At 35.8% G+C, this 58573-nt stretch overlaps 1 protein-coding gene across 5 annotated transcripts; it reads left to right on the top strand.

The window, feature by feature from the left end:
- The first annotated feature begins 15007 nt into the window (after positions 1 to 15007).
- Positions 15008 to 43040, top strand: LOC117910214. 5 transcript variants are annotated; one of them, XM_034824275.1, is made up of 10 exons: positions 15008 to 18386; positions 21412 to 22116; positions 23116 to 23715; positions 24006 to 24278; positions 24567 to 25172; positions 38370 to 38996; positions 39304 to 39733; positions 39776 to 39947; positions 40734 to 40814; positions 42641 to 43040. In XM_034824275.1, the coding sequence occupies exons 1-8, from the start codon at positions 15615 to 15617 to the stop codon at positions 39931 to 39933; spliced, it is 6171 nt and encodes a 2056-aa protein (XP_034680166.1). In that variant the 5' UTR covers positions 15008 to 15614; the 3' UTR covers positions 39934 to 39947; positions 40734 to 40814; positions 42641 to 43040. The 5 variants fall into 5 exon arrangements, with proteins under 5 accessions (XP_034680166.1, XP_034680164.1, XP_034680165.1 ...); XM_034824273.1 differs by having other exon boundaries at positions 15009 to 18386; positions 39304 to 39947; XM_034824274.1 differs by having other exon boundaries at positions 15009 to 18386; positions 39304 to 39947; positions 40734 to 40840.
- Positions 43041 to 58573: the final 15533 nt, after the last annotated feature.

The following is a 58573-nucleotide window of genomic DNA, read 5'->3' as shown; positions in this document are numbered from 1 at the left end:
TCCGTTTGGAACGAATACTCGGCTCCTTTCATTTCCTAATTTAATTTCATGAAAATGATATGTACTATTAATTTCATGTGAATAATAATTATAAAAATGATATATACTATTAATAAAAATGATATTAATAATAATATGAATAATTAAAAATATTAATAGCATAATAAAATTATATTAATTAAAAATATATATATAAAAAAATTTAAGTTATTTGCCGAAAAGTATAAAATATGGGATGAAAAGATGTAAGAAGAAAGGAAAAACAAAAAGGGTAATAAGCAAATGAATTGAATAAAAAAAGAAAGTAATGGATGGAAAGCAGTGAGAAATAAATGATGGGACTGATGACACTTTTGAATAGGTATCCGGTTGGACCCTCTTCTTGATGGTGGGTTCCTGACTATTGATGGACAATTCTAGGGTACCTCCTTTACAAATTTTTTTAAGCCATTGGATGTCCAAGATTACATCTTGGCCATCCATTTTAAATTTAGAAAAAAAAAATTCCACTTAACGGGAAGAACCAGTTGTGACCTTCCACTCTCTTCTCCTTTTTCCTCTTCTTCCCCATTTCCCAAAAATTTTGGGTTTAAATAAAATAAATATGTGATAAATATTGAGATAAAAATAGAATTGGATTAAAAAATAATTATTTAACTACATTGTTTTATTTTTAATAAATATTAAATATTTAAATTTGATATAAAAATAAATATGATAATATTTTAATATAAAATGAGTATTTACATTAAAATTCATATTTTGATAATTATATATAAAGATTAGATAATTAGATCATCTTAATATTTTTTGTATTCTTCAAAACTTATATTTTTTGAATTTAAGATTTTAAATTAAAATTATAATAAAATAAATTATCAATACCCATTTTAGTTGCTAATGATACTATTTTCAAAAATAAATTTGTAATTTCAAAAAATGGATATGAAAAATGTGATCAACGTACCAAGCATATATTAAAATGTGATGAAGACACCAAATATGTATTCATCAAATTATTCATATCTGTTCCACATTTTTTGTTTTAACCTCATATTTTTTGTACCTTAAATTATTTATATATTTTTAATTTTAGATTTAATTTTCAACTTAAAATGATAATAAAATAGTTTAATAATATTATTTTGAGTTATTCTTGATGGAATTATTTTTTTTTTTTTAAAAAAAGGAATTAAAAAATAGAAATGATAAAAATTATCCTTAAAAAAAAAATTAGAAAATGGTATATACACCTCACATTTTTTGTATACTCCAAATTTTACAATTTTTCAAAAAAAAAATTCCACTTAGAAATAGAATAATATTGTTTATTGATGTTAATTAGGCTTAAAAATAATGGAAATTATTTTTTTTAAATTAAAAAATTAAAACACTAAATAATTGTAGAGGGAACGAAGAATATGAGGAATAGTACAAAAAAATGTGAGGAATCTTGATATTCTTTGTACCTTTCCTCACATTTTTTGTATTGTCAAAATTTTATAATTTTTTCAAAGGTTAGAAATTATGAAAATTATTCTAAAAGAAAATTAAAAATTAAAAACACTAGGTAAATATAAAAGGTACGAAAAATGTGAGGAATGGTACGAAGAATGCAATGCCTCATATTCTTTGTATCATTCTTCACATTCTTTGTACCCTTAAAATTTTATAATTTTTCAAAATTTTTCCACTTGAAAATGCAATAATATTGTTTATTGATACTTATTAAGCTTATAAATGATGGAAATTATCCTAAAAAAAATTTAAAAATTAAAATACTAAAAAATTAAGGGAGATACAAAGAATATGAGAAATATTTTTCATTTTTTTTTTCATTTGAAAATACAATAATATTGTTTATTAATACTAATTAAGCTTAGAGATAATAAAAATTATCCTCGAAAAAATTTAAAAATTTTAAAAATTTAAAAATTAAGACACTAAAAAACTGAGGAGGATATGAAGAATGTGAGGAATTCACATTTTTCGTACCATTTCTCACATTATTTGTACCTTTGAAATTTTACAATTTTTTTTAGTTTTTGATTTTGTTTTTTCACTTGGAAATACAATAATATTGTTTATTGATATTAATTAAGCTTATAAATAATGAAAATTATCCTAAAAAAAATTTAAAAATTAAAACACTAAAAAATTAGGAGGGTACAAATAATACGAGGAAGGATACGAAGAAAGTGAGAATCTTACATGTTCCGTACCATTCCACTTGGAAATACAATAATATTGTTTATTGATACTAATTAAACTTAGAAATGATGTAAATTATCCAGACATTATTCATACTATTCCTCGCATTTTTCGTATAATTTTTCACATTTTTTGTACCATTGAAATTTTATAATTTTTTGAATTTTTTTTCCATTTGGAAATACAATAATATTGTTTATTGATACTTATTAAACTTTAAAATAATGAAAATTATCATAAAAAAAATTAAAAATTAAAACACTGAAAATGTTGAGAAGGTACGAAGAATACGATGAAGGGTATGAAGAATATGAAGATCCTAACATTCTTCTTATTCTTCTTCACATTCTTTTATACCCCAAAATTTTACAAATTTTCCAATTATTTTTTCACTTGAAAATACAATAATATTGTATTAACAATAATTAAACTTATAAATGATGAAAATTATCTTTAAAAAAAATATTCCTTGTTATAAAATATGAGATTCTATACTTCTATGGTAACTTGTGGATCAATGTGCATTTTATAATGTGAAAAAAAAAATGGAGATGAAAACCACTACTTCTCAAGCCCATTTAACATGAGGTACACCGCTGAACATATACTGTTGCTTTAAGGGGAAAAGACAGTTATTTTTAAATTTAAGCATTCTACGCAGTCAATTTGAAGCCTGAGTGACAATTGCATGCTACATCATTCAATAAGCAGTGGGAAAAATTGAATTTACAATAACACCTCATCTCATGGGTTTGTTGTCCTAAATTATATCAAATTATGCAAAAAAAAAAAAAAAAAAAAAAAAAAAACGAACTATGAAAAACTTTTGAACCCTAAATAGTTAGTACCATCAAGCATATCATCAATTCTGTTGAATATAGTGTAGAAAAGGTTTAAGCATTTACACAACTCACACACAATGATGATATGTTTCAGTAATATATGTATTGTATCACATTGAATCAAACAAATTATTATTTAATGTTCACATTTTGGTGTCATAGCAAAAAAAATGGTGATCACCTCAAAACAAGTACGTCTTACATATATATATATGTCTGTCCAGTAAATATAGGAATTAAAACAAATAACAACTGAACAATTCTACATATAACAATAGCTAGAATAAAGAAAACATTGCTTTTGGTTCTACACGTATGATGTAACCTATTGCCACGATGAGAGCTCAGAGCATCTAACAAATTTATTACAAGGGACAATACCCTAGTTAAAGTAATTGATGGAACATAAAAAAAAAAAAAAAAAAACTCTTCCTTCATTTTATCTTCATTATGTTCTTTTTGACGAAAAACCTAAGACTCATCTCTTATCATATGACAATAAGATTAAAAGATGCCCTTCAACAACTAAATCATTGAACGTATTCACTGTAAGTACACAAATTAAAGTTCTCAAACTTTGTGTTGGGGAAGAGGGGGAGCAACCTATAATTTTTTCCTAAGTTGGACTTTCACATGGCTTAGCTTAGGGGGGTGGGGGCATTGCTTGTTTGGAGATGGATTTTTTTTTTCCCACATTTGGAGGAGGGCATCGAACATCCTCATTGGAACTAAATAGGATTTTCATGGGTAGGGGTTGCGCCCTAGGCCCCAGCTGGATCCCTCATTGTTATTAAGTAGGGATCAATGAAGAGAATTTAAATATTATAGGATTACATGTTAACATTTAAGCATACATTTAATAGCAAAAATTCATTTGATTACCTTGGTTCATGCCATGAGAAGCCATTTCTTCTCCCTCTGATATCCAATAAGCTGCTTTCCGGGTGCGTGATGGTTCGAGAATGAGGGATCAATGAGCTCTTCCCTTGCCTCCCAAAATTCAGTCCAAAGTGAAGTGTGTGTGTGTGTGTGTTTGCCGGGAGTGCTCTCCAAATAGAAGAAAAGAGGATAGCTACCCAAATGCACACACATCTCTCTCTCTCTCTCTCTCTCTCTCTCTCTCTCTCTCTTTATATATATATATATATATATATATATATATATATATATATATTACATATTACACACTTTAGTTGGACGACTTGACTTAATGAGTCAGTCAAGTGAATTAAGGTGAGCCCATAAAAAATCAAGCAACAATATGTGTCCAGTCCCATTATGGGCCACAATGCAAAAATAAATTAATACTGATTTATGATATTATCAAATTGATTATGTAAGTCCACACATAAAAATTCCAACAATTCTCCCACTTGGACTACATAATCAAACATCACAACATATACATAATCATAAATCAATGTCCCATAAAATCTCATCAAAAACAAATAATCAAAAGCAATCATATATGCTTCATTGCTTGATTCATAGGGAAATGTACAATAATAGCAATCCTTCCAACAATAACATAGTATTACAATACCAAAAAGTGGCTCCCACTAACTTAATACAACCTAGGCTTCCAACAACCCCATTTGAGATACATGTTCTTGAAACGCAATTATGGGTAAGCCTTTTGTTAATAAATCTGCCAACATACTTTTTGTGGACATGTGTTCAATATCAATAAGAGACTCTGCCACTTTCTCCTTAACAAAATAGAACTTTACATCAATATGTTTGGAGCGAGAAATACTCCTAATGTTCTTGGAGAAAGCAACAGCTGCGGAATTATCACAAAATAATTTCAGCGGTCTAGAAATGGAGTCAACAACTCCCAAAGCTAAAATAAAATTTTGCATCCACATAGCATGACAACAAGCCTCATAACATGCCACATACTCTGCCTCCATAGTTGAGGATGTTGTAAGTGTCTGCTTGACACTTTTCCAAGATACAGCTCCTCCTGCCATCATAAAAATATAGCTCGTAGTGGATTTCTTATCATCTATGCAGCCAGCAAAATCAGCATTACAAAACCCAACTACATCAAGTAAGCTGGTGCGCTGATATGTCAACATTAAGTCCTTAGTTCCTTGCAAATACCTAAGGACCTTCTTAGCTGCTTTCCAATGTTAACTCCCAAGATTGCACAAATACCTTCCCAACATGCCCACAACAAAAGCAATATCAGGGCGTGTACATACTTGAGCATACATAAGGCTGCCCACCATAGATGAATAAGGAATGGTCCTCATTTCCTCTCTCTCATCATCATTTTGAGGACATTGAGCCTTTGAAAATTTATCACCCTTCACAATTGGCGCTTTAGTAGATTTACAATTGTGCATATTGAACCTCTTCAATATCTTTTCAATATAGGCTCTTTGAGACAATTTAAGCACTCCATTAGCCCTATCACAAAGAATCTTTATGCCCAAGACATAAGAAGCCTCACCAAGATCCTTCATGTCAAAATGGGCTGACAACATGTGCTTTGTCTCAATCAACAAGTCAGGATCATTTGATGCGAGTAGTATATCATCAACATATAAAACAAGAAATATGTAACTACTCCCACTGACCCTCAAATATATGCATCTGTCAACTGTATTCTCTTTAAAGCCATTTTGGGTGATAATCCTATCAAACTTCAAATACCACTGCCTCGAAGCCTGCTTAAGACCATAAATGGACTTATTGAGCTTGCAAACTAAATCTTCCTTTCCAACTTCTACAAAACCAGTAGGTTGCTCCATATACACCTCTTCATCCAAATCACCATTCAAGAAAGTTGTCTTGACATCCATCTGATGTAGCTCCAAATCAAAATGAGCTACTATGACCATAATCACTCTAAAAGAGTCCTTGGTCGACACAGGTGAGAAGGTTTTTTTGAAATCAATTCCTTCTCTTTAACTATAACCTTTAACCACAAGTCTAGCTTTATATCTCTCTATTTTCCCGCTAGAATCACGTTTGGTCTTAAAGACCTACTTACACCCAACTGGTTTACAACCATGTGGCAATTCAACCAAGTCCCAAACACCATTCATATACATAGAATTCATTTCATCATCCATGGCTTCTTTCCAAGATATGAATTGAGGACAATGAATTGCTTCTTGGTAAGTGACTGGATCAAAAGCATCATAACCATCATACTCATCCTCCTGCAAATAAACCATATAATCATCTGAAATAGCCGGCCTACGAACTCTCTGTGATCTTCTCAAAGGAACCTCATTAACAGCAGTATCATCTACAGGAAGGCCATATTCCACTTGATCACCATGCTCTCCTTGATTAGTGGCTGGCTGTTGGACAATAGGAACATCCACATTTGGAACATGAGATGTAGGAAAAGGAATCACAACATGTTCTTCTCCAAAAGGTATCTCACGAGGCACAAAATTTGGATCAGCATTAACTTCATCCTCAAAATATACAGCCCTGTCTAATTCAATGATCCTGGTGGTATGAGATGGACAATAAAATTTGGAACCCCTTGATCCAATGCAATAGCCAACAACACTAATGGTTTTAGGATCAAGTTTCTTTGACTGTGGGTTATAGGGTCTAACCTCAGCCTTACATCCCCAAACATGGAAATGGTGAAGGCTAGGTTTCTTTCCTGACCATAGCTCATAAGGTGTCTTAGGCACAGACTTACTGGGCACTTGATTCAAAATATATGTCGCAGTCCTTAAGGCTTCACCCCACAGAAATTCTGGTAAAGAGGAATTGGACAACATGCACCTCACCATATCTAACAATGTACGATTCCTCATTTCTGCAACCCCATTTTGTTGAGGAGTGTCTGGCATTGTATATCTCGCATCAATGCCACATTCCAACAGAAACTTAGCAAATGGTGCAGGATTCCGTCTAGTCTCATCATATCTCCCATAATACTCACCACCTCTATCAGACTTCACAGCTTTAATGAGTTTTCCCAACTACAACTCCACCTTAGCCTTAAAGGCTTTAAACACATTCAGGAAGTCAGATTTCTCATGGATTAGTTCAACATAACCAAATCTAGAGAAATCATCAATAAAAGTGATGAAATATTTATAACCCCCTAAAGCAGTTGGTGTCAAAGGACCACATATATATGTGTGGATCAAGTTTAAAGTACTTCCACACCTATCAATCTTCTCATTTCTGGTCTTTGCTGTCAGCTTCCCCTTTAAGCAAACAACATAAGTTTCGAAGTCTGAGAAATCAAGATTAGAAAGCACACCATCTTTCACCAATCTCTCTAATCTTTGCCTAGAAATATGACCTAGGCGTTTTTGCCATAACATGGAAGAACTCAAATTCATTCTAGCACGCTTGCAACCAACAACAAAATTAACAGAAGATGAATCACATAATAAACCATGATGCAAACTGAGACAATAAAGATTTCCAAACAAAACACCATTGCCAATTAAGACTGAGTTGCAAAAAATATCTACTTTTCCATCTCCAAAGTGAAAAGAATAACCAAGTCTATCCAAAGAAGATACAGAAATTAGATTCTTCCGAAGTGAGGGTATGAAAGCCACATTGTGTAACAACAAAAAACTTTCTATGATCAACTTCAGCTTTATCATGCCAAAAAATTCCACTTTCACTTTGCTTCCGTCACCCATATACACACATTCTTCATGCTTTGACGGCTTCCTTCTGTTTGTTATCTCCTGCAAAGAATTAGTGACATGAATAGTGGCACCAGTATCTAACCACCAAGAATTGGCATGAACATCAACATTATTTGTCTCAATCATGTTTGCATTCAAATTAACCACAACCACAATTTCACCTTTCTTTTTCTTCTCTAACCAATTTTTAAATTTGAAGCAATCAGCTTGCTTGTGGCCAATCTTATGGCAAAAGTTACACTTCCCCTTGAATTTCTCACTCTTTGCAGCATTAAAAGAAGCAGATGCATTGGAGGTTCCTTGATTTGAATTCCCTTTCCTCTTGAACTGCTTAAAGCCTCCAAAATTCTTGTGTTGAGGTTTTTTCTTCATATTACTGACTTGATCAGTTACAAGAGCAAGGGAGTGAGTCTCATTTTTCTTCAGTGAGACTTCATGTTGCACTATAATGGACATCAACTCCTTCAGAGTCCATTCTTCCTTTAAGGCATTGTAAGTCAACTTCATTGCATCAAAGGAAACAGGAAGAGACTCAAGTATCAACCATTTTAGAAATTTTTCACCCAACTCCACTTTCATCTCATTTGCCTTGTTGAAGTAGTGCCTTAGCTTGATGATATGATCTTTAACCCCACTGACTCCATCATATATAGTAGTTGTGAGAAGCTTCAAATGAGTTGCCATTTCTGCCTTATCAACCTTGATATAATTGGTCTTCACATGTTCCAAGAAGTCTTTGGCCCTTTCTATCTTTGGCATGCATTCTTTGATAGATTCATCCATAGTGTATTTCATCACCATCAAACAACTCCTGTTGGAGTGCTCCCATATTTCATAAAATAATCTTTCATCTGCAGAGCTCACATCAGTGGGTTTACTTGGCTCATCAACCCTCAAAGCCAAGTCCAGATTTTGCAGAGTCATATGCACGTTAAAGGACTCAAACCATTTTTCAAAATTATTTCCAGTAAGAGGTTTGATGGCAGACAATTGCAGAGAAATACCAGGATTGCTGGTAGCTGGAAAATAGCAAAATTCAACAGTATGCATGTTATTACAATATCATGCATTTGCTAGTTTCCATAATTTCTTAATTTAGCAATAGATTGGAATTTTGAAAATTCCACGGCAGTAAGGACAACTAATTAAATATTACAACCAAGATGTACTAATTTTATTACCGAAAGGACAAAGAAAATTAGTACAGTTCATAATATATAATTAATTTCTTTCACCAATCTAAGCATCCTACCAAGTATTGTTATCATCGATAGGAAAATTACAATACTCATATGGATCTTAGTAATCACAATAATAAAGCAACTAAATGTGGGAGTTAAATTATCTCAGTAAAGACAATTTGACACATATAAGGTCACGATAGGCAACCACATATATGTTCACTATTGTCATGATAAACTAAAATATTCAATTTGCGCAACTTGACACACTTGGAATTGCGATAGGCAATCACACAAGTGTTATATATTGCCACAATAAATTTAAATAGTTAACAAAATTGACCTTGGATAACATTATTAGTATAAAATAAAAATTATACCATAAAAACAATAATTATAATAATTGTCCCAATAAAGTCAATTTTAACAAATGCATAATAATTCTAATATATGTATAATCAATCCAAGAATACCAAGGCAAACAAAACAAAAAAAAAAATTTGTGTTTTTTTATGACGTCATGATGACGTCAACATGTTATTGTTCATCTTCTCCTCCAGCTGAGCACGGCTTGGTTCTGGAGAAGAAAAAAAAATTCGCACAAAATTTCGCGCATTTTTTGACAAAAATAGTTAGATTTCCATCCTCAAACATCAATCCTTCAATCCAAACCCAAAAAAATGCATAAAAAACGCATAATAGCAAGAACCAAACAAGCCCTAATTTTCGAAATATCACCAAATGAGCTCCAAAAATCACAAAAATTGATGGGTTTTGCTCCAAACAATATTCTCTACAAGTCTCCAACCTCAATTGGGCTTAAAAACCAAGAATTAACACCAAACGAAAAAAAAAACCCCCCAAAAATGTCTTCCATAACCAGAAAACGAGAAATAAAAAATTAACAAAAATTGCAGCTCAAATGTCAACCATGCTTGCTCTGATACCAATTGAAGAGAATTTAAATATTATAGGATCACATGTTAACATTTAAGCAGACATTTAATAGCAAAAATTCATCCGGTTACCTTGGTTCATGCCATGAGAAGCCATTTCTTCTCCCTTTGATATCCAATAAGCTGCTTTCCAGGTGCGTGATGGTCCGAGAATGAGGGATCAATGAGCTCTTCCCTTGCCTCCCAAAATTCAGTCCAAAGTGAAGTGTGTGTGTGTGTTTGCCGGGAGTGCTCTCCAAATAGAAGAAAAGAGGATAGCTACCCAAATGCACACACATCTATATATATATATTTGGACGACTTGACTTAATGGGCCAGTCAAGTGAATTAGGGTGAGCCCATAAAAAATCAAGCAACAATATGTGTCCAGTCCTATTATGAACCACAATGCAAAAAATAAATTAACACTGATTTATGATATTATCAAATTGATTATGTAAGTCCACACATAAAAATTCCAACAATCAAGTGTAGCATACTTTTATTTCAGTTATTTTTTTTATTTTTTTAATTTTTTCTCTCTAAAGTAGCTTAAAAGATGAGAGTCCACCAAATGAGGATATGTGATAAAAGCTTTGTTCTATCCCTATGTTTCTTATTTTTTGCATTTAAAAACTATGGTTTAAAGCAAGTCCTATTTCTTATAGCCATCACCTGAATAAAAAATTTAAGTTATTCAACAACATATTGTTGTTTTCTACCAAAAATAAAACATCCTTACTCCATATGAGAGAAAGGTTCATCTTAACTACATACTAGTACACTTAATTTTTAAAATCTCTATGTATAACAACAACATGGTTCGCCCTTTCACTCTTTATTTTTATTTGTACAAATTTTCCTCTACCACTGTCCGAAATCTTAAGCAAAAAACCCCACTCAAACATTAAGCATGAAATGGGCATTTTTTTTGGGTCAAAATGTACTTTCCAATGAAAGGGTTTTTTTGGGTTATGTTTTCTTTTATAATTCCCTAATGCAACATATTTACATAATTCCCTGATTAAAAAACCAGCTAATAATAGTTTAGAATAAACAATAGGTCCACAATAATAATAATAATTCTTTCAATGGAATAACCTATTGTGATAATGATCTTGAAAAAGGCTATCATTTTCCTATAACTTCATGTCTCTCTTTTTCTTTCCATTTTCTATTTTCTATTTTCCTTTTTCTTTCTTTCAGCTCACTTTCCTCATGAATGATCCAAGCTAGCACCATAAGGTTTACATCAAGATAAAAATATTGATAATTTTATTTATGATTTTACATTTTTCTTATATTTAATTAGTATATGAAATTGATCATAAAATAATTAAAATTTATTTATTTATAATATTTTATTTTTATTTTATATATATACATATATATATGTGTGTGTGTATCATAAAATAAGTTTGGTTTAATGATAAAAGCCATCCATTTTAAATCTAAGCACCTAAGTTCAAGTCCTTCATTTTATGTAAATAAGAGCACAATTCAACATCAAAACTTAACTTTGAGATATTACAAAGCTTTATAGCCTTTGGCCCATTAGAGAACATTAAAAAGTCACCATTATAGGCTGGTTGGGCTCATTCAACATTAAAAAGTTTGGACATTAAACATTTCCCCCATATATTTTTTCATTTTGTGCAAATAAGAACACAATTCCACATTGAAACTTAACTTTGAGATATTGCAAAGCTTTATAGGCTTTGATCCATTGTACTAAAATTAAAGAATTTAAATATATTAAGTAATTAGACTTTATCCATCTTTTGCCCCATTAGGTTGATTGAGCTAATCTAACATTAAAAAATTTGACCATTAAACATCACTTATTTCATCGATATATCGTAGATATGTCGGTGATTTTTTTTAATATAATTTGATATTTTTGTCAATTGATATATCTTATTTATATATTATATTCATCTTCTCCGATACATGATATATAAATGATATATTATCGATATATCTCGATATTTTCATCCTTGATCTACAATAATAATTTGTTCTACTCATTACTCGTGTAGGGAACCCAAGGTTGAATATACTTGCTTTGGTTGAAAAATGCAAGCGTCACAAGCTGTTGTGCTTTCTAAACACAATTGCATAATTAACATGTTTTCAACCGTTTTTAATAACATTTTTATTTGTTAAAAATAGAAAAATTATTATTTATTAATTAATATTCCCATTTACATGAAATTCAATATATATGCTTTAATAATTAAAAAATTATATATTTAAACTAAAGCATCTAATATTACTTCAATCAAGATATTTTAAAAATAATAATAATAAATTATTACTTTATTTATCAAAAATTTAATAATCTTGAAATAACAGAATTATATAAATAAATGAGTCAAACTTAAAAATAAAATCATAATATTCAAAGCAATCATTTATTGTCAATAGGAGCCATTTTATTTTAATATTTTTGTTTATTTAGGTTGAAACCGCATTTTATTTTTTTATTGTTTTACATTTTTAACTTCATATTTTTACTTATTTTTTTATTAGTTTGTTTAAAATTTAAAAGTTATGAAATAAATTTAAAATATATGCTTTAATAATAAAAATGTTTATATGTTTAAACTTACGGGTCTAGTATAAATTTTTTATTAGTGAAGCATATTTTTTAATTTCACATAAATAAGAGCATTAATTAACATAATATTTTTAATATATTTTTATATATTTATTTTATAACTTTTAATTTTTTTAAAAAAATCATCAAATACATGTAAAAATGTGAAGTTAAAAATGCAAAAAATTTAAAAATAAAATTGCATTTGTCAAATGACAAATGCAGTTTTAACCTAAATTAATAAAAATTAAAATGAAGTATGTATTTGCCAAACGTGGTTTTAATCTAAATAAAAAAAAAATTATTAAAATGAGAAGGCTCATATAACTCTATTGTTTTAATATTATTAATTTATTAATAAATAAAATAATAATCTATTATTATTTCTAAAATTTTATATTTATTGAAGTAATACTAAATAATTAAGTTTAAATATATAATTTTTTTAATTATTAAAGTATATATTTTAAATTTTATGTAAATAATAATATTAATTAGTAAATAATAAATTTTAGTACATAACATTTATATATTTATTTTTTTATAAATTTAAATTTTAATGATGTTATTTGTTTACACTTATTTAAATTTAATATATAAATAAATTAACAATCATAAATAATAAAGTTATATGAATAAATAAGATAAAAAAAATAAAAAATAAAAAGTAAAAAGGTGAAGCTAAAAAGATAACACGGTTTTAGTTTGAAAGTGAAACAGTGATATACTGTTTCAATTTTCAACCTAATAAAAAAAGAAAAAAAAAAAAAGTCGGGCCTTCCACATCCCAACTGGCTAGTCTTGGAAAATGGAAGTTTTGGGGCAAAATATCTAGAAAAATATATAGGGTTTAACCCCTTTCCAAGACTTATGTTTAAATTAGTCTTTTATCTGCGTATAGGAACCATATCATAATTTTTCTTTTTTTTCTTTTTTTAATTTAAGTTGCAGCCTCAATTACAGATTAATGCATCATCTTTTAATTAAAGTCATATTTGATAATTAAGGTTTCAATTTCTTTTACTTTAAAATTTAATTAAAAAAATATTAAATTATAAATTATTATTAAAATTAAAAATATATACTTTAATAATAAAAAATTTATAGATTTAAATTTAAGAATTTAGTATTATTTTAATAAAAATAAATTAATAAATATAATAATAAATGAATATTTTATTTATTAATAAATTAATAATCTTAAAATAATAAAGTTATATGAAATATAAATAAGATATAAAATTATATAATTTATTAATTTAAGATATTTAATTTATTATTTTTTTTAAATGTAAAATTATCCGATTTATTAATATAAGTTATATTATGTATAGTACCTACAAAAGTTAACTTCAAGGCATATATCTTCTTTGTATACAAATAATAGTTTTTTTTTTCTAAAATTATAAACATATGTTTTAAAATAATAAAAATTCTATATATAAAAACTTAAAGAATGTACTATTATTTCAATAAAAATAAATTTATTAAAATAAAAATAAATTACTATCTTAAAAAATAATAAATATTTTAGGTTATTATTATTAATATCTTAAAATATTTATAACCTATCCCATCCTAACCGCCAGCCAAATATCAACATAATAGTACTAATAAACTTGATGAAATAATATAAAATAATAATAATTATTATTATTATTATTATTTTTATAGGTTTGTTTTCTAAATGAAACTTGTACGGGAATTTACCCATTTTATAATATTATAATAAAGTTAGATCATTTGGCCAAACCTTGAAGGCAAAAATGAATTTAAGTAGGGCGATTCACATATGTTATATCTTAAAACATATATGATAAATAAATTGTGATTATTTTTTATAGTTAGAGAAGAGATTAAAATGGAAATAACTTAGCAGCCGAAGGAGACTGAAACTTGAATGAGTTATAATATAGTCGCATGCAGCCGGTGAATGGCACACGATGGAATTTAAAGTCATTGATCGTGATTTCATATTTGTTTGTCTTTTTCTATATTTATCCATTGCTACGGTGGCTTTCATTGATTGAGCCTAGTGATGGGAGCCCTTTTGTCCGTACACACAATATTGTTCATGTAAAGGAATCCAAGGCTTAGGGTATTTGTCTCCCTTAAATTTCTTTTTTTCCAAAATCGTCTCCTATAATTCTTTTTAAAAGAAAATTTTAAAATCATTTCAAGACGAATTTTTTGTTATAATTTTTTTTTTAAAATCATCATTTAAAAGGACAATTTAAAAAAAAATAATTATTTTTATTTTTTTCTTTTCTACTTACTTATAAATTTAAAATTATTTTTTCTACTAGGAAATATTTTTTTATACCATCGTCCTCTCGTAAAAAATTCCAGCCAAAGGCGTCCCAGAACATAAAGCTACAATGCTTACATGTTCTTTAATGGAAAGTTAAAAATTGCAACCATCTCATTTAAAGTTGTAAAAAGGTTTTTAAATGATTAGTAATGAAATCTTTGTAAAGAAAATGACATATTCATAATTTATGATTTGTGGAGTGAAATCTTGAAGGAAAATTAAATTAATAACACCCCAAGTTAAAAAGTAGTGTGCTCCTTTCCATACCTAATTGCAATACCGCTCTCTTCTTTGTTTGGTGTCATTGTTGCTGTTGCTTAATCCTTTTGTCTTTCCCCATCTCTTCGACTCACTACCTCTTTCCCATTTTATCATCCATTCCTAACTTGGCTCTCATTCACCGTCTCTCTGTTTGGAACCCAAACTCTGCTCCTTTCATTTCCTCCACCCTCTTCTTAGTTTCCTCTTATTTTCTCACTTCCCATCTGTTTTCCAACATAACCTCCCAAAAAAAAAAAAAAAAAACCACCATCTGTCTTCATAGCTTGGTAATCTACTCTTCACATTCGGTCTCACATCAGGATCTGCTTGCAAAACACCAACTTCCTTTGTTCTCGTTTTGTCACACTGAATCAAATTGCATGCATTCCTCGAGCTTTCTCCATCTCTTCACTCATATTCGCTACTGATTCTGGTTTTCACTTTGTTGGTGACCGTCTCTCTGCTTGGAACAAATACTCTGCTCCTTCCATTTCTTGCACTCTCTTATTTTAGTTTCCCCTTGTTCCTGCTTTCATTTGTTTCTGTTTTTTCATCATTTCCCTTCTGTTTTCCCAACAAAACCACACACACCAAAAAGGAAAAAAAAAATTCCAACTGAGACGAAATGACAGAGATCATTATTGCCGTTCCTGCAAAAGTTTCAGAGTACTTGGTTGCTCCAATTGGACGCCAGCTTAGTTATCTGTTTTGCTGCCGCAGCCACATGGATGAACTCGACAAGAAGATTCAGGAATTGGGGCGTGTGAGGGGTGACCTTCAGATGGTTGTTGATGACGAAACGAGAAGAGCGGGGTATGAAATCAGACCTATTGTTCAAGAGTGGCTGAATCGGGTAGATGTGATTACAGGGGAGGCAGAGGAATTGATGAAAGATGAAAACAAGAGCTGTTTCAATGGGTGGTGTCCTAATCTCAAGTCACGGTATCTGCTAAGCAGGAAAGCATACAAGAAGGCGCAGGTTATTGTTAAAATCCAAAAAGAATGCATTTTCCCTCATGGAGTATCATATCGTGTCCCTCTACGGAGCCCAACCTTTAAAAATTATGAACTTCTTGAGTCAAGAGCCTCGACTTTGAACAAAATTATGGATGCATTAAGAGATGATAAGATGAAGATGATTGGGGTATGGGGGATGGGCGGCGTGGGCAAAACCACACTGGTGAAACAATTAGCTGAACAAGCTAAGCAAGAGAATCTGTTCACCACAGAAGTCTATATACAGGTATCTTGGACTCGAGAACCAGAAAAAATTCAACAAGGAATTTCGGATATTCAACAAAAAATTGCAGACATGTTAGGCTTGGAACTTGAGGAGGTGGCTAAAGCCGCTAGAGCAGGTAAACTGATGGAGAGATTGAAGAATGAGAAGATCCTTATTATCTTAGATGACATTTGGAAGGAAGTTAATTTGGAGGAAGTCGGAATTCCTTCTAAAGATGATCACAAAGATTGCAAAATAGTGTTGGCTTCTAGAGACGAAGACCTATTACGCAAAGACATGTGCGCACAAGAATGTTTTCCAATTCAACATTTACAAGAAGAAGAAGCTTGGCATTTATTTAAGAAGACAGCAGGTGATTCCGTGGAGGGCGACCAACTGCGACCCACAGCAAGGGAGGTAGTTAACGAATGTCAGGGTCTACCAATTGCAATTGTAATAATTGCGAAGGCATTAAAAGGTGAAAGCGTGGATGTATGGAAGAATGCCTTGAAAGAACTGAGGGGTTCTGCTCCAACAAACATCAGAGGAGTGAAGGAAAAGGTATACACATGTCTGGTGTGGAGTTACAACCATTTGAAAGGTGATGAAGTGAAGTCATTGTTCTTACTTTGTGGTTGTTTGAGCAATGGCGATATTTCAATGCATCAATTGTTACAGTATGCTATGGGTTTGGATTTGTTTTACCACCTCAACTCATTGGAGGAAGCAAGAATTAAACTAGTTACATTGGTGAGAACCCTCAAAGCCTCAAGCTTGTTGCTTGACGTTGAAGATGGAAAGAGTCAGGAGTCGTCAGGGTTGTTTAACGAGTTTGTCAGAATGCATAATGTTGTTCGTGGTGTTGCCAGAGCAATTGCAAGGGAAGATCCTCATCGATTTGTGGTGGAAGAAGCTCTTGGATTCGAAGAATATTGGGAAATGAAGGATGAGTTCACATATTGCACTCATATTTTGATAGGCAGAGATATCCACAGGCTTCCAGGAGCATTGGTATGTCCCAAACTTGAATTCCTTTTATTGGATGGTAATAATTCGTCCTTGAAAATTCCAGACTCCTTTTTTGTAGTGACCAAAGAACTCAAAGTCTTGAGCTTGTCTGAAATGTGTCTTACACCATTGCCTTCATCACTTCATTTCCTTCCAAATCTTCGAACATTGTGTTTAGACCAATGCCAGCTTGGAGATATCGCAATAATTGGAGAACTCAAGAAATTGCAGGTTCTTAGTTTTGTGGGTTCCAATATTAAACAGTTGCCGAAAGAATTGATGCAATTGAGTGATCTAAGGTGGTTAGATCTGCGGAATTGCTCTTACCTCAAAGCAATTCCACAGAATGTCATATCAAGTCTATCTCGATTGGAGTGTATGTGTATGGAAAATAGCTTTACTCAATGGGAGGTTGAAGGAGTTAACAATGGAGAAAGCAATGCTTGCCTTTCTGAGCTCAAACACTTGTCTTGGTTGGGGGCTTTAGACATAAAAATACCTAATCTAAATTTGCTTCCACCAGATATGCTCTTTGACAACTTGACCAGATATAGAATATTAGTAGGTGATCACTGGACGTGGCATCATACTTATAAAGCCTCAAGAACGTTGAAGCTCAGTGAGGTTAAAATTCATCTGGTGAACTGGTTTTCCAAACTGCTAAAGAGAATTGAAGATCTAGAATTGAGGGGATTGGATGATACTAAACATGTTGCTAACGAGTTAGACATGGAAGGCTTTCTTGAGCTGAAGCATCTCCAGATCCATGATAGTCCCGGGATTCAATACATCATTAATTCAATGGATCAGTGGGTCTCATCACGTAGTGCCTTTCCTATCTTGGAGGAGCTGCATCTTCGGGACCTCATTAACTTGGATGCTGTATGCCATGGCCCAATTCCAGTGGGGTGTTTTGGTAACTTAAGAATTCTACAAGTGGGCAGATGTAAGAATTTGCAGTATCTATTAGTTCTTCCCACAGGAGAAAGAAGGGAACTAGTGTTTCCTCAACTGATATCCTTGAGCCTGGAAGATCTACCAAAGCTCAGTAACTTCTACTCCACAGGAACCACTGCTACCCAGGAGTCATTGACAAGCAATGAAGGACCACAAGGAATCTATTCAGAGAGTATGCTTTATGCTCACACGTTATTTTTCGATCAGAAGGTATGTTAAAGACTTGATATCCAGTTTCTTCCATTTTAATTTATTTAAACTACTTTGATATTAAATAAATAAATTTAAAATAAAACAGCCCATATGCAATTTTAAGATTCCCAGCACTTCATTTATGAGTGGATCACACCATGAATCCCACTTCATATTTATTAATTCATTCCTCATTTACCCAACCCTAACCCCAACCTACATATATATATATATATAGGTTGTCTGTAATGATGCTTCTCCTTTCTTTAATTAACGTTATTGTCACTTTAGTTTTGATAAGATACAAAACATAAAAGTTAGAAAATATAAAAGTTACATTTTGTTGAATAAATAAGAGAAAATCAATCTAAGGAAAGGAAGTAATTAGATAAAATCATCATGAAATATAAATGAGGAATAAGATATACGGTTCATAATTACTTGGGGTAAGACTCAATACCATCAACCCAATTGCTTGTATCTTTAACAGTGATACTAGTCCATGCTTAACAATTTAAAGTCAGCAACAAAATCATATTATTAATTCATTTTATAGTATGAGTTAAAAGAAATTATATTAGACAATGTATAATTGAAAAAAAAAAAAAAAGTAAAGCATTACAAAAGGAGAACCCTAGAGATCTCAAAAAATTAGGAACCATGGAGTTTCCAATCAATACCATCTCGTTGAAATAATTAATTTAAATTAATATATACTTTTCAAATTTAAAACATAAACCATGAAATTAAATGAAAGCCATAATTTTAAATCCATAGGGATCTTTTAAATTTTGACTTAATACACAAGCATGTTGCTTGTAATTTCTATAAAAGCAAAGGAGAGGGATTATAACTTGTTATGCAAACATCATCTCGTTTAAAAATCAATTTGCTACACTAGTGGGGTGTAAGGCTGAGGGGACATGCCACCCCTCAATTTACCCAAAAAAAAGAAAAACAAAAATGAAAAAATCCCTTACATCTAAAGAATTGTTAAAAAAATAAAAACTAAATGAAAAATTTGCGCTCTTTAAGAAATATAAATTTAATTTAAAAATTTTAAAAGATAAAAAATAATGAAAATTAAATATTATTACCAAAAAAATAATACTCACCATTAAGTACTATAAAAATACTAAAATTTAATTAAAATTATAAAAACAAGTAGAATCTTATTTAATATTCACACTTATTTTTTTCAGTTTATTCAATCTTTTTCCTTTTTATACTGACTTTTGATGATCATCTTATTTAGTTGTTCAAATTAAGTGAGTTTATGTTTTGTTTTAGTCATAAAACTATTATTGTTTGATAGGATATTCTGGATTATAGATAACATCTATCAAGTTACTATTAACTACTTATATTTTTACATGAAGTAAGAGTAACATGTGGTTCCATCAAAGTTTAAACATAAGGCACTAATGTTTGAGTGATGATTTATTATATGAAAGATAATTTTTAATAAAAGACTTTACTTTCAACTGTCTTATATTTAGTTATTTGAAAAAGAAAAAAAAATTAAGGTACTAATTTAGTTTCTATTGAAATCTCAATCTCCACCATTGAAAGTGCGCAAAAAAAATATAAGTTGTTGATAAAGGTACAAAGAATGAATGTAAGATATAAATGAATGAGATGAAGGTACAAAAGAACGAAACCTCAATGCACATGATGTAACTTGATTGGTCCTATTTTGCTGGTAGGTACCTCTTTGATATTATAGCTCTGAAAAATCTCAATATATATATATATATACAATAAGTTTTTTTTCCTAAAAAATTATTAAAATTAATATTGAAAATTTCTAATGTTTTTTGTACTATTTTTAATTCTTTTCAATCTGTTTTAAATGTTATGGATAATTTTTTAATAAAATTTTAAAAAAAATTCAATGTTTTTATTATTTTGGTAGTTTAATTTGACACATTTCATAATTAATATTTAAAATGATTTAATTTTGAATAACAATGAATACCTTTAATACATTACAATTTATAGATGATGACTATATATTATTTTTCTCATTGTCCTTCCTAACAAATGTGTCTGGCTCCTCCATTGGTTTCTACTTGCTTTAATTTTCTTATGGTTGATTGACTAATTGCTAAGAAGATGAAGCATTAATGAATGCAAATGTCTATTTGTACTTGAAAACTTTGGTATGGAAATGTCTATTTATACTTGAGTGAGATCACCCAATAGATGAAGGGAGCTTATAGCTCAAAGTGTAAATATAAGGAATGAAGAAACATGAGATGTTTTGAAAACTCATTAGTTTTATCTATTTTCTATCCACAGTAATATTTTCTCTTAGGGTTCATTAAAATCCGTCACTTTTCAATAAAGCATATCTATTTATACTTGAAGGCCTTGGTATTTAATTATATATGGAGAGTTCTTTAATTTTGAAACATTTCAAAAAGCTTTTTTAAAATAGAAGGTAGAGTGAGAAACGAATTTGGAAAACAAAATGATGAAGGGAGGGGGTGGTATGGATGAATTCTCCTATTTTGTGAATTTTTTCAATCTAATTTTCTGCTATGTTCAGTTTTGATTCATATGTTAGTCATTCCAAAAGCTTTACCAATTCATAGATCTACACTTACCTCGAATTTGATGGCTTTGAAGTGACTAGAAGTCAAGTTTGATAAAGTCCAAAGTCAACTTGAGCACGTAATCAGGAAGAAATGGAACAAATTTGTCAACTACACCTAATACATCAATAGAAACTCTAATTATTATGACCAAACATATATGAACGAGTAAGATTTATCAAATTTGAAAGAAGAGATAAAGAATAGAGGGGTTTCAAATTTTGATCCTTTCACTTGAATAATTTGAAAATCTGAATTTGGCAATTCTGTAATCTCCATTTGATTTTGGATATATGAAGTATTTGTGAATGGAAATGTTTTCTTTTTCTTGCTTTTTTATTCTAGTTTTCTTCTTTGTCATAGTTGCCTTACATGTTATATCCTATTATGTCTAGTTATTCAGAGCATATAGATATATTACTAATGCGACAGAATCATGTCTGCAGATTGCATTTCCTAGATTGGAGGACTTGGATCTCTCCAACCTGGATAATGTGGAAAAGATATGGCACAATCATGAGTTTATTGCAGATTCCTTTGGAAATCTAAAAAGATTGTCTGTACGGTCCTGTCAAAAACTGCAGAACGTTATTCCTTCCAATGTGCTGAAGAGGCTACCGAGTCTACAAATTCTGAAGATAGTGGACTGTAATTCACTGGAAGAGGTTTTTGATCTGGAATCCATAGGTAGTGAGGAAAATCATGATATTCCTACCCTTCAGTTGCGAGAATTGTGTTTAGATAATCTTGAGACGCTGAAGTGTGTATGGAATAAGGCTCCTCAAGGACTTCTTACCTATCGAAACTTAAAGTCTGTACGAGTTTCTCATTGTTCAAGTCTTAAAATTCCTTTTCCAGGTTATGTGGTGAGAAGCCTTCTGCAAGTTAAAGAAGTAGATATGAATTCTCGTAGAGTGAAGGAAATTGTTGCACACGAAGATATGGCAAAAGTAGTGTCCATGTTCTTATTCCCTGAAGTGACCTCTTTGACAAATTCCTGTCTAAAAGAACTAAAATGTTTCTATCTGGGACTGCATAATTTGGAGTGGCCAATGTTGAAGAGACTGGAGGTGGAAAGTTATGAAAGTCTGGAGATGTTGGCTTCTGAACTTGATAAACCAGTTGAACAACCCATCTTCCTTTGTGATAAGGTCAGAGCCCAAATTCTTTGATTTGTCTCATGTTTCATATCCTGGAAGTTTTCTAATTAAAACTTTATGTTAAAGCCATGCCACTTTAGCCATTCCATGCATGATTCTGATCTGTGATATTATTTTGAATGCCATAATTTATGATTTGAAGTAGTCAAAAAATACATTGATTTTATCATTTTGAGAAGTCAAGTTTTGTTGATTTACAACAAATGTTTTGAATAGCTATATACATATATATTTTATAATGTTTAAAAGAAAATAAGTGCATGCATTGCATGATTAATTAGTCAATTTATTATAAATCTGGGGCACCAATAAGTGAAATTTATGATAGTTTTGTTAATAATATAACATGAATAAAGTCAACCATGGTTGTCAAGTTAAGAAAAGCTTATTTATATATCACATTTTTTTATTTGAAAAATATTAAAAAGAACAAGTCCAATTCAAAATCACATTTTTTTTTTCCAGAAAAAGAATAAAAATAACAATTCCAATAAGGACTTGTGAAAATTTTCTAGTTCCAAGTTTGATAGTTGCATAGTTTCTTTAGAATTTATGTTAAAGTCATCTTTAATAATTTAAAAACTGTAATCTATTATCTTATGAATCTATTTGAATGGTGAAAGGCCTTCCAAAGTGTAGCTCAAGTGATTGCATCATCTAGTAATGAACTAAAGGTCCTTCCTTGAAGGCTTCCTAGAATTTAAATGGTATAGGATAGAAGGATGAGCCCATAATGCACAAAGTTTGCTTCAATCGAAATCAAAATAAATGTCTTGCTACGTAGATAGATTTAAAAATTGGATTGTTAAAGCATTACTACATAGAATTTTTAATAGAGAACTTTTTACTTGGGAGAATTACTTGATTGTAATTAAATCAGGATTTTTTTCCTCTTTTTCCCTGTAATAAATATTTGGCGGGGAATGTATTTTTTTGGGAATTGGACCACCACTTTTGCAATTGATGTAATGATCTATTGCGTATTTGCAGGTTGCGTTCCCTAAATTGGAGTACTTGAATCTCTCTCTCAAGTTGAAGGATCTTCAACCTTTATTTGGAGCCTTCTCGAATCTAAAGATCCTAATAATTGAGAACTGCCCATTTCTTTCCAATGTTTTGTCATCCAATTTTGTGCAAAGCTTAAGCAATTTAAAAAAGCTTACTGTGAAAAAATGTGACCTACTTGAAGAAGTCTTTGATCTTAATGGACTTGATGATGCTGACAATGAACATGTTGAGATGCTCTCAAAGTTAGAAGAACTGAGCTTAATCGATCTACCTATGTTGAGATATATATGCAACAGCAGCCCTCGACAAGTTTCGTGCTTCAAGAACTTGGAATTGGTGCGGGTGAAGCAGTGTGACAGCTTGATGTATCTTTTTTCAGCTTCCATGGCATTGGGTGTTGTCAAACTCAAACACTTGCGCATAGAAAATTGCCCTATGATAGAAGAAATTGTCATTGCAGAAAACGGAGCTACAGACAAGATCACTTTTCCTCAGATAACCCAACTTTCACTTCTATCTTTGCCCAACCTCACAAGTTTCTATCTAAGAACACAGAATCTTGGGGTGCTCTTCAATGAAGAGGTTAGCATGTCTCTTAGTTATTAATCTTCCACATCTTCTGCTTTTTGGTGGTTTTTTTTTTCTTTCTATTTAACACTATATTTGTAATCAATTATTTTTTTTCAGGAAAATTATTTAATTAATTGCTAAGAAGATGAAGCATTAATGAATGCAAATGTTTTCTTTTATTTATTTATTTCCTCTAGCTTTGTGTTCTTTTCATGTTTACCTTCTATGTCCTATTTCCTATCATGTTGTGATATTAACAAATTTATAGGTATTTTATTAACATGATGGGATGGACTCTGCAGGTTGCATTCCCTAAATTGGAGTTCTTGTATGTCACCGGCCTGGATAATGTGAAAAAAATATGGCAAAACCAACTGTTTGCAAATTCCTTCAGCAAACTGAAGGAAATGAAGGTAGAAAATTGCTCTATGATAGAAGAAATTGTCATTGCAGAAAACGGAGCTATAGACAAGATCATTTTTCCTCAGATAACCCAAATTTCACTTCTATCTTTGCCCAACCTCACAAGTTTCTATCGAAGAACACAGAATCTTGGGGTGCTCTTCAATGAAGAGGTTAGCATGTCTCTTAGTTATTAATCTTCCACATCTTCTGCTTTTTGTTTTTTTTTTTTTTGTCAATTTAACACCATATTCGTAATCAATTAATTTTTTTCAGGAAAAATATTTAATTAATCGCTAAGAAGATGAAGCATTAATGAATGCAAATGTTTTCTTTTATTTATTTCTTTCTTCTGGCTTTGTGTTCTTTTCATGTTTACCTTCTATGTCCTATTTCCTATCATGTTGTGATATTAACAAATTTATAGGTATTTTATTAACATGATGGGATGGACTCTGCAGGTTGCATTCCCTAAATTGGAGTTCTTGTATGTCACCGGCCTGGATAACGTGAAAAAAATATGGCAAAACCAACTGTTTGCAAATTCCTTCAGCAAACTGAAGGAAATGAAGGTAGAAAATTGCAATGAACTGCAGAATATTTTGACATCCAAGAATTGGTTGCCAAGTCTAGAGTCTCTTGCAATAGACAGCTGTGATGAATTAAAAGTGGTTTTTGATTTGGAAGTGATAAATGTTCCGGAAGATGTAACAGACAGTCAGCCGAGTCAATTGGGTTTAGATGATTTACAGAACATAGAGCATATGTGCAACAAGGTCCTTGGAAAAAAATTGTGCTTACAAAACCTGAAATTTCTCAAGGTGCATAACTGTGGCAGCTTGAAAATGCTTTTCTCGCTCTACACAGAACCTGAAGGAATAAAAGAAATCATCAGGCAGGGAGAAGGAGCTGAAGAGATTATTGATAAGATTGAGTTTCCTGAATTAAGGTCTCTTTCACTTGAATCTTTGCCCAGCCTAGCAAGTTTCTATCCAGGAAGCCATACTCTCAGAAGGCTTGGTCTGGGAGACCATGATATCCTTACTCCAGTGCTCTTCAGCGAAAAGGTCAGTTGTCTCTTAGATTTCCTTTTCTTCTCATCTTATAACAATTTTCCCTTCAGCACTTGATTTAGAACAAATTTTTGAAAGAAAAGAATTTCATGAATGAATAGATAGAGGAAACTACATTTCAGTATTTCATTTCCTTATCTTGTTTCACAGTGGGAAGAACCTAAAATATGACAGAATTTTCATCAAAACTTGTTTCTCAAGCAGTGATAAAACTAATGCCAGGACTCTAGCCCAAGCTGGCTTGATGTATCATTGGCCAGTTATCTAACAACTTAGGCAGCTGAGTCAAATTGGAATCAAAGCCCTGTTTTCCAAACGATCAGGAGATATCATTAGTCCCCTAATGATTGGTAGCTTAACATTGTTGGCTACTTGGCCTGATGCACATATGGTATCGAATTAATTATTAGACTTTAACTCATGCTGACTGGATAAATTCTTGATCAATTACTTAACAACTTAAGATTTTAGGTTGGTAGCTTGACAGCCAAAAATATAGATAAACTTTTTTAATCAATTTTGCTTAATTTCTTTGAAAGGATGCACACTTCATAAATCAACTTGAGAATGTGCAATATGACAAGAAAATTATATGACCAAGCTATGAAAGTGGGTATCTCAAGTATCATAATATTAGTAGCTAATGTTAGTAATAGAAAATTTTTACTCTATGGCTTCAAAAAAAGGAGCCATGTTTGTGTTCACTTGGACTATCCCATCAGTGATGACTTTAGCGGGCACCCTTCAAACAAGGAGTCAAACAAACCCCTATATCAAGATTGGGGATATGTTCTGATACCATTTATAATGATTGTACCTAACCATGTGGATATTGCTCCCTCTTTTAAGTTCAAAAGGGCCCTCATGACTTTAAAACACTTCTACAAGGTTAAGAAAAGTTCATACTTATATAGTGTCAGAAACTCTCTCTTATCTATATGGTTAGGTATGGATCGTTACAAATGGTATTGGAAGGTATTAGAGCCTATCCCCGATCCCGATGTGGGAGTTTGTTTGGCCCCCATATGGGAAGTCTATCTGTTTTGCCCCCATAAGGGATGTCTATCTGTTTGGCCCCATAATCCCGTGGGACATAACGAGGAAATTGTGTTTACATAGGGTGATTAATTGTAATGTCCCACATCAGATAAGGGAGAAAGTTTATGACATTATATAAGTATGAACTCTTCTTAACATTGTAAATGCATTTTAAAGTCGTGAAGACTCCTTTGAAACTAGAGCGAATAATATCTACATGGTTAGGTGGAAGTCGTTATAGAGACATTGAACCAAAGAAGTGTTTTCTTTTACTGTATATTTTAATATCAAACTCAAAAGCTTCCACTTGGGAATGTATATGGTAATTGTTGAAAGAATGGGAGGTTGAAAATTGTGATAAATAAAAAATACTGGCTTCTAAACTTGATAACATGATTCAACCATCTATCTTCTTTGTTGTAAGGGTCAAACACCTTTGAACTTGTCCTTATCTCCTATTCATCTAGCTCTTCAAAGATTATGTTAAAGCATTGCCTATCTATGATTTATGAACCTCATTAAAAAATTCTACTATTGACCGACATAGGATTCATTCTTTGGGTACATAGAGGGAATACTCTTTTAACAAACCTGTACCAGTAAAAATGCCGGTAACTTCCCCTGGAGGTAGGTGCTGGTTTGGTGTTGAGTTGAAGACTTTTGAGATTAACATAGAAGAACACAAAGGAAAAGTGTGGGGAAAGATCTGTGAAAGAGGCCCTAAGTTTTCTTCATGGATCAGATTTGGAGGAAAAGACTTATCTCTGCCCCTAGAAGGGGTTGAGTCATGTTGTGGGCTAAAGGAAAGAACTCCTTTTAGGAAATTTTGGTTAGAAGGTGATAGAGATTATAGTCTGGAACTCAGAAGTAATAGAGCAGGAAGATTTTTGTTTTGCGTCGTAAGAGATGCGGAGAACAAAAGATTTTCCTTGGCTTTTCCTGAAGGAAGAGGGCTTGTTGGAGGCTAAAAAATTCTTGCTAGTGAACTGAGAAGTGTGGGAGTCTCCCCCCTTCAGTGGAAAGGTGCTTTGTTGGATAACCACTTACCTTCTCAAGACTCGCCCAGTAGTAGTGTAGACAGAGTCTCATCTTCTCTTCGGGACTACCCCGTGCCACGTGATGCCGTCTGTTTAGAAATTGAGAAAGAAACTTTGGATAGAAATGAGGAGCTGCTGGGAAGGTGTCTTGTGGGCTCTTGGGTGGGAGACGTTGATCGCCTTCTTGACCTTGTTTCTTTCGGATCGTGGGCGAAGAACTCATGGTTCTTGGAAGGAAACCTCTGGTTGTCAAACGTGAGAGAAATCTCCTGCTACTGGAGTTTGAATTCTAAGACGAAGCAGAGAGGGTGTATAATTCAGGGACGAGACGTTTTAGAGGAAGAAGCTTCTGCTTAGAAAAATGGAAGCCATCTGTGGGATGTCTTGAGGGAGATAGAGGGGACGCACGCCACGTGTGGGTTAGAATTTTAGGACTCCCTTTGCATCTATGGGGAAGAAGCCTCTTCAAGAAGTTCGGTGACTTTTGTGGGAGGTTCGTGGCTGTGAATGAAAACACAGCTGAATATCGGAACCTCAAGTGGGCCAGAGTCCTCGTCGAAACCAGAGGATGGCAACACCCAAGTTTGTTGTAGGTGGTCGCTGGCTCCTCTTGTTATGCTCTGCAACTATGGTGGGAAGAAAAGCCCTACCTCTCCACCGTGATCCTCGCCCACGGGTCTAGTGCTTGGAATATTAGGGAAGAAGATGAGACCCCTTCACGCGCTAAGGGGAGTGTGGACTCCCAGCCCTTTGCCACAGTCCTTCTACAGCCTGAAAAGCTGCTCCCGCAGGCCTTGGGGACTGGTGCCCCTGCCTCAGACAAGACGGGTGCAGCTGCTCCCCTTTCTCTTGCCCGCACTGTGGAAACGGGCCAGCATCCCCTTTCCCAAGCCCACGATGTGGAGACGGGCCAGGCATGTGGAAGTTCCTTTGGGCCTGGGCTAGCGAAGGCCAAGGTCCCAGCCACTTTGGGTTCTCCTTGTAAACCCCTCGGTCCAGCCCTTTCCAAAGATTTAAGGCAAGGAAGCCCTAGATGCTCGCTGTGTCAGAGGAGTGGAACCCCTGCTATGACTCCTACCATCGCAAGGTCTTCCCAGAAGGAAGCGTCCCCCCTTTTGGATGCCCCGACTCCTGCGTTTGAGTCTTCCCTCCCCGTCGAAGCTCGCAAGACCCCCCAGTTGGAAGCGTTGCCCCTTTTGGATGCGTCGAAGCCTATGTTGGAGCCTTCCCTTCCCGTCGAAGCTCGCAAGCCCCCCAGTTGGAAGCGTCGCTCCTTTTGGAAGTGCCGCCACCTGTGAAGGAGCTCTCTCTCTCTCTCTCTCTCTCTCCTCCCCCACCCAACTGTCGAAGCTCGCAATCAACAAGGTATGCTTTCTCTACCCCCGATCTCCTTGAGAGGGGAGTCATCCTCTTCTTTTTCTCCTTTCTAAGACACGAGGCTTGAGAGGGGAAGGGGACCTGGCTCTAGTCTTTTAAAATCAAAGGCAAGGGATGTAGAAGTGACGCCGAACCCCTTGTCCATCATGCTCAGAGATGGGTCGACAGTGATTCTAACTGAAGCCCTGAACTCTGATATGGAAAAAGACATGGCGAAGCAGAGAGACCTGTTGGATGATCCCCCGTGTGAAGAAGGTTGGTCAGAAGAGGAGCTCTCCAAATTATTGCATTTTAGCAAAGTCTTGGGAATTCCTGTTGAAGGGCATGAAGTCGAGATTCTGGTTTTGCTCACGAAATTGAAACTGAGGACTGGAAGTAACTCCCTCAGCAAGAGAAGGAAGAAGAAAAAATCTTGCACCACCTGTTTTGAAAGAGAGTTAAAAAGATTGGAATGCTCTGTTAGTTATGGGGGGACATCAGGGATAACCAAAAAATCCGATCACTGCTCCTGGGATTTGATTCCAGTTGATTAATGAGAATTAAAATTCTCTATTGGAACATAGGGCTTAATGATTATGAAAAAATAAATCTGATCAAGGAAGTGGTGAGGAATCAAAAACCAAATTTGGTATGTCTCTTGGAGACGAAGGTAAAAGATGTTTCTACGCAATTAGTGAAAAGTGTGGGAGTAGGAAGATTTCTTAATTGGGCTTCAGTGGATGTTAGGGGCACGACAGGAGGCCTCCTTCTCTTTTGGGATAACAGAGTCTTGGAGAATTTGGAGGTAGAAAGTGGGGCGTACTCCATCTCTGTTCGTTTTAGAAACTGCATTGATGGTTTCTCTTGGATTTTCTCTGGAGTGTACGGGCCAGTGATAGGTAGCAAAAAGGAAGATTTTTTGGAAAAGCTTGGAGCCATCCGTGGCCTCTGGGAAGACCCTTGGTGCATATGAGGGGATTTTAATGCTATAAGATATCCAGAGGAAAGAAAAAATGCCCTTAGACTCACAGCTGATATGAGGAGATTTTCAGAGGTGATAGGGAAACTGGGGTTGAGGGATTTCCCACTAGCTGGAGGTCCTTTCACTTGGATGGGGGGCTTGAACTCTCAAGCTGCCTCTAGATTGGACCGATTCTTAATCTCTGACCAATGGGAGGACCACTTTTCTGCTATTACACAATCTGCTCTCCCTCGCTTGGTCTCTAATCATAGCCCCATAGTTCTAGAAGCTGGTGGATTCTCTTCAGGCAGAAGCCCCTTCCATTTTGAAAATATGTGGCTAAAAATAGATGGTTTCAAAGACCTAGTAAGAAGCTGGTGGAATGGATATTCCGTTGAAGGCTATAGCAGCCACTGCATCGCTGAGAAGCTCAAAGCTCTTAAGAAGAACTTGAAAAAATGGAACAAGGAGGTGGTAGGGAATGTCTCTTTCAATAGAGCAAAGGCCTTTTCCCGCTTGCAGCGGTGGGAAGCCAAGGAGAATGAGAACACTCTTACTCCTGAAGATTTAGAGGCTAAAAAGCTGGATCTTGAGGAATATAAGAAATGGACCCTTTTGGAAGAAACTTCTTGGAGACAGAAGTCAAGAGAAATCTGGTTAAGAGAATGTGATAAAAATACCAAATATTTCCACAAAATGGCCAATGCTAGGGCAAGAAGGAATTTCCTGTCCAAAATTAAAGTGAATAGGTGAATCTCTCTTCCTTGGTAGATATAAAAGAAGGTATTTGTAGTGCCTACCAGACCCTCCTCTCTAATTCTGGGGATTGGAGGCCTAGTATAAATGGCCTTAACTTCAAGGAGTTGGGAGAAGGCTTGGCCAGCAGCCTAGAAGTTATGGTTTCTGAGGAAGAAATTTTTGCAACCCTAAGCAGCTTCTGTGAAGACAAAGCCCCAGGTCCAGACGGCTTCACAATGGCCTTTTGGTTGTTTTGCTGGGACGTTGTTAAACCAGAGATTTTGGGCCTCTTTAGGGAGTTCTACCTCCATGGGACCTTCCAAAGAACCTTAAACTCCATGTTCCTCTTGCTCATTCCTAAGAAAGAGGGGACTGAAGACCTAAGAGATTTCAGACCAATCAACCTGGTAGGGAGTGTGTCCAAATTGCTTGCCAAAGTCCTAGCCAATAGATTGAAAACAGTGATGAGGGAGGTGATTTCTGATTCTCAGCATGCTTTTGTCCATGGGAGACAGATTCTAGACGTTGTTCTTATTGGTAACGAAGCCCTTGAATCTAGATTGAAAGACAACATCTCGGGTCTCCTTCTCAAGATGGACATTGAGAAGGCTTTTGACCATGTCAATTGGGACTTTCTCATGGATGTGATGTCTAAGATAGGATTTGGGCATAGATGGATTAATTGGATAAAATGGTGCTGCTCCACGGCTACCTTCTCAATCCTCATCAATGGAAGCCCCTCGGCTTCTTTCGTAGCTCTAGGGGATTGAGACAGAGCGACCCTCTATCCCCCTATCTCTTCCTTTTGGCCATGAAAGCTCTTAGCCAATTGTTGTCCCGTGCAAGAAATGGGGGCTTTATTTCTAGTTTCAGAGTGGGAGGAAAAGGAAGTGAGGGGTTGTTCGTGTCCCATCTCTTGTTTGCCGATGACACCTTAATTTTCTATGATGCCGTTGCAGATCAGTTGCAATACCATAGCTGGACCTTCATGTGGTTTGAGGCGATTTCAGGATTAAAAGTCAATCTGAGTAAAACAGAGGTCATCCTAGTGGGGGAAGGCATTCCTATGGAGACTCTTATGTCGGTCTTGGGATGTAAAATAAGGAGCTGGGCTACCTCCTACTTGGGTCTTCCCCTTGGAGTCCCCTACAAATCCATTAAGGTGTGGGATGCAGTGGAAGAAAGATTCAGGAAAAGGTTGTCTCTCTGGAAAAGGCAATACCTCTCCAAAGGTGGTCGTCTTACCTTGCTGAAAAGCACCCTCTCAAGCCTCCCAACTTACTTTCTCTCTCTCTTTGTGATCCCCAAGAGGGTGTGCGCAAGGCTTGAAAAGATCCAAAGGGACTTCTTACGGGGCAGTGGAGCCTAAGGAATAAACCTCACTTGGTGAGTTGGAAGGTTGTTTGTGCCGATAAAAAGGAAGGTGGCTTGGGCATTCGTAGTCTAGCTACTTTTAACAAGGCCCTTCTTGGGAAATGGCTATGGAGATTCGCTAATGAGAATGAGTCCCTATGGAAGCAAATTATCTTTAGTAAGTACGACCTTCAAGAGGGAGGATGGTGCTTCAAAGATGTAAGAGACCGTTATGGGGTGGGGGTCTGGAAGGCCATCAGAAAAGGTTGGGAGAAATTTCGTTCTCATTCCCGCTTTATCATTGGGGATGGCACTAGAGTGAAGTTTTGGAAGGACTTGTGGTGTGGAAATCAATCTTTGGAAGAAGCTTTCCCCATCTTGTTTAATCTCTCCGTCAATAAAGAAGGATGGGTTGCTGAGGCTTGGGAGGAAGACGAAGGTGGAGGTAGCTGGGGGCTTCGTTTTAATAGACACCTTAATGATTGGGAGGTGGGAGAAGTAGAAAGCTTATTAAGCACGCTTCATCCCTTGACCATTAGAAGAGGTGTGGATGACTTGTTCCGGTGGAAAGAGAACAAGAATGGAACATTTTATGTCAAGTCTTTTTATAGCTCATTCTCAAGGGACACCAAGCCCCCCTTCCCGGCTAGAACTATTTGGACGCCTTGGGTTCCAATTAGGGCTAGCTTCTTTGGTTGGGAGGCGGCTTGGAGCAGGCTGCTCACCACGGACCGCCTGAAGAGATTTGGTTGGAGCATCCCCAACAGGTGCTTTTTGTGTAAATATAAGGAGGAAACCCAAATCACCTTCTTCTGTTTTGCGAGAAGGCCAGAATGTTATGGCTTCTGATCTTCTCCCTTTTTTGGGGTGCAATGGGTGATTCACTCCTCTGTGAAAAGAAACCTCCTGGGTTGGCATGGATCTTTTGTGGGCAAGAAAAGAGAGAAAGCTTGGAGAGCTGCCCTCCCTCTACCTAATGTGGACTATCTGGAAAGAAAAGAATAGGAGGGCCTTCGAGGATAAGGAGAGGAATGATCAAGATATTAAATCCATTTTTTTTACACTTTTGTGAATTGGGCTAGGGTGTATATAGAGGAACACACTTTGTTTTTGATAGATTTTGTAGACTGGCTAGCCACCAAGTAAGGGTCAGGTTTGTTTTGTCCCTTTGTTTTTTGCCTCTTTGTTTTTGGTATACTCCGTGTATACCTTTTCTCTAGCCTTTTGGCTCTTAATGAAATTTCTTTTCCTATCAAAAAAATTTAAAAATTCTACTATTAAAAAAATTAACTTGATTTGATCATTCCATCATTTTATTTTTATTGATTTATAGTGAGTGTTTTCATAGTTAGAAAACTCTTTGAATGTTTAAAAGAATGGATGCTTGAATTGCATTGTGTGGTTGAATTAGTCATTATTCTATGCATTTGTGGCAATATGAGTTGACAAGAAAGTAGGAAACATGAACAATAGTAGGTCGTGATAGTTTTATTATAATTTAACATGAATACAATGAAATTTCAATGCAATGAGATCATTGTTTTTTTATAATAATAAAAAAATACAATGAAAATTTGAAAAAAAATTTGAGAATAAACCAACTCAAGGTGAGTAGAATGCCATTTTCCATTAGAGCTCATGGAATAATGTTTAAGTGCTTAATCTTTATTTTCTTTAAGTGTTCATCAATTTTGAGTTTAATTTAAAAGGTCAAAAGTTCTTAAAGTTTGTAAGGACATATTTGGTTGTAGTTTTGGTAAAAATGCTTTTTTACTTATGACCTTTTTATTAGTAGTACTTCTATTTAAAACCTTCTTTATACCTTCTATAAAGAAGCAGGGAGTGTTTAAAATAGACATGTCTATGAAGATGCAGACTACTTGCACCTAGAATAATAATAAAAAAAAATTGTTTTCATTGCTTTTTCTAATAATTTGTTAAGCAATAAAGTGATATATATATATATGGAAGGAGTACCTATCAAGTCCTAGTTCAAGAATAACTTCCAATGATTTTTTAGATTTTTAAAATTTTGTCAAAAGCTATTTTTTATTAAGATAACACTTTCAAGTATTAGAAAGTGTTTCTAACTTTCACAAAATCTCTTGAAAATAGGCTTTAAGTTTGGGGTTGATGTTGTTTCAAGTGAATGATAAATTTTGTGCTCCCAATCTTGATTAATTAACCGTTTGTAATAACACATGTGCAGTATGGAAATGAAATTATAATGAGCTATAGAACAAGTAATGGGTGCATGGAAGTATACACGGTGTACACAATGTGCCAAAAGCCAAAAAGAGACAAAGGGAATACAAGAACACCACACTCACCTTACTAATTAGAGTGCAACAGGTTAATAAAGTCCATTAGAGATAAGGAGCCCTCTCCTATGCTCACCCTAACCCATTCTCAAAAAATTCACATAAAAGATTGTTTAATTGCTTGATTTGTATTTTTGATGCTTTTGAAGGCCCTTCTATTTCTCTTCTTTTGTATGATCGAAAATAAACATGAAAGAGTTGCTCTCCACACTTTCCTCATGTTCTTCCCTACAAAAAAATCATGCCAGATCAGAAGGGCATCCTTGATTGAAAATAAGATGTTCTATTGAACCCTAAACAAAGCATAAATTAATTGCTAAAAAAGCATGACAACTTTAGAACAATGAAGGAGGATATGATACACCAATTCTTCCTCTTCTTTATACAAATAACACCTACATAGCAACCTCGAACCCCTTTTTTTTAGCTGATCCATAGTCAGAATTCTACCTCAAGAAGCTTCCCAAGCAAAAAAGCTAACCTTCATTTGAACCTAGGGTTCCATACAACGCCAAAAGGAAACTTCTCCACTCTATATTGTGTTAAGAAAGAATAAAAGGATGTAAGTGTGAATTTACTAGTCTTTAACCTCGCCAATGGTGTCCTTTATATCCCTTCTAATTGTCTACCATTGCAATCTCCTAAAAAGAGCTTCCACCTCTCTTATCTCCCAATGATTGGTATGTCTTATGAAAAGTGGCTTCCAACAACCTCCCTTGATTTGCTCCCACAATTGATCAACCCAAGCATCTTTTGCAGAGGTTATAGAGAACAACTTAAGAAAGGCCTCTTCCAAGGATTCATCTCCATTTCACCTATCCTTCAAAAAATTCACCCTCCTATCATTTCCCACCTTAAACCTAACCCCTTTGTTAAACCCCTCCCACCCACTTCTAATAACCTACCATAACCCCACACCATAACCATCCCTCGAAACTCTAGAAAACCAGCCCCCCTCATCCATCCCATACTTCCCTCTAATCACATGTTTCCAAAGAGACTCATTCTCATATATAAATCTCTAACACCATTTACCAAGGAGTGCCTTGTTTAGAGTTGATAAATTTTAAATACCTAAGCCTCATCCTATTTTTTTTTTTCATTTAGACTATCAACCAATTCACTAAGTGAGGCCTTCTTTGAAGCCTACCTCCCTTATAGGAAGTCTCTTTGATTTTTTTTTCCCATCTAAAACTCACCTTATGAAGGATCACAAAGAAAGACATGAAGTCAATTTGTAAGATAGAAAGGGTTCTTTTAACAAGGTCAATCTTCCTCCTTTTAACAAGTATTGCCTTTTCCATGTAGTGAGTCATTTCCAAAATCTTTCCTCCACTATATCCCAAACTTGCACTAATTTAAAAAGAGTTCCCGAAGGGAGGTCTGATAAGTGGTTGGTTTCCACTCTACAACCCAACCCCCTAGTCAACTACTCTAAACTAGGAAACTCCCCCACTAGGGTCAACTCACTCTTTTCCAAATTAAATTTTAAAGTTGAGATTGCTTCAAACCACATGAAAGTCCAACTCATGCACTCTATTGGCTCTTTGCTAGCCTCACAAAGAATCAAAGTATTATCAACAAATAAAAGATTAGACAATTTCACACCCTTTCCTCATCTACTTGCTCCAAAGCCCTTAAAAAACCTCCTTCATGAGCCTTCTTCAATATATAAGAGAGTGTCTTTATTGCCATAATGAAAAGATAAGGGGAGAGTGGGTTACCATGTCTTAAATCTCTTGATTTTTGCAAGAAGCTTGTTATGGTCCCATTCATCAAGATTGAAAAATGAGTTGATGAGATGCACAACTTCATCCAACTTATCCACTTTGTACCAAATCCTATTTTTTCCATAATTGCTTGCAGGAAGCCCCAATTCAAATGATTATTACGCTTCTCAATATTCGTCTTACAAATTATCTCGTTGTTCGATCTTTTAGCCTACAGCCAATGGCTTCCTTGCTATGACCATTGTATCCAAAATTTGTTTCCTTTTGACAAATTCATGCTAGATTGGACATCACTTTCCCTACCACTTTTCTTGATCTCTTAGCCAAGACTTTAGCTAGTAGCTTGGAAAGTCATTGCACCGAACTGATAGAGCAAAAGTCTTTTAAATCTTTTGCTCCATTTCTTTAGGACTAGAACTATGAAAGTGGCATTTGAACTTCTTTCAAAGAAGTCTAGCTCATTGAACTTTGCAAAAAAAAAAAAAGAAAAAGCCATCACCTCATTCTTTAACAAAGTCCCAACAAAACTTCCAAAATGCTATGGAAAAGTCATCTTGGCCAAAGGCCTTGTCTCCACTCAGGCTGGAAAGACCGCCTGAGAAAACCTCTTGCTCAAAAAACAGATTCTTAAGGAGCCTAGATTCTCCACTCCCAAAGAGGAGAAAGCCAACCCACTCATACTCATTCAGAATACCATAAAAAGCATTGACCACCCCTTCCTTTATCTCTAACTCCTTAGAAAGCTTTCTCCCATTCACTTTAATTGAGCTTACAAAAATCCTTCTCTCTAGGCATTTTCCATTTTGTGAATTTTTAGCGCCTTCTTTTAGTCATATTTCTTTTAGGTTATGTTTGATTCCCATAAAATATTAAGGAAAGAAAAAAAATGTCAAGGAAAATTATTTTCTCATGTTTTTATGAAAAGTATAAAAGAAAATCAAATATAATTAAAATTAATAAGAAACTTACGTATTTTTAAATTATTTAATCTTTATATTGATGAATTAAAATAAGCAAAATGGGTTTGAAGTAACAAATAAAAATAATTTATCGACTTTGAATCTATTTTTTATTTTCCTTCATTTTTTCTTTCCTTCTACCATTTTTTTTCTATTTTATTTCCTTCGTATTTTCCCTCAAATTTTTCGGGAACCAAATATAGCATTAATTTTTATCTCCAAGAAATCTCTTTCAACACTGGCCACTTCGTCAACTCTTCACAGCCCCTCTCCTGGCCTCACTCTCCTCTGCAGATAGGCCCTATTCCCTTTCTTTTACATCCCACAATCCAATCTGGTTGAGAGCTACAGCTTTATTAGTGGACACATTCCCTACCACCTCTTTATTTCATGCTTTCAAATCTTGGTTCAAAGCCTTTAGTTTGCTATCTAGGATGTGGCTGCAAGAACATCTAAAATTATAGCTTTTCCACCATCTTCTAACCAAGCCTTTGAAACCTTTCACCTTTAGCTGCATATTTACAAAACAGAAAGACATTTCTATAATAGAATAGGTTTATGTAAAGCATGAAGATCAATAATATTAGGTATTAAAATTAGTAATAGAAATTTATTAAACACAATGATTTAAAAATAATATGGTTAGGAGTAAATAAATGGTTCAAAAGATTTTATTGGGAAAATAATAATAAATGAAAAAGGGTTGTGTTTTGAAGGCATTTGGTGTAAAACAATTGAAATGGTGCAAAAAACAGTACAAGTCAACATATGAACATGGCATGTGAAGAAATGTCATGGGGATTTGTCATTGATTTGATTTATGGGGTCTCTGCAGATATCATTTCCTAATTTGGAGATCTTGAAACTCTCTGAACTTTTCAAGTTGATGGGGATATGGGATCGCCAACTTCCGCTCGGCTCCTTTTGCAATCTACACATCCTGGAAGTGGAGAAGTGTCCATTCCTATTGAATGTTGTTCCAAACTATTTGATTGCAAGTTTACAGAATTTAGAAAAACTAAATGTGGAAAAATGTGATCAACTACAAGAAGTGTTTGATCTTGAAGGACTTGACAATGCTGATTATGAACATGCTAGGATGCACTCAAAGTTGGAAGAACTGAAGTTAATTGATCTTCCTAAGTTGAGGTATATATGGAATAAGGACCTTCAGCAAATTTTGTGCTTCCAGAACTTGAAATTGCTGCATGTTAAGCAGTGTGGAAGTTTGACGCATCTTTTCTCTTCTGGGATGGCTTTGGATCTTGAGCGACTGAAAGACTTATGCGTGGAGCATTGTTCTATGATAAAAGAAATCATCAATGTTGTTGGCTACTTGGCTTGATGCACATTAAATATCTTAAATTAATAAATTATATAATTTTATATCTTATTTATATGTCATATAATTTTATTATTTTAACATTATTAATTTATTGATAAATAAAATTAGTGACACCAATCTCGGTTTTCCCTTCTTCCTAACTTATTCTAGGTGCTTTAATTTCCTTATGCTTGATTGACTAATCACTAAGAAGATGAAGCATTATTGAATGCAAATGTTTCTTTTTTTTTTCTTTCTTTCTTTCAACTTTGTGTTCTTTTACATATTTACCTTTTTTGTCCCATTTCCTATCGTTGTGATATTAACAAATTATTAGGTATATTTTATTAACACGATGGGGGTGGACTCTGCAGGTTGCATTCCCTAACTTGGAATACTTGCATGTCTCTGGGCTGGATAATGTGAAAAAAATATGGCACAACCAACTGCTTGGAGATTCCTTTAGCAAACTAAAGAAAATGGAGGTAGAAAATTGTAATGAACTGCAGAATCTTTTGACATCCAATGTGTTGAATTGGTTACCAAGCCTAGAGTTTCTTAAAATAGACAGCTGTGGTAAATTAAAAGAGGCTTTTGATCAGGAAGTGATAAATGTTCAGGAAGATGTAACAGACACTCAGTTGAGTCAATTGGTTTCAGATGATTTACAGCAACAATCGCATATGTGCAACAAGGTCCTTGGAAAATATTTGTGCTTACAGAACCTGAAAATTCTCAAGGTGCATAACTGTGGCAGCGTGAAAAACATTTTCTCGCCTGACATGGCATTGGGTCTTGTGCGACTTGAAGGAATAAACGAAATCATCGGGCAGGAAGATGGAGCTGAAGAGGTTATTGATAAGATTGAGTTTCCTGAATTAACCTCTCTTTCACTCAAATCCTTACCCACCCTGGCAAGTTTCTATCCAGGAAGCCATACTCTCAGAAGAGTTGGTCCGGGAGACCATGGTATCCTTACTACAGTGCTTTTCGATGAAAAGGTCAGTTGTATCTTAGATTTCTTTTTCTTCTCATCTTATAGCAATTATTTGAATGAAAAAAAGCACAATTTAGCATCATCTAACTTGGTTTCCTTTCCTCGAGCTGTTTCTTAAGCTCTATGTGATTGCTGATAAGACACAGCATCAATGAATACAATCTTTTTTGTTTTTCTTTTTCCTTTTTTTCTTTCTATCTTCCACCTTATAGTGTTTTTCTGATATTCAACTTATGTGTCTAATACCTATCATATTCAGCTATTTCAAAATATATAGGTATTTTATTAACAGAATGAGATGAATTCTGCAGGTTGCATTCCCTAGCTTGGAGTCCTTGAACATCTCTGGTCTGGGACGTATGCAAAAGATATGGCACAACAAGTTGATTGAAAATTCATTTAGCAAACTAGCAAAAATGAAGGTAGAATGTTGTGATGAACTGCAGAATTGTTTGCCATTACTTGTGCTGAAGTCGTCAAGCCTACAGATTCTTAGAATAGCTAATTGTGGTAAATTAAAAGAGGTGTTTGATCTGGAAGGGACAGATATTCTGGACGATGTAACAGAAACTCAGTTGAATAAATTGGTACTACATTACCTCCCACAACTGCAGTATATATGGAATAGGGATCCCTATGGAATTCTCACCTATGAAAACTTAGAATTGGTGGAAGTTCACCATTGTCAGGTTCTGAAAGTTCAATTTCCAAGTCCGTTACCCCGAGACCTTTCACAGCTTAAGAAGCAATTGATTAGATCTCATTGGGCAAAAGACTTAAGAGAGAAGGATGAAGGAAAAGATTTTGTATTCCCTGAAGTAACCTACAATGAACTTGAACTTCCCGATCTGCGAAAAATCAAGGGTAAAGAGGTGGTAGTGGTAGGTGGAAGTGATTATGTGGGCGAGATTTCAGGAGACATGCCTGGAAGTTCAGGATAGTATCCCAGTTCAAGGTATGACCCTAAATTTCGTGGCTTTTTATCATCTCAGGTTTCTTAATTGTCTTCTGCTCCAGTCAAGCTTTCTTCCTGGTCATACTCGCAACTCTGTAATCAATTGTCATAATGTGGGCCAACTAGTGGGAGTTTTGGGCATATAAGTTCTCTAGCCATTTTAAAGTTTGGTTCAAAGAGCTTGATCAAATATAGTTGGAATGATCTGATTCAACTTATAGAACAACTGGACCAATAACTAGAACCAATCAACAGGTTGCTCTGGATTCCAAAATGTTACTGCTCCCCCACAGAAATTTCACTAGGAGCAGAAAATGTTTGTCAAATTGTTCAAACAGATATCTGGCTGCTGCTTTTTTCTTTTTGTTCTTTTTTTTCTGAGACTGTAAATCGAACTCCTTTTTTGGTTCATCTAGTTTAATTTAAAGCTCTAGATAGTTCCTTTTATTTCATTTAAACCATGTTATACTCTATTTTTTGTTTTCATTGGTTGTCATAAGTTTCTCATCCTTCCTGTACTTCATTTCAATAAAGTTGTTGTTTTGTGATTAAAAAAAATACCACACCAAACCTTGCCAAATGCTAAATGATCCCAGTGGCGCTCTTTGATCTGTAATATGTGATTTCTTGTTATGACTTATTTGAAGAACCAATAGTCCTAACTTTCATTTTTTGTTGCATCAAAAAGAAAGTAAAAGAACACTTCCTTTGAATGCTTAACTATGTACCTATGATCTTGTTGATGGAATAGAAATTCTGTTTTGTTGTCTTTGATTGATTTTCCAGGTTGGTTGCTTTCCCTGACTTGGAGGAACTTACAGTGACAGCTAATTCCCAGCAAAATCCTTCAAACTACAAGTTCTGGAGGTACTCTGCCATCTTTAGATATTCTGGTAATCATTTTATATATCATGCTTTAAAAGATTGTAAAATCTTAACATATATAATGTTTTAAAGATTAGAAACTCTAAATAAACTATGTATTAGAAGTTGCAATCTATGAGTTGAAGTAATGACCAACATGCAAGCTAGAATTTTTCATCATATTGTGAAGTTTCCCTAGAGTTGGACCAATCTTTCTGGGGTTGGAACTCACCACACCCAGCTCAAATTGACAGGAAGCATCACAAACATTTGCTCAATATATACCAGAACAAAAATTCTGATAGTCTCGGGTCCTCTTTGAAAGTCTTACAGAACTCCACAAAGTAAATGTAGGCCATTGTCTCTACCAATATCTGGATCTCATTGTGCAAGATTGTTAGGATAGTCGGTGTCTCTGCCTCTATCTTGATATATATCATGACGTATATCTTCATGGTGTATGATTTCATGAGAATGCACAAGTTTTACGAAACAATGCCAAAATTTCTTAGAGAACATGTCTATCAATGGAAGGAAAGAGAGATCCTCTACTTATGGGGCCTCCTCCTAAGACTCAATGTTCATGTTGGATGGAATGTGATTAGGTTTAAGTATTCTCATTTGAATGCAACCTGTTGACACTTCCTGCACCGTATCACATCTTTGGTAGGATAACTCATAACAAGCCCTGATCTTCAAAATTATGCAACTTTAGAATGTGGGTTTGCAGTTTCATAAATTAACACTCCCAAAATTATAATGTATGAATCTTAGAAAAGCTTAATACTTATGTGCATACATTGTGATTAAATGAATCCTTGCAAATAAGGTGGTGAAGCAACAAACAAGATTGCTTTCAACAAATTAGAATGTATGGATCTTATTCCTTTACCAATTTTTTCCTCTCACTGAACTTTTAGGAGGATGTTCTTTTAAATTTTTAATGGATTTGGTGGACACCATCAACCAGAATAATCTTTGCTCATTTTTCCTGGTTGATATGTTTTTAATAACTTAAAATAATCACCATCTTCATTAAATGAACAATTCTTGTTTGATTCTTTTGAAGCACCAAAAACACTCCCTCTTTTGGGGATTTTAGTTTTCCCTCTTTTGGTCCACACTTTGAGGTGATTCATAATCAGTCATGCAAAGAGAAGGCTGATGTACCCTTTTGACATGCATAGTTCTCAATTCACTGAAAGAATTGAAAGCTTATAAGAACCACCTGGAATCAAATATAGACACAAATATGCTTATCATGTGATATATAAGGACCATAGCTCTTGAGTACTAGATCACCAAAACAGTTTCTCTAACCCTTCTCTTTGCCAACAACGTCAAATAAACTATGACTGCAATCCAAATGATTGTGAAATCCAAAGAGTAAAAACAATGAGCACATAAGATTCGTTCAAACACTTTAGAAAAATTCAAAACTAACAAAACAAATTGAACTTTCAAGCTAAAGTTTGCAATACCTTGGTGGAGTTTCAAGATCAGTTCCACTCTGCTAAGTTCGTTCCTCTGAGTTTTCATGCCTACTTAGCTGTGTAAGTTGCCTTGAAGAACTACTTATCCTTCTCATTGAGACATTGTTCAGTGTTCATCTGACTAGGATGATTTTTAATTTTATTAATTTTATCCATTTTGTCTAGCTAGTAAAATGAATATTGATGGAATCCTAATGGATTCTAAGGAATGAATAATCATCCTTTACATATAGAACCTGGTATGTCTTTTTTTGTACATATACGACTGTTATTCCTTCAATTATATTTAAATAATACAAGAGCCTCCTTTAATTCTTATTGTTCTCACTTCTTTAGGTACGTTGGATTTGCTTCATGCTTTCCTTCATTTCAAGAGAAAGACATGCTGCTATGAGAGGCTCTGCAACGATTTTTTTCCTCTGTTTCAATTGAATTTGACTGGGTTTTTCTTTCAGTAAAATTTCATATAATTGCCTCGACTTGAGCAATATACTCCTAAGCTGCTATGCTACTTTGTCCCAAAACAGTTCAACTACTTCCTGCTTGAAATATGTGGTTGTATAAACTTACACATTTGCATGCAGGTCTGACTTTTGATTTTTTTTTTTTTTTTAATGTACTCATTATATAATGAGTCTGTTCTTGTTGAGAATCTTTCCTAATATCCATCCAGATTGTTGTATGTTGTGCTTGTAACTTTGTTCCTTCTGAATTATAAAAGGTAAACATTATTTGATGAACAATGTGCATTTGGATTCCAGAACATGATCATCTAATGGATTTCACCAGCCTTTACTGCATGGGCAGCTGGTTTTGTGGATGAGTTGAGTCAATGTGCACCAAAGATGGTCTTGCTGTCATCTTGTTGGTAGAAACTTTTCCAGCAGAGGAAGTCATCTCGTCTAAGCATGAGTGGAGTTCTTGGTTTGCTGATGAGGGTGGTCCGAGTTCAATCAGGTTTTCTAATACAGATTCCTGTACTCCATCAGCAGAATGGTACATATAGGTGAAAGGTGAAGTGGAACCTGTTAAAGCAGCATATGAAAATTCTCTTTCGTGCATGAAAAATAGCCTGCTTATCTACCAAGCTGGAATTTTAACGACATTTTAGGTGGGAATCTTGCCTTTTGGGCTTAGGCTACAATGCTCGAGACAGAGCTCAGAAAAATCATCTCCAGTCCAGCCTTAGAGAGGTCGGGATAGGCTTTGGCCTAGAATTTCTAGGTGGCTCCAGGTCTTGGCCATCTATGGCAATGGACAAAGCTTACACCTTCCAGCTATTCCCAACTCCTGGTTAGACCGGGGAAGAAGCTTTTTCATCACTAAAGTGGACTCTTGTTGCACTCTTTCTAAATCATCCAAGAGAGACACAAAGGGGTGTTAGCCTTTACTTCACCTTGCCAACTAAGCAAAAGATCTCTAAACTAACTGAGAAGGACCTACAGCATGCCAAACAGTGAAAACGCGAAAGACCATAGCTTACAATGGATCAAAATGTGATCAGCATATTCAAACATCTTGCTTACAGATGCAATTGCATTTTAGTGAACATTTTTTGAATCAAGTATTGGTGGTTTCTTTCAATGGGCTTGGGTTCCTAGCCAGGGAATTTAGGTTGAGGTGAATGGTTTACTTGGGTTTTGATGTGGCATTTACTAGCTAATTGTGCATGACTTCTACCACCCTATTTCTTCTTTTGCTTTCACATTTAGCTACCATTCACCTTTACATCTGCATGGCATGTAAGAGAGGCACCTCCACTAGTTCTTTCATTTTTGTTAAGACCTAGCGGTGTTCTCCTTGTCTTTCTTTTTTATGTACGCGGGATTTGCTTCACGCTTCATTTCGTGTGGAAGACACCACAATGATGCTTCCTTTTCCTGAAATTGAATGAGATTCCCTACCCCCCCCCCCCCCTCCCCCCCTCCTAATTGTCATCATTTCTTCAGTTGTGTACTAGTTTTCCGCTTAAAAGGTCCTTGTTTGTAAAATAATTCAACCAGTGAGATTTTCCCGCTTCAAAATCAGCCTGGATAGATGGGTCCAAATGATATTTTTTCTGCAATTCTACAATATTTTGATTTAGTGTTAGAACAGGAAAACTAAGCTCAATCGGGTTTTTTCTTAATTATAAACACCATTCTCATACAACAAAAGTTAAGGGAAATAGGAAACTTGTTTATCATAAGCATCATCTCCTATGCATTAAATCTGTGGGTTTCTATATGTTTTGAGTGGTTTGTTATCAATGTTCAACAGTTTTTCAATTATTACTCAATCAAAGTATAAAGAATCTAACCAGGCAAGTAATTTCTTTCAAACTGATGCCACTCCTTTTAATCTCTTCTTCACCTCCACCCACATCATAACTCTTAAGGGATCAATGGAACTCTGCCGATTTTCTTATTCAACTGTATTGCCAATGAAGCAAAAACTTCTCAATGTCAATATGAAGAAAGGGAAAAAATGGCTGAAAAAATAAATATAGACCAGCAGCTAAGTTTTCAGTAACTGTTGAATCTTAGTATGGAACAATCATAAACTAACTATGATTCAATTATCAACTGCTTTCAAGTCTAATACCTAAACAATTGGAGTCACTTGGTTAGGTGCTTCAATCAAGTCAAATATATGCTATCCAAGACTGCGAATCCAGCTGCAACGCCACCTTCATTTGAGGAAGACACTTTGGTCCTCATCAAGTAACCGCATTGGTCATTTGTGATCACCTTCTTCTTGTTCCTGCACATTCCAATTCTTAATACTAAATGAAATGGTCAAGTACATTCTTGATTCGTCCCCATTGCAGTCATGTCATTTGATTATGGTCTAAATGGGTGTTATCAACAAAATTTATAAAACCTAAATCACCTTACACTAGGGTAGCATAGCTAGCATAATATAGTGGCTCTAGGATCGTCCATAGGGATGGATTTTCATCATACAACTGACTTTAATGAAGGAAATAAAATGGTGCTTTTCCTTATGAAAATTAGCTTTTAAAGAAAATGGAATTGTGGTTGCAAAGATTGATTTTAAGTTAACCAAAAATAATAAGTAAAGTTAACTATAAAGAAAAGGTCTCTTGGAGCTTTAGGTCACTAGGATCGGGTTCCTTAGACAAAGGGGGAGATTTTGGATCTTCTCCTCGCGTTGGGGACAATAACATAAAGGATGGTTATCTCCCAAACTGGTTTTATATTTAGCAATTCAGATTTGATCTAAAGGGTTCATGAAAAATAATAGTTGATTCCCATTAATGGCTTCAAACACTAAAAACTCTCACCTTGAACCACCTTCCAATGGCTCGTAAATGATAACTAATAGACATCCATGGATCTAGCAATAAGCATCCATATAATCTGAAAAGCTTACCAAGTATTGGCCATTCAAGGTGCTTTTAAGGGATTTAAAGCTAAACCTTAAAATAAAAACCATTAATGGTTAACAACTACTTTCATTTAAAGCAAGAACAACTCTCATCTTTGCATTCGGGTCCTTCACCTAGCTTTCATTACTCCAAGAAACGTAAAACCTAGCCACTCATCCCTTGAGAAATCATCCTCAGAGGTTGTTTGGCTAGAAAGAAAAATGAAAACAAAAATGAGAAGGAAAGGCGGAGCAAAAGCTCTGTATATTTCTTACTACGGGGAATTTTACAAGTGTTTAATGAATAAAAACATATCTCCCTCCCTTTGTCTCTCTCCTTATATATGATGTTACCTAAAATATATATAAAAAGATATAAAAGAAAATATCTAGGTTGGTTACAAGGAGAAACTAGGAAATTACACAAAATATCTGAAGATAAAAATCTAACAGAGTCGGTACATAAGAAGATTTCACATACCAAGCGAAATTTCACATGGTGTGCAAAATTCTTTGGTTGCCTCTTGTGGTTTCGCATGGTGTGCGAAATTCTTTGGCTGCCTCTTGTGGTTTCGCATGGTGTGCGAAATTTCGCACGACCATGCGAAAATGCTGGTTGTTGGATTTCTTCCTCTGGTTTTCTTCCTTACATCTCTGATTGGCTTGGAAAAGGGCTATGAAGTGCTCCAAAGCTTAGATTCTTCATGTATTTAAGCTTTAACTTGCATTGCCATGGATTTCACAAATCCCTCTTCTTGGCTTGTTTCAATGATAAAAAAGCTACCAAAAACACAAAACTTGCCAAAAACTGATTAGTAACCCTTGCTAGGTTCCTTAATGTGCCAATTGAGTTAAAAGGTATTAACAACTACTCAAAAGTGTTTAAAATAGTTAGTTTCAAGCTATAAAAAGAGTACTTTTTTTAGTAGTAATCACTCCCCCCAACCGACATATTGCTAGTCCCTTAGCAATGAAGGAGAGACAAAAAAGAATAGACAGTAAAATAATTTACAACATCATGCTAATCACTCCAAAAAAATTTCAAGTGGTATGATGCGGATTATACTCCCTCATGGAACATCAAAGAGGCAAAACTCAACCTTCAACAAGAGTCATCAAATCTCCTGCCTAATTACAATTTATAAAGAGTAGGCATTATGCAAATTTAAGCATCAAAAGAATTTCCACTCCCAAAGGTCCAATCCTTGCTCTTTCATAAAAATATAAGTGTTAAGCTTATTAGTTTCCAATTATAGTATGTCGAACTATTCTCTCCCCCCAACCTAGTTCTTTCTCAAACTTTAGCAAACTGACCAACCTCCAATAGGCTAAGAACGAACCTCTTTTATTTCACATTTTTTTCATTGTAGGAGTGCAATGCTAAAGGTATTGTTTTCTAAAGTGTCCATGTAACGGGGATCCATCAATGACTCCCAACCAATCAAGGTTTAGGGCATCAAGCTTTAAGGATCTTTCGGCCACTAACTCATATTTTTCCCCGGACTTTTAAGATAGAAATTCAATACCCAAGCACCTACAATATATTAAACTCTACCTATTCACCCTTGTAACGAGCATTAAGGTCGTTGACTCCCAACCAATCAAGGCTTAGGGCACCGGGTTTTAAAGACTTTCGCCGTATACCCCTCGGACCTTGCTCGGGTTTCAAGGCAAGTGAAACACTTTGTTTTTTCTCTTTCTTTTTTTTCGAAGGCTCATTGGCCTTTTATAAGGTGTCCCAACACTATTAAAACGAGGTTAAAGGTAGCAAGTTGAAATTTTCCTAAGGCTTAGGGGATGAGATAATATTTTTTTTTTTAAACCGAAAACTAATGTGCACAATGTGTGATAAGATTAAAGTGGAAGAAATAAGGTTGAATTCCATAGAAGTTTCAATAATTCATCAACTTCAATAAGCATAATACAAACTCTAAGATTCAAGTAAAAAAGACAATGACTTAATTTCTCCCATTTCATTTTGAGAATTTTTCCTTAATAATCATGGAAAGGAGAGTGAAAACTTCTAAGCAAAAAGTAACTAAATTAACAAATTAACCTAGCATTATTAACAAAACTTCCTTCCTCAACTCTCCCCCCAACCGAGATCAACATTGCCCTTAATGTGTCAAGAGAAATTGAAAATAAAGGGAGGAAGTGGTACCTCCTGAGTGAAATGGAGTCTAAGTCGTATAGGAGAAACTACATGAGTCAAAAAACAAAAAGGTAATGAGTAGAGGAAAAAGAAAAATGCTAAGCATAATAAAAAACATGATGTCTATATATTAATCTGAGAAAGTACAATATGAGATATCATCAAGCAATACATCCAATCTCAGTTTATAAAGCATCAAAACAAGGACAAATCTCCACTAATATAATATATAAATACAATAAGATAAAGAGACGTCCTATGATCAAGTAGTGGGAGCCTCAGGTGGAGATGATGCATCATCTGGTGTAGTTGTGGTGGCCTCCTGAGGTGGCGGAATCCGGACCTCTACCGTGGTAGTGTCCTCAGGTGGAATAGTATACTCAACTGGAGCTAGAGGCTCTGATGATGCGGGAAGGTTAGGCTGAAGCGGAGGCAGAAGTCTCAGGTGCTGCTGAATTTGGCGGAGTATAGCAGTCTGTTGGTCCTAATGGGCACGCGTCTCAGCCATCTGCTGGAAGAGAGCAAAATGGGTGGTGGTGAGTGTCTGAAAGGTATGCACAAGGGCGCGAAACTTTGAAGTCGAGATGGTGATGGAAGGCTCGGATGTAGTAGGTGTGATTGGTGAAACCGTAGGAGTCACAGGGGGAGCAACAAAAGTAGCCTCATGTGTGGGCACTGGTGGTGCAGTCTCTGCCGGGGGCTCGCCCTACTCTGGGTGTGGGGGCACTGGAGGTGCAGAATAGCCCGCCAACTGATTCCATTTGTCGAGAGTGAATCGCTCTCGACAAAGGCGGCGGCACTCGAGCTGAGGCTCAGTAGGAAAGCCCATATACTCTAAGATTTGGCATAACAACCTCGGGAATAGTAATGGAATGGTGTCCGCCCTCTGGAGCTTCTTCTTATGGACCTTCTCCTCAAAATGGACGAAAGAGGCCATGATCAAGTGGTGCGGGCTAAAGTAGAAGCCCTCTGATATACAGAATAAAGCGTCCAAAATAGCTCATCGCCTCTATACCGAATGTTGTAGGGGAAAGAGGTTGGAGGGTAGCACCACATCTACGAGGAGCAGCCCAAGTGGAAACTCCTTTCATAGAAGGATCGAATCTGTAAATGTTCCCCTGGATAAAATGCGAACCATGTCCGTTTGGGATATTAGGGACCACTAGTGGAAAGCATATGGATCTTCTAGCTTGAAAGGAATCTGTAGAGCCTCTGTAATATGTCTGGCCTCGAGGATACCATGACGTCCATCAATAGTGAAGTGAATCGCAGTAGGACTCGGGACGCCATGAGTGGTCATAGACTGGTAAAAGTCTAATGCTACTCTGGGATAAAAGAACTCACGAGGAGTCATAAAGTGCTCAAGGTGGTACCTCTGCATTAGGCCGTAAGAGTCTCGGAGCTTAGGTTGCTGTCACATGGCCTCCTAATCAAAATATAGCTCAAAGTGGAAAGGTCTCGCTCTGCAATCTGAGTTGGCCTCAATGGGTGGTGCTGTGAGCATCGAGCATTTGATAATAGACTCCGGTGACATATCAGTAGGAACCTTAGAATAAGCAGGAGGCTCAAGCTGTGAAGCTCTAGATGACTCGCTTGGGCCTAAAGTCCTAGCCCTCTTGGTAGGAGGGCGTTGTATTGAACTCTCAGGGCACGAAGTAGTCGCCCTTGGTGTAGTAGGTGGTCTTCTGTCTCGTATCTGCGCTGAGGAACAGGAGAAGAAGGACCAGTGGTTGCTCCACCCTCGGAAGGTGGAATCCGCGAGGCCTCCGCGACCTAAGATGGGGATCATTAAGCACCTGAGCAGAGGAGGCTCTCTGCCTCGGAGTGCATCTCGGTGAAGGGGTGGGAAAGGATCCTTGGGTCCGTGCCATGTCGAAAATGGAAGGTGAGCCTCGGGTCCGTGTTCGTAGGGGGCGCAGAGTGCGAGTCTTCGAAATGAGATGTGCAGGGCAGGATGTCGAATGCAGAGAGGCGAAGTCACAAGGTGGCAGAAGAAAATGAGGGATTCGTATGGTATGGGGTGTTTGCGAAATGAGGATTTTAAGGCTCGAGGGGATTAAAAAGAAATAGCAGGGTGACCTTTCATTTTCGCACAGCGCCTCTTGGTTTTCGCACAGCATGCGAAATGGCTTTGGGGGTTGTGGACCCCGCATTTCGGCTCATGCGTTTCCCACTCGATGGCGAGCTCGATTTTCATTTTATTCGAAAATTTGATTTTTATTGATTAAGAAAAATGACTTGGAGTCGCCACTTATTTTTGTTTTATTTTTAAAAGGGTAAACAAAATAAGAAAGAAAAACCCTAAGTGTGACTCCTTATTTGGAAAAGGTGATCTACGAGAAACCGGATCGGGTTCGGGGGTCAGGTTACTTATCGGGAAGGTACGGTAGAGACCGTAGCACCCCTCTAAGTCCCTAAAGTCGGGTCTCTACTAATAAAATGAAGCTGACATGGCGACCAATGAGAAAGTCAATGATGAATACTCAAATCAATCATGCACGTATGAGAATTAGAAACAAGCATAAGGAGTGACCGTGATGCGAGATTATACGTGGGAATCAAAACATGTATATAGAAATACCAAAGTGGGAGTAGATACGCACCTGGGTGACGAGCCATAATAAGCTATCAAAAAAAGGGGTTAGTGAACCAATATAAGATGAATATACGTGTACCACAAAGCAGAACAAATCAATCACGCATGACAATCGGAATAATCAATCAATCAATCAATCATAAATCACATATGTGGGGCCCCCACCAAAGCCCGTTTATTTTTACATGAATTAATTCCATAAATTCCATTATTCGGAATTACGAAATTTAATTCTTGCTTATTTTTAAAACATTTTAAAATCATGAAGAAAATTTGAAAGTGTCTTTTTGGAAAGAAAATTGCAGCGAATTTTTTATTAAAAAGATGGAAAATGCTTAAATTCAAGGGAAGATAATAATAATAAAAAAATAAGAATAAAAATAAAAATAAATAAATAAATAAATAAAAAGAATAGAATAAAAAATAAATAAATAAATAAGATAAGAATAATGCATACTTAGTGGAAAATGGTAGGAATTGATTTATTTAAGGTTGGATTTATTTAAAATCAAGAAAGAAAAATTAAAGAATTAAAATCATTTGAAAGAATTTAAAATTTTGAAAAACTATTTGAAAATTGGGATTTGAGGGATTATTTTAAAATCAAAAGTGAAACAAAGACAGAAAGACATGTGGCTTGAAAGTGGCCATGCACCATGCAGAGTGGAGTCTTGGACTTGGGGCACCTTGAACACTAGTTGCATGTCGTTTCTAAAATCTCAACGGAGCCAGAGTGATGAATACTGCGAGATCATGAGTACACTGAAACTGATTATGGGCGAGGACTGATCAGAGGTACCCCGAGGTGGCCATATGAATGAGGAGCCTTATGAACCAGCTATCAAAGTCCAATAATTCTGCATTGGAACCTGAAACTACTGAAGACCCGACTTGTCCTGTTGCTCCACTTTGCATCTTTGAAGCAATCAATGCACTCCTCTGTTCTTCTTGAGTCTTGGTTGTGATTGCATCCTCATATTCCATAGGTGACTTTGACGAGAATAATACCGAGGTATACCAGACGGAAAACTCATAGCCACAATTCTCGTCCGAATTATCATTTTGCCATGCGCCTTCGTCAAGGTTCAGAGAGTAACTGAGCAGATCCTACTAGACTCCCCGATTCTGGTGATGTAGTATGGTAACATCTTGGTCGCTGCCGAGATGATGACAAGTCAGAAACCTTCTCTTGGCAATTTATTCTCGGACTGGCAGTGCATGTCTGAAGGGTCCATGAGGGAGCATTAGGCTCATGCTTGATGAATATAAGAGTACCAGTTTGGTGTGCAGGGTGTATGGCTATACCGAATGGTAAGGGCATGACGCACAGTGCTCTCGGCTGGACGGAGTGCATTTGCTTCTGCCAGCGTTTTCTGAGCTCGTCTTCAAACTCGGATCAATCCCATACTAAGTAATGATAGTGATTTTGTGGGGAAGAATGCGCCATGCACGTGAAGTTTGTCTCTCAGGGGGATTTTTAGAAGATGGAAGTGAATAGGGGCATGGAGAATAGAAGTGGAGATGGCTATGAAAGATAGGAAATGGGTCTGAATGCAACGGGTGAAATTGACGTGGGGACTAGGTATGAAATAATGGGTATATGCAGGCATATAGATTCTTGAAAGGATGGGAAACAGGGATGGTTTATTGATGATAGGAATAGAAAATAGGAAATGAATGAGGAGCCAACATTAATCTTGTGAATATGAGAGCTTCAATCTTCAAACCGGATGTAGAGGATTCATCACTTAGCGTTTATTTTTATTTTCTTTTTTTTTTAAACCAGAAATCAGTGATTCCACGTGGTCTGCCAGGCGCTGAACTTTTGCTGAAGGTGATAGAACCCAATGTCGGGAATCTTCTCTAACCGGACCCCATCAATACTTAATAGCCCGATTCCGATAAGCCTTGAGTTCCGCCAAGAAGAATGCTGATGTGCAGTAGGATACGCGGGAGAAACCACAGATAAACAAACTCAAACCCTTTGTTTTCACTTATCTTACTTCCAATCTGATCACACCCCCTTCATGTCTATGGCTGATTCTCGGTGGTGAGTTCTTGACAGTAAATGGGATAGATAGGGAACGATTAGATGAGCCTAGTGATGAGCACTGTTTCGATTTCGGACAGCTTATCAATATGAACACACCGGTATCTTGTAAGTAGTCTCATCAATTGTAACTTGGGGATTTAAGCCGCACGTCCATATAAATGAAACCAATGATGACATCGTCTTGATCCTTGATAGACTACCCAGGGATTTCCATGGTTTCTTCTTCTGGAGGCATAGGGAGATTGCGCAGTGGGGATGAAGCTGACAACATCCGGAATATCCCGAGCTACTTCGCCAATCAGAGAAAATGTGTCGGCCACTTGGATCGTCCTTCACGGGCGCTGACCCCGCGTCATTAATTTGTTCCAAGTACAACGAGAGAGACTCCGGCGGATCCGATATCGACGTTAATGGCTGCACATGCGGCGGGGACCATCCAAAGAGCTTAAGCAACCTCAGTGACGAACAACTGATCCAATAGCGAAACCTTTGCCAATGACAGCAATGGTGTTTCCAGCAGCATCCAGAGCATCAGTTCTTTGACGCATTTTGTGGCTCATTCCAGTCATTTCAGCGATGCCATCAGCATTGTCACTTATGGGGCTGCTGTAGGATTCCCAATGGTAACTATCGCTTAAAGATCGATCCCAAAAATGAGTCAAAATCTTCAACTGGTCTTTCTTGTACACTGTGATGCACACCTGCGCATCCATTCGTCACATATCTCCTTCATAGCGTATCCCTCCATATTTATCATTGTGTACAAAACCATACTACTTATTCCTCAATTTCTGAACAACCAGATCAACGTAAATAGGAAGGACATTTGGCAAGAGTACCGAGTTGGATTTCCTTTTCTCTTGAAAGCAACTACCGAAAACCTTCTAAGGCATTGCTATTCATCCACTTTCATGCATAAATGTCAGAATGAAAAGTTGTAGGTATGTAATCATCAAATCTGAAGGCATCTGAGGACGTTTTCTCAAACAGAGCAATCTGGAACGAAAGACTCAAAAACTACCAGTTGCAACAAACTCCCACGAGAGAAAGAAAAGCAACCAGAATAGAGGAAATGGCATGAAGAAGATAAAAACCCATAACTCTGAGCAAGCCATGTAAGGCTTGAAAATAGGTGGAACAGTAAAATAGATTCGAGGGCAATCTCAAAAGTAACAGAGTCTCTATCAATATCTCAACAAAACCAGGTGACCCAAAAAAAAGAAAAAGAAAAAGAATTATATGAACAGAACACGAAACAACAATATCAAAGCCCACCGATGACTCAAATCTCAAACAAGAATATGTGAGTGATTAGCTATCCACATTTGAATCAAAGAAGTAGCAACCAAAACTAGCAAGAAAGAAAATAGAGGAGTAGAGTGACGAAGATGAACAAGAAATCCAACGTTATACATGGAGATGCTTTCTTTGTCCCCTCAAACTTCTTTCTGCTCGAACAGCCTGCAACTCTTGAGATCGCTTCTTCCCTCTTTCTCCTATCCTCCCCGCTCCAGAAATATGCTCTCTCTGCAAAAAAAAAAAAAATATATCTCACTCTCCTCTGATTTTTCTTTTCTTCCTGCTCTCCCTGCTTCTCCCCCCCTCGGTAGCTTTTTCAAGCTCTCAGCCAATTTCCTTTTTCTTTTCTCGCTCCCTCTTACGCTCCTCTCCCAATATCCTTTAACGGCCTGCTCCCCCAAAATCACCCAACGGTAGCCCAGACCACCATCCTGCAGTTGCCAGCTTTCCCCCCGACACCTCCATGCAGCTGGCAGTCCTAAAAAATATCTCATAACTGCCTGAAGAATCACTTTACAGGTGTCACCACCTGGTTTGCCTATCAAATCCACTACTTGATCCTTCAACAGCCTGTCAAGAGGCACCACGCGGCCTCCTAAAGCTGCTCCACCTGGCAAAATTTGCTACAACAATTACCTCCCAAAGTGGGGGTCTACAGGGGTGCAAAATGGTTTCGCATGCTCCTTAGGTTTTCGCACAACATACGAAATGGTGTTTAGTGTGTGAGATTTTTCGCATGCTCTGAGAAAATTTTGCAGTCGCATGCTCGGAGAAAATTTCGCAGAGTGTTTGAAATGATTTCGCAGGATTGGTTTATTTTCGCAAAGTGTGTGAAATTGGTTCGTAGGGTATGCGAATTGTCTTGATTTTTCCTTTGTTTGAAATCCCCCCTGCAATTTATCATCAAAAACCTGAGTTAAATCAAACCAAAATAAAATTAAAACGAAAAATAAAAAACAAAACAAGTAATAATGCCGGAAAACTCTCAAATAAAAAATAAAACAAAAATTTATGGACTCGATAGTCTTTAGAAAGACTAAGTCCATCCAAAAAACTGGTCTTGTCAAACTTGATGTGGATCAAGGAGGATGAATTCCTTCTTGTCGAGAGAAAAATACTCCACAAAGGGCTTGAGATGGAGGCCATTCACTTTGAAGCTCTCGGTGTTGTTGGAGTTTAGTAGTTTCACTACTCCATTTGAATGTACTTAGTGAATGGTAAAAGGACCTATCCACCTTGATTTCAGCTTGCCTGGAAAGATGTGGAGTTTAGAGTCATAGAGCAAGACTCTTTGTCCCTTTTGAAAATCCTTGCGGGAAATCAACCGATCCTGCCACCTCTTCAATTTTTATTTTGCAATTTTTGAATTGATATAGGCATCATTTCTCAATTCCTCCATCTCATTGAGGTCTAAGAATCTCTTCAACCCAACTCTGCTCAAATCCATATTGAGCTTCTTGATTACCCACCAAGCCTTGTATTCCAATTCCATAGGGAGATGACATGCTTTGCCATAGACTAGGCGATAAGGAGACATCCTGAGAATGGTCTTGTAGGTTGTTCTATATGCCCATAGTGAATCGAGGAGCTTGACTGACCAATCTTTTCTGTTTGTGTTCACCACCTTCATCAATATGTTTTTCATCTTCCTGTTTGCTAACTCAACTTGCCCACTAGTTTGAGGGTGGTAAGGTGTAGCTACCTTATGCTTCACCCCATACTTGGCTAGGAGAGTTTCAAAAGGTTTGTTGCAAAAATGAGTACCCCCATCACTAATTATGGCTTTGGGTACCCCAAATCTTGAGAAGATGTTCTCCTTGAGAAACTTGAGAACCACTTTATGGTCATTGTGTTTGCATAGGACTACCTCAACCCACTTAGAAACATAATATACTCTCATCAAGATGTAAGAGTAGCCAAAAGACATAGGGAAAGGTCCCATGAAGTCAATGCCCCAAACATAAAAAAGATCAACTATCAAAATGGGGTTCAAAGGCATCATGTTCCTGCGCATCAACTTTCCAAGCCTCTGGCATCGATCACAATTCTTCACATGGTGTGGGCATCTTTGACAAGTGATGGCCAACAGAAATCCAATTGCAACACCCTCATGGTTTTTTTCTGAGAAGCAAAGTGGCCTCCACATGCATTTTCATGGCAATGCCTGAAGATCCCCTATTGCTCTTCTTCAGGAACGCATTTCCTTATTATTTGATCTGTACAATACTTGAATAGAAATGGCTCTTTCCAATAATAGGCATGAATTTTTGCAAAGAATTGCTTCTTATCTTGTGCTTTCTACTCACATGGAACTTTTCCTATGACTAGGTAGTCGCAATGTGAGAATACCAAGGAACAACTTCCACCAACATGAGGGACTCCTCTAGAAAATCATCATTGATGGGCAAACCATGGGAATTGTGTGCGATAGCTAGCCTTGAAAGGTGGACTGCTACCACATTTTCCACTCATTTCTTGTCTTTGATCTGGAGATTGAACTTTTGAAGCAAGAGAATCCATCTAATCAACCTTGTTTTAGCATCTTACTTAGTCAATAGATACTTCAAAGCAGAGTGATCAGTGAAAACCACGATGAAGGACCCCACCAAGTAAGCACGAAACTTATCTAAGGCAAAAACTATAGCTAACAATTCTTTCTCAGTGGTTGTGTAGTTTCTTTGCACCTTATTCAATGTCTTGCTCACATAGTAGATCACATAGGTTTTTCCATCTTCTCTTTGCCCAAGAATAGCTCTTATAGCAAAGTCACTGGCATCACACATTACCTCAAAAGGCAGTTGCCAGTTGGGAGCCCTCACTATTGGTACGATTGTCAAAAATAACTTCAATTCTTCAAAACTCCTTTGGCATCTATCATTCCATATGAATTTAGCATCCTTCACCAATAGTCCACAAAGAGGCCTTGCAAGCTCAGAGAAATCCTTGATAAACCTCCTATAGAACCCGACATGGCCAATGAATTGCCTTACTCCTTTGACATTTGTTGGGGATGGCAACTTAACAATGAGTTCAACCTTTGCTTTGTCAACTTCAATGCCTTGCTTGGAGATGATGTGCCGAAGGACAATCCCTTGTTGTACCATGAAATGGCACTTCTCCTAGTTAAGCACTAAGTCTTTCTCAATGCATCGGTTCAGAACAACTTCTAAGTTGACCAAGCATTCATCAAATGCACTTCCATATATGGTGATATCATCCATAAAGACTTCCATAATACGCTCCACCATATAGCTGAAAATGCTTAACATGCATCTTTGGAAAGTTGTGGGTGCATTGCATAAGCCGAAAGGCATTCTCCTGTATGCATAGGTGCCAAATGGGCAAGTGAAAGTGGTCTTCTCCTGGTCTTCAACATTAATTTCTATTTGAAAGTACCCAAAGTAGCCATCCAAGCAATAATAAAAATGATGCCCAGAGACCCTCTCAAGCACGTGATCAATAAAGGGCAACAGGAAATGGTCCTTCCTTGTCACTGCATTCAACCTTCTATAATCGATGCACACCCTCCAACTTGTAGTGAGGCGTGTAGAGACCTCTTCTCCTTTATCATTTTGCACCACCGTGATCCCAGACTTCTTTGGCATAATTTGAGTAGGACTCACCCATGGGCTATCTGATATGGGGTAAATAATACTGGCCTGAAGTCGCTTAAGAACTTTAGCTTGCACCACCTCTTGCATGTGAGGATTCGACCTTATCTGAGGTTGATGAACTGGCTTAGCTTCTTCCTCCATGTAAATATGATGAGTGTAGACTAAAGGGTTGATCCCTTTCAAATTAGCAATTTGCCACCCTATTGCCTTCTTACATCTTCTAAGGACTTCAAGTAAACAATCCTCCTGATGAATGGTAAGAGCTGAAGATATAGCAACAGGGCACTGCTTGTCTTCTTCCAAGTATGCATACTTCAACTCTGTGGGTAGTGGCTTAAGAATAAGCTTTGGGGGCTCCTCCTTAGCAGCTCTTTGCGTCTCCTCCTCATTGAATAAGGGTAGAATTTCTTTTCTCCTTCTCCAAGGGGGCAGGGTAGCAAGCAAATCTGAGGGTTCAGGTAACCCTTCATCAAGATCCCCAAAACTCTCAATCAAATCCTCTTGCATTCTCTGTTCACAATGCTCATCCACTAAAGTGTCAATCATGCACACTTCCTCTAGACCTTCTTCTTCTTCCGGATGGATATGCTTCTTATACAAATGGAAGATGTTGAGCTCCAATGTCATATTTCCAAATGTGAGTTGCATGAATCCATTCCTACAATTGATGATTGCATTTGATGTAGCTAGGAATGGTCTTCCAAGTATGATAGGAACATAATTAGTTCCTTTGACAACCGAATCCATATCAAGAACAACAAATAGTAAATTTGTCAACTTGAACCAAGACATCTTCGATCATCCCTCTTGGAATCTTCACTGATCTATCTGCTAGAGATAGAGTGATGGATGTTGGCTTCAACTCTCCAAGTCCCAACTGCTTATAGACAGAGTAGGGTAGCAAATTCACACTTGATCCCAAGTCCAACAAAGCTTTCTCCACACAAGTCCTTCCAATACTCACTAAGATGGTAGGGCAGCCCAGTTTTTTGTACTTCACTGGAGACTTGCACTGTATGATGGCACTCACTTGCTTAGTCAAGAAGGCTTTCTTGTTCACATTCAACCCTCTCTTTACTGTGCACAAGTCCTTCAAGAATTTTGCATATGTCGGCACTTGTTTGATTATGTCTAGCAAAGGGATATTGACCTTTACTTGCCTCAACACTTCAAAATTTTTTGATGC

Source organism: Vitis riparia, unplaced genomic scaffold (assembly GCF_004353265.1).
Source record: "Vitis riparia cultivar Riparia Gloire de Montpellier isolate 1030 unplaced genomic scaffold, EGFV_Vit.rip_1.0 scaffold650_pilon_pilon, whole genome shotgun sequence".
NCBI lineage: Eukaryota > Viridiplantae > Streptophyta > Magnoliopsida > Vitales > Vitaceae > Vitis > Vitis riparia.
This window is presented reverse-complemented; position numbering and strand designations above follow the sequence as displayed.

Excerpts from the sequence above, each read along its gene's own strand:
- LOC117910214 (XM_034824273.1), top strand. The coding sequence starts at position 15,615 with ATGACAGAGATCATTATTGCCGTTCCTGCAAAAGTTTCAGAGTACTTG. Across the intron at positions 23,716-24,005 it reads GGGTGCTCTTCAATGAAGAG|GTTGCATTCCCTAAATTGGA; the intron begins GTTAGCATGTCT and ends TGGACTCTGCAG. Across the intron at positions 24,279-24,566 it reads GGGTGCTCTTCAATGAAGAG|GTTGCATTCCCTAAATTGGA; the intron begins GTTAGCATGTCT and ends TGGACTCTGCAG.